The sequence below is a fragment of the Mizuhopecten yessoensis genome, unplaced genomic scaffold (genome assembly GCF_002113885.1).
Source record: "Mizuhopecten yessoensis strain PY_sf001 unplaced genomic scaffold, ASM211388v2 scaffold8233, whole genome shotgun sequence".
NCBI classification, from domain to species: Eukaryota; Metazoa; Mollusca; class Bivalvia; order Pectinida; family Pectinidae; genus Mizuhopecten; species Mizuhopecten yessoensis.
In genome coordinates this window covers 820,461-890,497 of record NW_018407445.1, presented here as the reverse complement: position 1 = coordinate 890,497, position 70,037 = coordinate 820,461, and the positions used below count along the sequence as shown (strand labels likewise).

The 70,037-nt window shown below is 34.4% G+C and overlaps 2 protein-coding genes across 7 annotated transcripts; both read left to right on the top strand.

Moving 5' to 3' along the window:
* The first annotated feature begins 9,349 nt into the window (after positions 1 to 9,349).
* LOC110455513 (leucine-rich repeat-containing protein 74A-like) lies at positions 9,350 to 45,157 on the top strand. Of its 6 annotated transcripts, none has more exons than XM_021505692.1 (14): positions 9,350 to 9,510; positions 25,064 to 25,447; positions 30,356 to 30,567; positions 30,758 to 30,865; positions 33,448 to 33,541; positions 34,422 to 34,471; positions 34,741 to 34,819; positions 35,969 to 36,054; positions 36,434 to 36,628; positions 37,783 to 37,878; positions 38,155 to 38,424; positions 38,719 to 38,804; positions 39,222 to 39,378; positions 43,854 to 45,157. In XM_021505692.1, the coding sequence occupies exons 2-14, from the start codon at positions 25,171 to 25,173 to the stop codon at positions 44,049 to 44,051; spliced, it is 1,908 nt and encodes a 635-aa protein (XP_021361367.1). In that variant the 5' UTR covers positions 9,350 to 9,510; positions 25,064 to 25,170; the 3' UTR covers positions 44,052 to 45,157. The 6 variants fall into 6 exon arrangements, with proteins under 6 accessions (XP_021361367.1, XP_021361364.1, XP_021361363.1 ...); XM_021505689.1 differs by lacking the exon at positions 9,350 to 9,510 and adding an exon at positions 21,326 to 21,867; XM_021505688.1 differs by lacking the exon at positions 9,350 to 9,510 and adding an exon at positions 22,777 to 22,990.
* Positions 45,158 to 51,317: 6,160 nt separating this feature from the next.
* Positions 51,318 to 66,681, top strand: LOC110455514 (leucine-rich repeat-containing protein 74B-like). The gene is made up of 13 exons (XM_021505693.1): positions 51,318 to 51,622; positions 54,147 to 54,477; positions 54,917 to 55,128; positions 57,242 to 57,349; positions 57,837 to 57,930; positions 58,905 to 58,954; positions 59,459 to 59,540; positions 59,883 to 59,968; positions 60,204 to 60,398; positions 62,695 to 62,787; positions 63,746 to 64,009; positions 64,745 to 64,830; positions 65,271 to 66,681. The coding sequence occupies exons 2-13, from the start codon at positions 54,219 to 54,221 to the stop codon at positions 65,443 to 65,445; spliced, it is 1,704 nt and encodes a 567-aa protein (XP_021361368.1). The 5' UTR covers positions 51,318 to 51,622; positions 54,147 to 54,218; the 3' UTR covers positions 65,446 to 66,681.
* The last annotated feature ends 3,356 nt before the right edge of the window (positions 66,682 to 70,037 follow it).

The following is a 70,037-nucleotide window of genomic DNA, read 5'->3' as shown; positions in this document are numbered from 1 at the left end:
AGGTGTCGTAGACTTTTTCTTTTTCTTTTCAAATTTATTTTTTTTACTCCACGTAATTTAGTTCCAAACTTCAAGGTTTATCATGTTAGTCTGTACAATTTATGATCGAAGTTGGTCTTTCCAATCGTTTAACTGCTCTTTCCGTTGTATCTGACAACAATTAAATTATTGTGTTGATGCAGCCTCTTTATAGGACGGACTACCTTCGTCTACAACAATTGTAATTGGTCAGTCTGACAAAGTGGCCTTACCAAGCGTATTAATTTTGCAATATTAAAATAATTAGATAATGATATGAGCTAACAAAAACTTAAATAAATAGATAATGAAAATAGAATAAACAAAAATGATGAGTGGCTCAAATCTTATTATGACATGTTCTTACTTTACAACCTATCACTGAAATGTGTATCTGTTAAGGGATATGTTTGATAAGCGTAATTATTTTGAATACATTAGATTTACCCCTTATTCAGCACATTGTCTATACATTTCATGCTAGTGATGATGCAGAAAAAATCTTTGAATTTCTTTATTTGGAAATATAATATATATGTAATCAAAACAATAAATAATGTACATAGTGTCAAAACATATAAATGGACTTTGCTGAAGTTTATTGAAAAACACAAAGGAATGCCACACAAGTTCTAACAGCCTGCTACCACGTACAATAACTTAAAACACACGATAGAAAAATAATAGATAAGTATATAATATATTAACTGATATGAAAAAGATTGACGTCATAAAAAACGGGATGAGAAAAGGTATTATTGTTGTAAGTGATATGATGAATGGCATAGAGAAAGGAAAGAGGTCGAAAGAAGAGGTAGAGTGATGATCAATTATTGTCATCTGATTGTCCGCTTTCTGTGACAGACATAGAGTCCCACGTGTCTTGTTAACTACTCCCACATGTCTTGTTAAAACGTTAGTGTGTCTTGTTAAACACTTTAGTGTGTCTTGTTAACTACTCCCACGTGTCTTGTTAAACATTTCAGTGTGTCTTGTTAGCACGTTAGTGTGTCTTGTTAAACATTTCAGTGTGTCTTGTTAAACACTTCAGTGTGTCTTGTTAACTTCTCCCACGTGTCTTGTTAAACACTTTAGTGTGTCTTGTTAACTACTCCCAGGTGTCTTGTTAACTACTCCCACGTGTCTTGTTAACATGTCAGTGTGTCTTGTTAACACGTCAGTGGATCTTTTCAAACACTTCAGTGTGTCTTGTTAAACACTTCAGTGTGTCTTGTTATATAGTTCAGTGTGTCTTGTTAACTACTCCCACGTGTCTTGTGAAACACTTTATTGTGTCCTGTTAACTACTCCCACCTGTCTTGTTAAACACTTTAGTGTGTCTTGTTAACTTATCCTACGTGTCTGGTTCACACGTTAGTGTGTCTTGTTAAACACTTCAGTGTGTCTTGTTAAGATAGTTCAGGGTGTCTTGTTAACTACTCCCATGTGTCTTGTGAAATACTTTAGTGTGTCCTGTTAACTACTCCCAGGTGACTTGTTAACTACTCCCACGTGTCTTAATAACACCTCAGTGTGTCTTGATTACACGTCAGTGTGTCTTGTTAACACGTCAGCGTATCTTTTCAAACACTTCAGTGTGTCTTGTTAACTACTCCCACGTGTCTTGTTAACACGTTAGTTTGTCTTGTTAAATACTTCAGTGTGTCGTGTTAACTACTCCCACGTGTCTTGTTAACACGTTAGTGTGTCTTGTTAAACACTTCAGTGTGTCTTGTTAGATAGTTCAGGTTGTCTTGTTTACTACTCCCACGTGTCTTGTGAAAAACTTTAGTGTGTCCTGTTAACTACTACCACCTGTCTTGTTAAACACTTTAGTGGGTCTTGTTAACTACTCCTGCGTGTCTTGTTCACACGTTAGTGTGTCTTGTTAAACAATTCAGTGTGTCTTGTGAGATAGTTCAGGGTGTCTTGTTAACTTCTCCCACGTGTCTTGTTAAACACTTTAGTGTGTCTTGTTAACTACTCCCACGTGTTTTGTTAACTACTCCCAGGTGTCTTGTTAACTACTCCCAGGTGTCTTGTTAACTACTCCCGGGTGTCTTGTTAACACGTCAGTGTGTCTTGTAAACACGTCAGTGTATCTTTTCAAACACTTCACTGTGTCTTGTTTAACACTTCAGTGTGTCTTGTTAGATAGTTCAGTGTGTCTTGTTAACTACTCCCACGTGTATTGTTAAACACTTTAGTGTGTCTTGTTAACTACTCCCACGTGTCTTGTTAAACACATCAGTGTGTCTTATTAACTACTCCCACGTGTCTTGTTAACACGTCAGTGTGTCTTGTTTACACGTCAGTGTGTCTTGTTAACACGTCAGTGTATCTTTTCAAACACTTCAGTGTGTCTTGTTAAACACTTCAGTGTGTCTTGTTAACTACTCCCACGTGTCTTGTTTAACACATCAGTGTGTCTTGTTAACTACTCCCATGTGTCTTAATTAACACTTCAGTGTGTCTTGTTAACTACTCCCACGTGTCTTGTTAAACACGTTAGTTCGTCTTGTTTAACACTTTAGTGTGTCTTGTTAACTACTCCCACGTGTCCTTTTAAGCATTTCATTGTGTCTTGTTAGCACGTCAGTGTGTCTTGTTAACTACTCCCATGTGTCTTAATTAACACTTCAGTGTGTCTTGTTAACTACTCCCACGTGTCTTGTTAACACGTCAGAGTGTCTTGTTCAACACTTCAGTGTGTCTTGTTAACACGTCAGTGTGTCTTGTTAAATACTTCAGTGTGTCTTGTTAACCTGTCAGTGTGTCTTGTTAACCCGTCAGTGTGTCTTGTTAACACGACCGTGTGTCTTGTTAACACGTTATTGTGTCTTGTTAAACACTTCAGCGTGTCTTGTTAGATAGTTCAGGATGTATTGTTAACTACTCCCACGTGTCTTGTAAAACACTTTAATGTGTCCTGTTAACTACTACCACCTGTCTTGTTAAACACTTTAGTGTGTCTTGTTAACTACTCCTACGTGTCTTGGTCACACGTTAGTGTGTCTTGTTAAACAATTCAGTGTGTCTTGTTAGATAGTTCAGGGTGTCTTGTTAACTTCTCCCACGTGTCTTGTTTAACACTTTAGTGTGTCTTGTTAACTACTCCCAGGTGTCTTGTTAACTACTCCCACGTGTCTTGTTAACATGTCAGTGTGTCTTGTTAACACGTCAGTGTATCTTTTCAAACACTTCAGTGTGTCTTGTTAAACACTTCAGTGTGTCTTGTTAGATAGTTCAGTGTGTCTTGTTAACTACTCCCACGTGTCTTGTGAAACACTTTATTGTGTCCTGTTAACTACTCCCACCTGTCTTGTTCACACGTTTGTGTGTCTTGTTAAACACTTCAGTGTGTCTTGTTAAGATAGTTCAGGGTGTCTTGTTAACTACTCCCATGTGTCTTGTGAAATACTTTAGTGTGTCCTGTTAACTACTCCCAGGTGTCTTGTTAACTACTCCCACGTGTCTTAATAACACCTCAGTGTGTCTTGTTTACACGTCAGTGTGTCTTGTTTACACGTCAGCGTATCTTTTCAAACACTTCAGTGTGTCTTGTTAACTACTCCCACGTGTCTTGTTAACACGTTAGTTTGTCTTGTTAAACACTTCAGTGTGTCGTGTTAACTACTGCCACGTGTCTTGTTAACACGTTAGTGTTTCTTGTTAAACACTTCAGTGTGTCTTGTTAGATAGTTCAGGGTTTCTTGTTTACTACTCCCACGTGTCTTGTGAAAAACGTTAGTGTGTCCTGTTAACTACTACCACCTGTCTTGTTAAACACTTTAGTGTGTCTTGTTAACTACTCCTGCGTGTCTTGTTCACACGTTAGTGTGTCTTGTTAAACAATTCAGTGTGTCTTGTGAGATAGTTCAGTTTGTCTTGTCAACTTCTCCCACGTGTCTTGTTAAACACTTTAGTGTGTCTTGTTAACTACTCCCACGTATCTTGTTAACACGTGAGTGTGTCTTGTTTACACCTCAGTGTGTCTTGTTAACACGTCAGTGCATCTTTTCAAACACTTCAGTGTGTCTTGTTAGATAAGTCAGTGTGTCTTGTTAACTACTCCCACGTGTCTTGTTAAACACTTTAGTGTGTTTTGTTAACTACTCCCATGTGTCTTGTTTAACACATCAGTGTGTCTTGTTAACTACTCATATGTGTCTTGTTAAACACTTCAGTGTGTCTTGTTAACTACTCCCACGTGTCTTGTTAACACGTCAGTGTATCTTGTTAACACGTCAGTGTGTCGTGTTAACACTTCAGCGTGTCTTGTTAAATACTTCAGTGTGTCTTGTTAACTCCTCCCACGTTTCTTGTTAACACGTTAGTGTGTCTTGTTAAACACTTCAGTGTGTCTTGTTAGATAGTTCAGGGTGTCTTGTTAACTACTCCCACGTGTCTTGTGAAACACTTTAGTGTGTCCTGTTAACTACTCCCACCTGTCTTGTTAAACACTTTAGTGTGTCTAGTTAACTACTCATACGTTTCTTGTTAACACGTTAGTGTGTCTTGTTAAACACTTCAGTGTGTCTTGTTAGATAGTTCAGGGTGTCTTGTTAACTTCTCCCACGTGTCTTGTTAAACACTTAAGTGTGTCTTGTTAACTACTCCCACGTGTCTTGTTAACACGTTAGTGTGTATTGTTAACACGTCAGTGTGTCTTATTAACACGTCAGTGTGTCTGTTTAAACACGTTAGCGTATTTTGTTAAAAACTTTAATTCGTCTTTTTAAACACGTCAGTGTGTCTTGTTAACACGTCAGTGTGTCTGTTTAAACACGTTAGTGTATTTTGTTAAAAACGTTAATTCGTCTTATTAAACACTTCAGTGTGTCAAACAGTGTGTCTTTTTAAACACGTTAGTGTATTTTGTTTAACACTTTAGTTCGTCTTGTTAAACACGTCAGTATGTCTTGTTGAACACGTCAGAGGACAAAAGAGGACTTATTAAGTTACATTTTGTACTATGTTTAGAGAACCGATGATGTTATCTTCATTTTTTTCCGGCTATTTCATTATTACGCAATACATTTTCTAAACATGACATTTGAACACAAGTGCAAGTAAATTTAGAGCATGATGCTATTGTATATTGTATAACAGCCTAGGCCAACCCTTGCTTCTATATTAATGAAATATCAAATTAAATTTCTGTAATAACAAACGGCATTTTATAATACGAATATCAATAACCTTTCAACGTACATATCATAAGTAATAATCTGAAACTTTAACGGACAATCAAATCTATAGAGCAGTCGTGATTCTTGACAAATATGTGTGCGTCCATTAACATTGGTACACTTTCAGAATGCACACACATCAACAATTGGGTGTTAGTCATTTCATTCCCTTTGAAAACATGTGATTTTCGACGTGTATTGAAATCGACTTTTTACAAAACCCCGACCCTTCCCGTTTTTAGATCGCACCATTGCAATTATACAGCGATATTGTACAAGTGTTATGCATTCGTATTCAGCGCCATACTTATTGTATACATGTTATAGTATAATTATAGGTTTACACCTCTACACCATCCCAGTCGACCAGTTTGTTGAAATCACACGGACGTTCCCTAAACAGCTTGTTTTGAATGGCCGCAATAATTATTTCCGTCGTCAAAAGAGCACTCTCAATTACTGACGAACGGCATTAATTTTAATACCCTCTCTAGTAGGTAGGTGTCTAAAAGCATGGTAGTCTTAACAGTGTCCTACAAACATATGAAAGAGAGACGTTTTATGAAATGTGATACATACGCTCAAGAATAATTAAATGAATGAATGAAATTTGAAAATAATATATATATAAATAACAATTAAATAAATATATTAAAAAATAAAAACATGAAATTAAATCAAATATGTTTTGGATTTAATTCATGTCAATTTAAATTTGCTCCATTTAAGATTTAAATATTCTTAAAACTTCGATATGAGAGAAGATATAGAAAAAAATAAGTACTGTGTAAAGCTAACCATGCTTTTTGCCACTAACATGCATTACAATATTGAACACTTGGGATTAACACACGTGGTGAAAAGATGTGGAATCCATTGATATTATTTGTTAAATCATCACATGGGGGCATTTAGTAGTTAAATAAAAGTTCAAAGGATTGATTTTATGTCGAAAATTAATGTCAAGATCGATATTTTTTCATCGTGAATGAAATTAATAACGCTGACAATCCACATATCGTTCTCTACATCAACCGCTACATGTGTCATACAAATATTAATAAAATAATATCTCAATTTAGCGAATTTTCTCATAACATCTGAATGATTTTTATTTTGTGAGTTCTTCATTTTTCAAGTAGCAAACACAAAACAAGCATCAGAAATACCGTTTTGTCAAACTTCACCAGGTTTTATCCTCCCTTGATAGAACTCGCCTTGAGATCAAGCTTAATAACTCTGCTTGTCAAATATTCAAATTAACGAAATTAAACGGATCTCTGTTAAATGAGCTCTGTTACCAAATAAATAAAGGTAACAGAACGAAGTGTAACATTAAATTAATATATTTATATTTGTTTTACATTATTACATGTACGTGTTTGGAGACTATAACACCGTTTTGTCAGGTGACTAATATAGTGACGACAACCGTCTGTTTGAGACAACAGTGACATTGCTTTTCCAAGAAAATCACGAAAGAGAATCGTGTGACTCATAGAGAAACGAGATGAGGGACACAGACACAGAATGACGTAGAGTGAGACAAATAGTGACATAGTGTGAGACGTAGACTGTAATGGGACACATATTGTGACGTAGTCTGAAACATAATGTGACGTATTTGGCGACGTCGACTGACGTAGTGTGGGGCAAAGATTGACGTAGTGGGATACGTACGCGTAGAGTTGGGTAGACATAAAGTGACAATGTTGAGACATATAGTGTGACGTAAAGAGAGAAATTGAGATAATTTGACATAGTATAAGACGTTGAGTGCCGTATGGGAGACATATTCAGAAATACTACCATGTGATCACGCTGTTTAAAACGTTTCTTTGTGACGATTGCTGTAAATATGGGGGAACATTTTTAAACAAAAGTTATAACGGGAGAAGGCAATCTTACCACAAACATGTCGGAGAGCCCTGTACTAATGTGAGAGTATGCCATTAGTGCAGCTAAAGTATAATCTTCACAACTACCGTATATATCGGCTATACAAAAACTATCTATCTTTATGACAGTAAAGTGACAAAATTTAGGACATCGAGTACGTCTGTAACATTTCACAATGGTACAACAATCGTCGAATAGCGACTTGTTAAATTACTCTTGTTTCGAGCCTGGATAAAATAATGGAATTCACTTTAAAATGTACGTAGACTCAATCTCTATGTCTTACTCAACTTGTAATCCTTGTTAGGTACGAACGCTTAACCAAATATCGTCCTAACCTAAAATGGTCTATTCTGTAACTCTAATTAGGTCAATCATAATGCGTTAATCAGGATTTGGTATACCCATAAAACGATCACAGAATGATTTAAGATAAAGAAACATATATGTATATATCATAATATTTATACAATGATCATATATTCACCGTACAACTTTAACACAGCATTTGTTTCGACTTTCTGAGTCAAGAACAAAGTGTTCACTATCAAAATCACTTCGATATTCTTTCTTTCTTTTACCGTTTTTACAGTATTTTTTGCATTTTCCTTATCGATACGTCTATTCAACCATTCGGTCCTGTAATATGTGATTGTGTTGATGGACTGTAACTGATATACAATAATAAGTTAGATATAATGAAGAGGTGTATCGGATTATCTTTTTCTATAGAAAAGCAGGATATGTTTGGGTTTGACGAAATACAAGCTTATCCTGCTTCCCTATATTACAATCTCTCCGAATAGCAATTCATGATAAAAATACGGGCATGTCTCGTCCGAATCTTCACAAGATTCTTTATAAATGACATTTCACCGCTGGCTCTTCTAGTTGTTCTACGCCATCATTACCAATCTCGGTACATTGTACCATCCAGTTAAGGTTACAGTTGCATTTTAAAACTGTATACTGTGTCATTTTTCTAGGCGATTGTTTTTATGTGAGACTGGTAACAAAATCTTGACAAAAACCTTCAATTTTTACATTCTGATACATCGACGATATGTTGTCTTTACGTAACAAGAAATTTATTGAAAACCTCAATTGTACGTGTATACACCTTCTGGGCTTAAAATCAAGAACACTAAAGACTTCATCATCCCCTGTCATTGAACTTGTCTTCCGATACGACCAACGGGGAAGGCTTACTACCACGAGTATGTTGAGTGGGATAATTCCGATTTTCCGTTACTGAACTTTCCCTTGCTTGATAGCAAGATCCTTACTTCACCAGCTTATGGTGTTTACATGCTGTATTTTACTACGGTTTCCAAGACCTTGCTCCGAATATCATGATTTCCGTGATGGATGTCGACTGCTGATGGACAAAACTAGAACACAGGACTTTCAAACGTACAGATTGATGACGGCTATAAACACTTGTTAAGACGGCCATCATAACATCATTGGGAAGTATGTTCTTTCTTTGTGTGATATGAAGGTCGATGATTTTTATTGTCCTCATTAACATAGTCCGTGTTCTAATGTTGTGACTACTTCGTTCTCTCTACGGTGACTTGACATTACTTTGATATATCTGAGACTACATGGCAGGTGTCGTCGATGAAGCAGATAACGCTTACCCTTTTGACACACCTGGTCTTACATTAAACACACTCATGTTATTTTGACAGCTTAGGTAAATTTTGATTTGATCGAGGGCGACATCTTATATTTACTTTTTGTTCATCGACGTATTTAAGATTTCCTATTGAATGATAAGATATGTGAATGACAAAACGTTTGCACTGGTTAAAATGATTACTGGTAATAACAGAAGGTAACGCTTCATTTTTTTAAATTGAAAGTAAACTCATCGAATTCCATTTTAAGAATGAAATGCAAGGCTATGTGAAAGCGTAATAAAGAATGGCGCAAGGCAGAATTGACGGTAGATTATATGTTATTTGAATTGGGGACAGCTGTCTTTAAATATGAAATAAAAAGTATGAATGCAAAAGCATACCAAGTACAGATATACATGTAATGTGAAGAATGAAATTCTAAAGGTACACGTTTGTAACATTTCATTAAAAACAGAACGTGTCTGACTATCTGACAACGTGAGTGGTTATCTCCAGCACAGATAATGCGCGTGTCTGTCCAGGTCGATCATCAACTGCAGAGATCTACCTGTGAGATGACAATGGTACGCTACACGACCATACAGAATACCTGACAGACGGGATAAGCCGCGGATCAACGAACAGAATCCAGGCTTATACAACGCCTACCCCAATAAAGACATCCCGGTGGAATCCGTAGCTGACACTTGTAAAGATTGGACATTTAAAGGGACGGATTAAAGTCAGATCCTATATATCTACGAGAGCTATCTACGGTAAGATATTGAAATTCGGTTGAAAGTTAAGACATTGATTTGTGTTGTTTAAGTAAAGGTTTGCTGATTTACTAATAGCAAATACTGATTATTAGATAATTCAATGTTATGAAAAAAGATTAACTTTTAATCCCAGCGTAATAGCATGTGTTGTTATTTCGAAAATAGTCAAATTTTAGCAATTAATGAAAATGATGATTTGCATTCGTTGCCAAAACTTAATTAAAATCGCATTATATCATCAAAACTATTTAATCTACAATTTTCTCTTTTTGAATCATCGAGGACTTTATAGGCCTATCAGTTTCTTAAGCTTAAAGTATTTTTTTTAATCAGTGATTTAAATAATCAAATTCAGTATAGTTATTCCAGGAGCTTTATTTTTGTATGAAATTGTTGAGTTAGAGCTAATCTGACATATTCCGTAGCTAATTTAAATAAGTTATTTGCATCATATTCGCACATGCATTTGTACACTATATAACACATTGATGATTTTTTTCTGCAATGGATGTTAAATGTATCCAAAATAAACAGTCGACACACACAACCATGAACCATCCGCCATTGTGTCTGCTATAAATCTGCCAGATAGACAAACCTTTACCTCCTGTCTTTATAGATGTTTTCATAGACGTGCAATACCGTCATCGGTGTCAGTCTATTAGTACTAGTAAGATCGAGCTAAATGGTTTCAAATGACAATAAATGACGTTCATCAGCTTTGGTGTACCCTCTCTAACATTCCTGTGGGTGATAACTCGGTGCTTCCTAGCAACCCAATAGGACTATATCCCTACCTGTTTGTCTAGGAATACACATCACATACCTCCACGACACCACTAGAGTGCATGGAAGGGGTTTGTACCCTCTACCCGCACACATAACAATCCAGTCAAGATCAATTTGGTAATTTATTGTTCATTAACAGTAAGTGAGCAGGTACATATCTGTAACGACACACCACAACAACAGCACCTTACATCTTTGTTTGTACATGTGTATCCTATCCTATGATTGTATTCAATAGAGACGGGTAATAATCACGTTGTTACTTTCGTAAACATGGCCTGTCACATCTTGTTGTGTTATATACATGTATTTCCCGTGAGAAGTGTATCACATTGACCTATAAACAGATGGATCGTCTTTGCCTCTTAGGTAGTTTTCTCTCGTAGAAGGTATGTATCTATCTGTGTAAGATCATTTGTATTTATTGACACCTTCCAACGTTAGGACTACTTTATAATGAAACACCGACTTTGCCCTCGGTTTTTATGTTATACTTAATTTGGAATTATTTAGATCCTTGTCTAAGTTGCTTACCCATCGGGGTTAATGGGTGTACTATTCAGCGATACTGCATCAGTGAAATGTTGGGTTTGGAGACATATTTTGATATAATAAAGGGGTTAGGTAGACGGCCATAACATGTTAAGATTTATAATTAATTCGCCTTTCTCATTTCCGTTGAGCATGTTTTATGAGAACTCTAGAACGTTATATATGAAAACGATGTTTAAACGTTTGATTTATTTCGAGTAAAACAACAAGTTTCAAAAATGCGAAATTTTCCCATCCTGTTTCATTTACCTTCTTATTCCATTCTTTCTGTAAACATTTTTATTAGCTTGGGATTAAGCATTAGTAAAATGTACCACAGATTTAACCTTTCCGACGAGGTAAATATGCAAATTTCAAATCATAATTATGCAGCCATATTCCCTTTTCAAAGAACAATGTAGTAGATTATCATTGATGACGTAGATATTACCTCCTTGTGTCTATTGACATCTCTCGTTTATGTAACATGACGAAGAACTATTGTTTAATCAGAGTGAACGTCTTTCTATCATAGAGTTTGGTTCTATTAAATGACTAGCCTGTTACACAGTGAATAGTATACAACAAATTGTAGGCTGAGATAGGACACTGGACATGACGTCATGTCAACATGACATCGCTTTTATTACTTTAAAGCATGATTTATCAGCATGATAACGTTGAACACTTGGTACTGGTAAGATCAAAAGTTTTCTCTTACCCTGGACAGGGATATCCACCATTTTACCGGTGTGAGATTTTCTTATCTTACCCTAGTGTTGAGACAAGCTACACGTGTTCTTTGCACGTTCTCAACAATTGTATGACGTCATAGCAACATCACCATGACGTCACGGCAACAATACAATTACGTCACGTCGACACTTCAGCCGCATCACATCAACATTGTCTTGCATTGATGTAACGTCTATATAAAATACATAAGAGGGTAAACAGGGTAAGAGAAACATAATCATTCACCCCCTTGGGAGTGAGACAGTGTGATCTCAACCCTCGGGGTAAGATTCTTAAGCTGTCAAACACTCGGCATGCGTCGTGTTTGACAACTGAAGAATCTAACCCCTCGCGTTGAGATTACCCTGTCTCACCCCCAAGGTTTTATTATTCTTTGTTTGGCTTTCAGCATCAACAAAGTATATTCTGAAACAGCTATGTGTTCTACCTTACTTTCCATTTCTGTATGTAGTGCTACAGTCGTACTTAATAGTGGTATTTGCATATCTTCAGCATATGCACATTATTGGTTGTTCGATAGAAAACAATCGCCGTAGATTCATTTAAAATTGATAAATCCCCCGCCCCCGCCCTATCCATCCATCCACCACCACCACCACCAAGAAAGGTCGCCTCAAAAACATTTCCTGTTTGTATTAGCTAAAAGTGAAAAATGTAAAAACTCAAATTGTTGCTTTATCCTTTAATTAGTTTTCAGTGTTTTCAGAGAGCCGACCCGGAATACATAACATGTTTAATTAGTATCACAGTGATTCTGCTTCGGTGTTAAGTGATTATCCATGTTATCCACTTTATGTAATTAACGGTAACTACAAAACGTGTGCTAATAGGATAGTTGACGATAGTGCTAATTTGACAAGGTTTTGAAATCGGTAGAGTTGAAGATTATTGATATTTCGACAGAGAATCATTGAAATCAATGACTTTCCATACAGCCAACTTACAGCGCTGTATGTATCATCCTATGCTGCAGACCCGAACACACAACTTCCATGATGACAGAAAACCCTCATTCTTACAGTTAGTTTTATTTTATCGATACACTAGAATGTATGTTCGTATGTTCGTTTTAGAAGTCCGGATCAGTTTGTGTACGTCGTGTTTTCTACAGGCAGTGGATAGACCATCGATCAATATTAGAGTAAGTACCATTTTAATGTTATACAATGGGATTTGTATGATTGTGACACTCTGAGTGATTTGCCAAATGGACAACAAAATAAGGTTCTTTTACGATGTTAGCAAAACTACTTTATTCTCCGATAGATCGAGATGATGCGCGCTGTATCACATAGAGTCTGAGAGGTATTTCGGTAACAGACACAATGTGTTGACAAGGAATAAATGACAAACACCTATTTTGAAACGCATTGCTTTATGCATTCGGCGCAAATACATTTGAAATATGTATTCTTGTATTTTAATTGGAAGTAATTATTTAATTGTTTGTTTCCTTTGTATGCGTATCGTCAATTAACAATATAAAGTAAACAGAACGAAAACAATCTTAGTCACTTAGTCACTTAGGACAATTGATTCAAAACTATTTACAATGCTTAACTCGCATTAAGATATATAAAAACTGTGGCACAAATAATCACGTGATATCATATTGGTTTATTGTACTATAAATCTAACTACACATTTTGTGGTTCAAAAAGTGAATATGTATCGTGAATGGAAATGTTATTAGGTTGACGTCAATGCAATAATGATACACGATGTTGCAATACCTAGCTTGTGTTTGTGAATTAAAATCATTGCAAAAAGGGAATGGTGGAGAAGAAATAAAATGCTTGATAGAAGTGAGTTACTAGTGAATTCAAACCTAGCGGATACATTATGTAGCATATATCAAAACAGATATCGATTAACTGATGTTCTTCCTACTTGATTCAGGATTGAACTCACTTAACTATACCCTTTGTTTCATCAGTATAATAATAAATGCATGATTTATAGGGTCTAAATTTTGGCAACTTCGAGAGCAGATGGACGCTTTCTTTTATAATATTATGTCGTGAAATGTTTAACATATATTTCTTATTCTTATCAGTCGTGTACATAGTGATACGTTTATAAACATTTTGGAAAGATATTTTGGAAACAATAAAATCATCAAATTGTATAGCAATTTCTCACCTCTGTTTGAAAAGTCAAGCACCAATCTGTGCGGGTTATCATTTCAGTCTTGTCACATGTCGAGGTACCAGTCAGAATAACAAAGAACATATCTCCCTTAATTCAAAGTTTGGCTTGAGAAAATATTCATTTGCTCATGCAACAAATGATGCGTAATGTATATATACAAACACCATTGATAAGTACGTTATATGTAATGTTATAAATGAGCTTCGCTAGCACAAATAAAATGTTATTATTCAAGTCGTAAGGAACTATGTGACGTTGTCATCCCCAAGCCCATGTCTTTTGTCTAATGTCCTGACTATGGCACGGACGAATTGCATTGCTTCAATGGATCATTGAACGATCCTTTTAAATCAGCCAAAGGCCAACTAACTTACTGGCCTTTTGTCCATGTCCTTGATTTCAATGTAAATATTTTCTTAATTTTACAACAGACATATACCACTTTGGATTGTGTGTTTGCCTGACTTCACGGTCAAGGTAAACAGCTTCTGTTTTTCTTTGTTGACACAACCGTCTCGAACAGCTTGTTGGTATTAAGGCGATTGTTTGATTTACCGTATAACAGAAAAGGTCATCTCCGCCCTGACAGGTTCTTAAACAGTGGTCTGATCAGGAAGACACACGTTATATTACAGGTTACAACTGAAGTACAGTTAAACACCGTGACACAAATATGTTTCACACAAACCCATGCTTAAAGCAATGAGTATTCGCTATAACGAGTGTGGTCTATAGCAAACTAATTTCGTGGGTTCCCCTTTAGTTTGTTATGAATGTGTGCAAGAGTATACAACATCTTTCCCCTAGATTCATCATTTATGAATTTAAGTTTCAATATATGACAACGGAATATAAGCTTTTAAATTATTTGCAATAATAAGAGGGCAAATCTGATGAAAACGCAGACATCTAAATTGCATCTGAACCTACTAAACACAGGTAAATATATATAGCTTTTAAAGAAATAAAAAATGTACCAGTTTTAAAAGTCCTTCAGAATTGAAGGCTTCCAAAAAACATAAATCGCTCGTGACCAAATGTATATACTACAGTTGTGGGATCGCACAACGTTACACGATGTGCGGTGTGCGCACGATGTGTTACATTGTAAAATTGTACATACTCTTGATTATTGTGTTGAGAAACTACAGATATATACACAGTGTACATTATTGCATACGAGCTTTCCGTATTTTTGTCATTCCGTAATATTGATTTACAAATTGAACCAAATCGCACAGTTGTACGGGGAGAAGCGCACAACGGGGCGAACGATTGTTAAATCGCACAGTTGTGCGCACCATGTGTGGACGATGTGCGGACGGTGTGTGAACGATGTATGCACGGTGTGCGCACGCTATTTTTGGTGCGTTGTGCGGTCACACAACTGTAAATATGTTAATAAATAGCCTTTCGTTGATGTTTACTGTGATAGCGATAGAAGGGTTAATATTAGAACGGATACACGTCAGGGATATTCTTACCTTTAACTACTGAAAAAAATCGACTCTGCTTGGGCACGTTATCTAACAGTTTAACAAATGATGTCTCACCAATTCTCTTCTAGAGTCTCGTTCATCCGGAACCCACTAATCAACTTCTCCCTATTTCTAGACAGTGTTTTAGCTGACAGACAGGCTCTTATTTTCATATGAAGCCTAATTTCCGTATTCCACATGTCTCCTAATCCAAACACTATTGACAGGAATGAATGTGGCCGGTTAATTGAGGTTCCGTTACATTCAAGACTTGGGAGTGGGATTACTACTCGATGCTGCAGAAGAACATACTGTACATGGGAACTCAAATTGCCAACGTTCACGGCAATGATCCAGTTTCAGTACCTTCAAAACTCTTCGACGCTAGCTTAGTGACAGAATAATTACAGTTCGTTACCTATCAGGGATATTTCCAATAATAGTTTGCTATAAAGTCATGATGTTAATGAGAAAATTACACATCATTCACTTCTACTATTATTCAATGGATCTATACAATTTTTGTGGAATTTTGTGATATAAAGTAAATGTTACCTTAGAACTTTGTTTTGTGTGAGTTTTATGTGGCGCGGACTAGGAATATGTTAATATTGAGCAATAGTACAATGTAATGACGCAGTTAAATGGGCAAATATAAGTGCTCGCAAAGGCAAAGAAAAATATATTCCAAATATGTGTTATAGATGTGACCAGGTTACAGACACAATACAATACAACCAATATCTATAAGAATGGTTAGCTTCATGTTAAAGGTGTATCATATTGTCCTGACTGAACACATCAGTGAGTGATATACCTCTCGTGTCACTTTCAGCGTGTCATTGAGAAACCGATTAGATCTTGATAGATCTTCCTATAAGTTATCATATAAGAAGTAGCTATGTAGTATTCCGAGGAGAATAAAAGCGAGGCCCTAAACAATTGAAGAAAAACTTATAACAGCATAGTATTAAATTTTACTACTTCTTATAAACGTTAAAGATAAGTTTCAAAACATTTTCTGAAAGCAGCCGAGTAACGTTGTTTTGGTGAATAATATCGGCTCAGTTATGAAATACAAATTTAGACTTGCATACTATACTCTACTCTTCATTGTGAGTAGAACATGCTGTCAGTTTAATCAATGAAAGACATGCCTGGTATATTTCAACAAAAGACGGGTTTTTTTCTCTCTTCTGAATAGTCTAATATAAACTGTATGTCGAACAATCATGTAACTTGGTGTGAGTTCCTATGAATTTTAAAAGTGGACCAGTGGACGAGCAGGTATTACTCTATGTTTAAACCATTGCACGATATATCTACAAATCACTCATAACAAAGGGCATTGAATGATCATCTTTATATGACGACCCGAGTTATATAAAACAAACTTACGTTTGTATTGACGACAAAAATGATGAAATGAAGTACTGGTGAATTAACTATCAATCAGGTCATAGTTTCCACTGTGTAACAGCTTAGTAACACAGACATAGATCTCCTCCTCTCCCGAGATACACTCAAGTACATTGATAGTTGTATGTTTACATGTCCTCTGTCACTACATCATAGTATCCCCTGTGTAATAGCTTAGTAACACAGACATATATCTCCTCCTCTCCCGAGATACACTCAAGTACATTGGTAGTTGTATGTTTACATGTCCTCTGTCACTACAATCAACATGTTATTACCCACCTCTCTTTTTAACAAACTTTCGAAAAACGAGATCTTATTCAAATAGCATAAAACTTTACAATTGTTTGACGTCTATAAAAACCATAGTGTAGTCTACCTATCCGATGATAGAATACTTAAAATAAACCATCTAACGAATTATTTGAACGTAAAACAGTTTAGTAAGATCGCTCCACATATAATACATCTTTATAAATACATGTACTATTGGAGCGTTCGCTACTAGTGATGAGAGGTGTCAATCAAACAGTAAAACGAAACAGAGAAAGACCACCCAACTTATTCGCACGCAGAATATATAGGTACGTTACAACAATACCGATTCTGTATTTTATATGGAACTATAACGCTGTTTACATTTCCAAACGTAAATAAGGCAGTCAAGATTTTTTTCAGCGACATTCTAAACACTACTATCGTCGCCAAGTTTTAAGATAAACACTATTTCCCAAATCAGTAAAGTATCTAAATTATGGTTTTATATTTTGTACAGTTAACCTACCAATTGCTGTTGAATGTAGGTAGTTATGATTATAGTGAAAAGGGATATATTGTCAAGAAACCACAGGACGAATACATCCTCATTAATATCGCCATTGTATGTAAATCCACTATTTGGTTCCCTATGTATCAAAATACATGATTTTGTTTACTACATCATGTCTCATTAAACTTTGGATCGATGACCTGTATTATGGGAGCTTTGTACCAGTTTCAATACATTTCCTCCATATGGCATTTGAATGCTCGGAAATAAATTAACATATGTCATTCACAAACACATGTCACTATCAAAGAGCTTCAAGTAAAGGTTTATAGTCGATTACATGAAAGGAAGTACACGAACACAAAAATGTTATGAGGTGAGCTAACATTCACCGACAGATGTAAAGAATCATAATCCTGAAATATTTATAGTGAAATCCGTGTCGTGTAGACATATATCCCGATGTGACCTATTGATGCGCATCATCTTTTTCACATTTGACGAGAAAATGGCGCTGACTGGGTAAGTTAAATCTACATTAGATAACTTGTACAAATATCGATATCTGTAAGTGTTTGCATTTATATTTAAATATTTATCATTCACTACAATGCTAAAGACCATTATTTAAATCCATATCACGTCAGTGTTTCATCAACTTCATTCAGTATATATATTGTGAAACCTTCAGGGTTGGTATGTTGTAATGTAACGCGTGAAGTGGGATGGGAGATTGGGGTAGGGTTGTTATTTTATTTTACAAATGTATGACGGTATCATACACATATATTTACATTTCCACTGCAAGTCTCTCTATAATCATTACCAGCAGAAATTGCGTTCATAGGGCTATGAACGCAATTTGATCAGCGTCATTTTGAAAGCTTTCACTCTCGCATCGAATAATATGTAACAACTGTTAGAAGCAAACATTTTGATGACGTAAGGCTTTTTAAGTTATTTCGTTTTCGCTGAAGACACAGACGCTTCAATAATAAAAAATTAAGGGAACAGTTATATTTAGATCAATAACAATTATAAAAGTTAAAATGTCAATAAAAATGTATGTGTTGAACAGCATTTTTGAACGTTCATGTCGGTATGAACATTGAAAAAATGCCATTAGATCCCTATATTCGTATACTGGAACCAGTAGATATGAACTGCGCTTTGTCCACCACAAGAGGTGACCTTCTGTTTTTGATTATAATTTGTACACATATAAAACATTAATCTGGTTTTCCATTAGGTTCACAATTTACTCTTTGACAGCTTATTGATTCAAATCATAGATGTAAGGTCATTTTCAAATGGAAAATCACAGTAGTTAACCCTTGGGCGAGTAAAACGTCTTAGCCATACAATTTGAATAGAAATAAGTGTGCGAGTCCGGCAAGATAATTAGATATATTCACAAAGAAAAGAGCTTATTTCTCGTAACCTACAGCATCCGCTGATTACGTTACAAAGTGTATCAGGAAATTCTTTTGGTAAGTTTGCTTCATTTTTTAAGAACCCTCATGTACTGAATGCGAAATAACTAGCATTAGGCATACCGATGTATAAATACAACAAAATGGTAGGGCAATATATCAAAGGTATTCTTTTCTTTTCTGTAGGTCATCATCACTACTTAATATAATCCGTATCGTTTATGTCTTCCTTTTTTGACTTATGTGTATTTGTCAAGTTTCTTTGAGTAAAAATCTAATCACTCTTTCTTTAAAAATTTAAACTTATAATTCAGAGATACAGATTTTTACTCAAAGAAACTTGACAAAGAACAATTATTCAACAAATATCATCAATATCATAGAGTGACGATTTGGTATGAATATGTATATTTTCATATATTTGTGAGTGATCGATAGGTTGTTTAGCAGAGGTTTTATTAATAATTTAACTTTTATTGAATAGTTATGAAGGGAAAAAGTGCAAAGATTACCGTTAAAAAACTAGCATCTACAGTCGTCTATCTATAAACTTACTTTGGAAGAAAAGATATACTTTCAATCGATTAAAAATACATCTATCAACTATTCACAGCGGTCTTACAAGTATTAACTTCTATTCGATGTTATCTTCATATTTTCCTTTATAGTTCAGCTTATTTTAATTTAGGCAATTCTATTGTTATTGTTGTTCATGTTTTTTTTTTCAATTTTGATTCATTCCATAGCTCACCTAATTTGTTTTCTTATATGAAAGACAATGTTTGTTCATAGGTGTATAATTTATGAAAACGTGACATGATTTATAATAGCATTTGTATAAGGTACAATCAGAGAAATAACTTGTTATAATTTGGTAATTGGTACGTTTGATATGGAAGCGTTATATTAGTAACATGAACAAAATACTTATATATCAGTGTTAAGATTACTAAAGTATGCACTCTACAAGTAGTGGTTGAAATATTTCATCAATTATATTTTTCTTTTAAATTAACCGGAATAACAGTATTGTGTTCTAAATGCAGTGAGAAATATCAAAAGAACATGCTCTTAGGTGTACAAAAACACTTTCTTGGAATTGAACCAATGCAGATATAAAATTAATGAAAATATTAACCACACAGTTTGAAAAGTACGAATACGGCATTGTCCATGACTGTGATTTTGAAAAGTCCGAAATAATAAATTCTGTCTATAAGATACATGAAATAGATCTTGATATTCATAAAACACCGTAATTAAGCAGTAATGCTTAACATTTCATTCGATAAACAGGTGATTTAGAGAAAGTTATTTTTTTCTTCTTCATTGCTTCATAAGTAATGAACTGAACACCTTTCTATGGCAACTTGCCTCCCGATAAAGTGTCTTTCTTGTTGTGTTACTGCTGTCGAATTCGTCGTTGTTTACGTTTTTGGATAGTTATATGTTAAACAGTAAGAGCTAGTATGTAGTGTATGTAATTGAGCACATGTTGTTTTCATGTTTTATTGTTCTATTTGTGTTCTGTTGTGTATTAATGAAAAACCTGATAAAGTAAATATAAAATACCCACTTTATTCTAATGTTTATGAACCATCATCTGAGTTTTAAAGTTATATAAATGTAAACAATCAGAGTACCAAATGGTTTCCCGTTGAAAATCATACATGTACATATTTCTATTTGAAGCAACTAATTTCGATATTTGCTTTCATTTGTATGAAATATGAATTGCACTCATTGTGAAGCCATCAATTATCTATATGTACAATAAACGTGCTGACAATTCTTATCTCTTACGACTTATTAAAAATGGAACCCAATTGCTATGTCATATTCAAATGAGAAGGTTCTAGTTTGACTTTTGTTTTATAAAGTATGTTACAAGTTTAACATAGTGTTAAGACATTGCTCAGTGGCCTCAGCAGCTAGTTTTGCGTTCGTGAGCTGCTGTGCTATTAAACTGCTTCCAAGTCCATTGTTAGGTTTACACGACTATCACATGATAATAACAACAACGGTGGAATATTTCCTGATGTTATAGAATCTAATCAAGTAATATGTCAATTACAAGCTATCAAGGGCGTGTCACTCGAAAAACACTGACTGTCGATATAAGTTCTGTTAATGGTATACCGATCTTTAAGTTGACATGGTACCTGCATGAAGTTAATGAGATGGAACTTTTAATACTGAATTTGATCTCAATAGGAAGCAGATATGATTGTTCTGAATATAGCTTCATGTTATGTGTGCTATATTAAAAAAGGGCTTCTTTGACATTGTTAGTTTAAGATCTATCATGTCATTAAACAACCTACTTCATGTTGTCTAGTGAAACCCAGACGATTTGCTTGTGTCATTTATGTATGCGTGGATTGCGTTATGCATACGCCTTAAACAGACAGATTAATGTGTTACTCAAAGATAGTACAGGTAGGTATTAATAGTTTACCTCCCGCTATTAATCAATAATATGGATTTCCTACCAAGGATAAGATACGGATTACATAGCTTACTGTCCCATTCGTTACATCATAGAGTCGTTATTTATCATATATAAGTGCACATAAACACAGGTGCACGATCACTTTCCTGGTCAGACAAGTGCGACGGACTATCTCTATCGGATGTTTATGATTTATGACGGCTAGTGGTGTGATCGACATATACACAAAACCAACAGATTATATTCGTAACAAGGATAATCCACATCGAAAAATAAACCAAACTATCAACATATTTCTGAGAAAAAAATATTTTTTAGAAATGCAGTGTAGAACTTGTTCTAGCATTATGATAATGCCAAGGAGTCAGTCATAACTGGTAAAAATCATCGAGCACGTAAAACCAAGAACAAAGAGTGTCTGACAGCATCGGTGCTATAATTTGGATGGTTTTATGTGTGTTCATTGCTAGACAATGGTTAAGTCTGTGTGTCTATTCAGTCAAATGATAAACTTATTGCACTGAATTAAGATTGATACACACGCATGGAGTCAAAGGAGACACGATTTCTACGAGAGTAAGTATCTCAACACAATATGGTATGGAACCAACACAAATTGATATTGATGTACAATTCTTTATGGTTTTATTTCTAGTCAACACCTAGAGCAATATAATATCCATCCCTGGAGAACAGGAATACATGTTTATGCATCAATCATATTAATGTCAATCCTTTATCTTTTCCCATAAAATATCAACATAAGTATTTAGAGTAGCATATGATGTACTGGAGGCGTTTTAACTTCCTGGTCATCTGATTTCTCATCCGGATTTCTGTCATGGTTTATTATGTTCCTCCGTTTATTTTTTAGCCTGTATTAGCTCTGTTGTTATTTGTTCACATCAGTTTCAGGTTTTATATGTAATGATAAGCATACATCTACTGATTATTAATGTGATACGGCAGTCCCTAAATGCAAATAATTCGCTATTTGTGTATATTCACTGTGCAGGAATTATATTATCAAACGTTAAAAAATGGAATTATTGATACAAAATAAATTAAATGAACGACTTGGGTATGTATCTAAGCAAACAACAAAGAGGTCCATTGTTAATAATTCGGCACTTTACCATATGAATAGTTCATAACTGTTAAGTATGTAAACTCTTTTCAAACTTAAATATCTACTGAAGAAGACACATACAATATCCTGGGAATTCCTCTTTACTTTTTGCAATGTGTCAGGAGTTTACTCAATCCCATGAAATTCAAGTTCAAAGACATGAATCAGCTTCTAAGTAATCCTTGTATAAATCATTAGGGATGGTAATGTATGCAAATCGTGTCCCGTTCTTTATGATTGTGACACGCTATGCCTTAACTATTTACTTACCCACAGGTAGCACACTACGGTATTACTATGTACACCTAACGTAATGTATAAATCGTTATAAGCGGATAATCTGAATTTATTTTTTAGTCCAACTGGTAGAAGTTTATTCGGTATTAAAGTGCAATATTTGCAGGTACAGGTAGACTAGTTGTGTCCCTACCTGAGGCCGTTGTTCTTGTGTTACGAATCCTACGGTGGACTGCATTTCTAATGCCTACCATGTTGCCTGGTTGACAAAGAGTTTCTGATACCTTCCCGTTGTAATATTTCCTTCGGAAATTTAAGTCAATATGAAACTAAGTAAGTACACACCTTTGGTTTATGATTATGATTTGTCCCATAAGTTCAATAATACAGCTAAGATATGTTTGTAGAGTTTTTCTGTATCTATGATTTTGCATAATTGTTTGTCATATTTACATAAACAACTTAATTAAATGGAGTCATCCGTTGAAATACAATTTGATGAATAAAGTGTCATTCTTGTCACGAGCGCACAAACACCAACACTATATCAATGGATTCCTTTGATGTTGAGTTATTCAATTTTGTGTAAACCAAGAAGATTTAATAAATAATATTAAATGTATGTTTTTTCGTTCTCTTGAATGGTTAATGTTACTTTGGTAGTAACATGTTGTGTTTGTATTGATTATTTTCTTGTTTAATAGCAAGAAACGTCCCATCAATTATGTCTATTTCATTGTAAATATTGAGGTGTTATAATGAGTTAACAATTTTACTAGAACACACCATTTTGTATATGTTTGAACTTTTTTCATAACATATCTGTCTTAAGTAAACAGGACATGTCTGGGCAGTTGTTGACACAACTACTTGTAATACACAAGTAAGAGACCTAACATACAGACGTGTAAAATGAGTGTGAAAACACAGTGATCGTATTACATATTAATAAGGGAAAGGAAAATAAAAATTTGCATAAAATAAATGGTTGTGAAATATAATTCTAAACAAAGACGTCATACTTGTGTGTGTCAGCGATTGTTGCTACACAACATTTGATGTCTCCCGTGGTGTAAATGACACCAGTGAAACCTACACTTCACCACGATCTGCTCTTCATATGCGACTAGTGGTCGGGGCTGTATGACAATTTTTTTCAAAATCAATCAAAGGCTCTTAAATCTATTGAAGTATTATGTGGGCCTACACATGTATTGTTCCCTACTCAACGAATGTGTTGTTCCTTACTCAACGAATGTGTTGTTCCTTACTCAACGAATGTGTTGTCTCTAACTATACAATCAACATAAGAGTCTTCTTGGTAATTTATAGATTTATCATAAATACTTCGTAGGAAAAATGCAATATTTCGAATGCATGTGAGAGGTTGAGGTTTTAAGTAGCCATGGTGATCTAACTCCATTATAGACTCGGTATAGGAGGAACGGAAGGACATGAGATGTGTGTATTGGTATGCTGGTTCCAGGGCTCCTATCCCATACTTACACAGGGGGAGACCTTAACCACCCACTTCAGACCCACACATTGTCCACATTCGGATTAATATGTCCATATTGCCTGACTCCGAATAAGGATTTCTGATTATTACATTATTTTCTTAGCGATGTTTGATATAACACGTGAAGTATTCGTAAGGGTCCTTAAGTAAGTAAATATTTAATTCAATGGTAAATTCAGGTAAAGATAATATTTATACACAGACATATGATACCAAGTCTTCAATTATTAATATAAATGGATTTAAAGAATGATTGGTTGACAACACCATAAACCAAAATAAACATACGCGGATGCTGTTCATAGTCTCTAAATTAAAAAATCGTTGGAGCAGAAAATATGTTATGGAAAATAGATTAGCGGATAAAATTTCTATAGATAAAATCTTTAGATACAGATAAAGTAAAATATATATATATCTACATCCGATGAGAAGTAAGTTATGTTATATATTCCTCCGCTTAGAGGAGACATGAAGGGTGGACATTTAAATGACAATTTCGTCAGTAAGGGTTGTGCAAACAGGCCAACGTGCCGTGACAATCGAAGGTGCGAATCTCATCAATAGAGCGGCGCGCTAGACCTGATGTTCACTACGTGGTAAGGGTCGAGTCTTGTCACTTCAGCTGTATGGTACATTACGTTATATTCTGCTTAAATCGTTCACTTGGAAATATCGAACTGAGAATTCTGTAACATCGGGTAGTCTTACAAGCATCATCATGCTTAATTACATGAAATATGGGTTTTATATATGACAGTAAGATATTATACTAATCGGAATCACGTACGGCGAATTCTTGAGTAAGTGCTTCCAAGCACGTGACTTGGTGGTACAATCATACGTAAAGTTGAAATGTGATGGAATTTATTATTGATGATTTTCAGGTAAAGTAAAGGCATTGGCCCGATGGGAGAGACTGAGGCAGTATGTGAGGGCCGGATGTTATAGACTACTTATCCCACCGGAAGAATATTTCAAAACTTTGGCAGACATGGACGATTTAATGTACCGTATGGACACCAGGGAGCGGACATTTTATGAACGACAGAGTCGGTTTCGAAAACCGAAAGGACTTAACAGGGAATTATCGAGACTTTCTTCTAAAAGTTTGTCAACAGGAAATTTGAGTTCGAGGAGTGGAGAGAGTTGTTTTAATGGGGATAGTGTGTCCAGCGTTGAGGTTCCGCCACTTCCGGTCATTCCTGATATGTCACCAACTCCCACAAAGAAAGAGTATGTGGAGGATTACGACTATGACGCAAATGAAGGTAATCAATATCACACTTTAGATTGGTTACCCGTGTATATCATTGCTCTGTTTGGACAATATCCAGCTTGTCTACTCGAGCTAACAAACTGAAGTTTTGATATTTTAAGCGTATTAGAACAGAACATATACTAAAACAAATGTCCTTGAGCAATATTTGAAAGTTTGTTATTATATTGAACCAGGCCTGGCTATGGAACTAATTATATTAATTGGAAATTCCTATTGGTCAATACATGATTAAATCATCAAATATGCTCTACTCTTCGAAATTTGTAATGACACACTGTCCAGCGTACAGGGATCAATAAGATGTATTACAACTATACGAGGACTAATATTATAACAGAAACTAAACATACAAAACTGGTTCTCGTCTAAATTCTAATTAATTAGCTGAAAAAAAATATACGAAGCGTCTGAATATATTCTTTATTGTATTAGCATACAGTCAATCCAGCAGACACGAAGGTCCAATGAAAAAATTGAATAGTGACGATAAGAGAAAAAGAATTTGAAGACTTAAATATGGAGGTTTAATATTGTCTTTAAAATGTATTTAAAAAAGGATATTTAATAAATATATATAAACTCGTCATAGCAAAAGCAGAGAGAAAAAGTTATTGATATAAATCTATGGCAACAGGAAACGTGGAATCACAAACCAATTCATGTTTAATGAAGATTGAAAAAAGAATGTTGTCTCGTTGAGTTCATATCAGACTATAGCAAACTATTTGTATCTACCTGTTTTCGATATACTTGATATAAGTGTTATAACTTTTTGCAACTTTATTTACATAAATGTCGTCACAAGAAACAAATATAATACTAGTATGAGCATGTTTAAATTGATATAACAGTCGGTTGAAACTAATGGTTGTGATTTCCATTTTCTGGATGACGTATTTAACATACCTCGCTATACTTCGTGGTAGTTACTAAGTGGTCAACTTACTATGGACACAGTCAAACCCAAACACACACATTTAGACACTTAGCTATCTACTTCAGGCCATGTCACATAATCATTTATCAATTACTTTACTGACCATGCATATCGTACGTTATTCAAGGCGATTGTCAATCGGAGAAAGTCAATTTCTGTTCCGTAAAAGAAAATACCCATTGATAAAGTTGGCATCAGACCGTGTATACATGGTAATTGGGTTTAATGGTTCACAGTGGTCAAATCAAAGGTATTATTTTATGTATGACAAAAGACGAGTGGTTTTGCAATGAAGTAGACATCGATGATTTTAAATATGGTATGAGCACAACACTTGTCACAATTGACATCATTTAATCTCATGTCGCTTTTAACGGTTAGATCTTAAAGTGTATAAATATATCCGATGTTATAGCTTGCGTATGTGAATTTATCCGATGTTATCATTTAGATCTATAGATCAACAAATTATATACAGTAGTTTAAACATAAAGTATATTGATCTACTTAATAAAACGGTTTCAGTTTAGAATGAATATGATTATATTACAGCAGTATACCTACCTTCCCATCCGATTTCATTTGAGAGATATATAAATATACCCAATGTTAGTATTGACGCATATGATATTATGTCTCATGTCAATATTAAGCATATGGACTTTCCGTATATCGTTATCGAGGTATACAAATATACCGAATGTTGCAATCGCAGTATATAATTTAAATCTATCCAAAACCATTACTGACGTTTGTCTACCTGTCATGTTTAAACTATAAAATACTTTAGCTTGCTTCTGTTAAGTGGTATGCTGCTTATTAAACTACATTTAACCACTCTTGAATCTTGAAAGCTGGATAAAACGATTATTTCAATATTAATATTAATAAACAATATATCAACCCCCAGTAGGCATTCACACAGCAACACAATGGCACTTCCTGTAGCAGCATAACAGTGCACGTCACTACACAAATATCCGTACACATTTAGTGAATATTTAACACAATGGTCAAACAAGCACACCCAGAGTTCTAGAGCTCAAATAGTTCTATGCTCATCCCTAATACAACAATCCTCATCTCTCTATCAATTGTATTGTAACACATCTAGCATTCTAGTCACATATCCCAGGCTCGCTAACGCTCACATCTTAATATAACATTTTCACGTATCACTAATAATCTTGCCCTAACGCAGTAGTTGTATATTTTCTTATACTCACAGCCTCATTCCACAATCTTTGACTCACTTATACTCACAGCCTCATTCCACAATCTTTGACTCCCTTACACTCCTACAGTAATAGCTAAGTCCCTATCTCTCTTACAATCACAGCAGCTAGCATTTTATCGTGTACTCTATCACACAAATTAGACAAAAAACAGAAAATAAGACTTTTTCTCGACTCATTTCTCTCCTCAATACAATTCACCATGTTAAACATTTTAAAATCAAGTCGAAGGGGAAACTAATAGATCAGTCTTAAGTTTAATGATCTATTCAGAGTTTTCATACATTCAGGGGAAAACATGTGGAGTGTCATTTATTAAGATTATTTTTCCTATATAAATCATATATGTATATCTATCTTACATATCAAACGCATTATTTTGTGATGTCGTAATGCTTCCGAACTTGGCCCAATCGTTTCTTATGTTCTCGAAATGATTGCTTATAAAATCATTATTTTAATTAAATATAAAATACATAATGACCCTATCGGCTTTTCCTTTTAAGGGTAAGTCACGATAATTACGTACTGTGCCTTTTAACCACCACATATTGTACAAACAAAATCCTACCAGGATCAGTATAGAATGTAGACAAAGGTCAATTTAACAACGAAACAGGTGGCTGATTAGCTATACCGACTATAACTTTCTATTGTCCTACGCCCGAACAAGGGTACCATTACGTTTAATGGTCGTTTGATGGTTGTGACAATACATTAAGAAATGGACGTGAATGTATATTATATGGCCTAGTAATAGAATATAACAATAGTTATACCGATTGGGTTGTGGATGAACGCTGGATACCCAATATATCGCTGATTAAATGATCGTTTCACATTGAACTAGTGATGACTTGGGGTCAGAGTAAACGTTTTCGATTTCAGGCATAGTAAACAAAGATTTTCAAAAATAATATTAAAGTGACTCCTTCCCTATTTAGGTGCATGTTATGCTTATTAAGCAATAGTATACGGATTTGAAGAATATGCGACAGGCTTACTAATATTTTAACAAACTACACGAGCTAAACCGGCAGTGGAGGTAGGAACTACTTCTATATTGTTAATACAAAATCCTGATGTTCAAAACGATATTCAAAATTTCTGATTTTGTAACTGTAGGGGAAGCGAAAAAATGAATGTGCGAACAATAAAAAATAGACATTCGCCGCTTCGAAGTAAAAATGATAAAAATGGTCACCTTTAATGAATTTATTACGGAGAAATCTCACCCGGGGGGGCGGGGTCTCTGATTGTTTAACCCAAGGCTTGTTTCTCATTATCATAACACAATAATTTCACCTTAAAGTTGATGATTCTCTTAAATAAGTATACTCACCACAGGGGGGATTGCTTTCCCCACATACAATCGATATTGTCTTCTAAACAATGAATGTCATTATCTGTATACGTTTTCTTTCCTATTTTACATTTGTGATATCTTGATGTCATATTTTATTGTTCTTTTGACGTCACCTCATTATTTCTTTTGAGTGTTTTACAAAGTCACGTCATTGTTCAACATGGAGTACTGTATGGGGCTACAATGTGATGCCTTAAGGGGGTTACAGAAAATATTTAAACCAGTAGAAAAACGGGAGACAATTTTGTGGGAGAAAGAAAACTTCTCTCGTAGAAGGAAGATTTTAATTGCCTAGAATGATGATTATACTGTTTTACCCCGAGGGTCGGGGGGCGCTTTGTTACACTCAGAAGCACAAAGCAGATCCCTAAATGTCGTTATTACTGATAATTTTTGGATAATTATTTTATCCTTGTATTTTGCTGCCCCTATACATCGTCCGATTCTAATTGTCTTATCATTTTGTTATTCATAAGCATAAGGTGTACATTAATAGTTCATAGGATTTGAAACTGAACTGAACAAAATATGATTTGTATTACTCTCTATAGGTAGATATCGACTGGTAAAGTTAAAATGCTTTCAAATGGCCAATAGTCCGACCTCACCTTTCATACTCAAACTATACAAACATGACTGTGTTTAGGCAGGGATTAAAACATGTCACTTGCCAGTTGTAATTGATCGTTATTTAACAGGTTAATCTCAGTGGTATAACCATACTTATTCTTAATATAGGTGCCTATAATATTTAATAAAGCGCGGCTCAGTACACTTATGTAATCCCAGTTCGCCTTTTCAATATTTACGATTTAATATCCATGCATGAATATAGTTATATTGACACGTAATATTTGTGTTGAATACACTTAAGTTCACAGATACACCAATATATAATTAAAAACATCAACCCTTGATTTGCCTAAATATCAAAGGCAACCTAGCATTTTAATTTGGAACATATATTTAACTAATGTGTCATTCAGATTTGTTATAGATCGAAACCTTTTTATGTTCTTTTTGTTTCCTTTTCACAATCATAACATCCTTTACTTACCGATTCTCAACACAACCACATCAGAATTTTTCAATATTCTTCCGTCGTATTTAAGATGTATTTTTTCTTTTTTATTTAATAAACAGTTTCTACTAATTACTAAAGTTCCTTTGCAAATATCATCCAAACAACTGACGAAGCCTCGTCGGTGTGGTTTCTATCGAAACGAGTCTCAAATAGATTGATGATTCTTAATTTTGCGAAATTACCATTTAGTAAGTAAAATGCTTACTTTGTTAGGCTAGCTAATAAATATTTGCTGTTTCTTTCTTATGTTTTATTGATGATATTCTAACTTTTAGATGTGAAGCTGGAAGACGTGAAGACATTCGTGACGCCCCGACGGAAAACGACGAAGACGGCCGACATATATTTATTGGCGTGTAAACGGTGTAAAGCTACCGCCCTGTCTAATTATACTCGACAGCTTCAGGCACCCATGACAGCCTCCATCGACCTTGCCAACAACCTCATCACCGCTCATGATACGAAGGCAATAGCGGTTTCACTCGTGGTACGATCAGGAGAACCTTTTTATCATTCAAAACACAAAAGAAATTGTCTTCATTGTCATAATTGCAGAATAAACATTTGTTCTGAGTCTTCTTCTCTGACTACATAAGCCAAGTTCATTAAATATGATTAACTGTTAATTGCACTTGAGCTTTGTTAAGAAATACACCTTTGATATTGTATGGTTTCAGAGAGATAAGAGGATCGTCAGTGTTGACTTATCGAACAACAAGTTGGGACCTCTGGGAGTCATGTACATAAGTGAAATGCTCGTCAGGAACAGTACATTAATGGAACTGGTATGTACTTACGTGAGACACGATTGAACCTAAAGGTAACTGCACCAACGTGTGTGTGGCTCACAATGTTAGCATGTTAAATTAAGTTACAAGAGTATCATTATGTAACACTAACGCTGTTGTCTGCTTAACATCTGTATGGTGCAGTGTAATTCGTTTTCAGACATACTGTATCTATTGCCAAGCTTTATAGATGAATCAACTGGGTGCGTCTAACAGTCATCCTCAAAAGCGTTACATAGTGCTACTTATATACATAACTGCCTTCAAATGACACTGCAATTTTAACAATTTATAAAGCAATTTACTCGTTTGACAACAACACTGAAACCTGATCGAGTTGATTAAAAGGTTGACATTTTACACAATAAATCATGAGTGTAGATTATAAAGGACCTCATAATTTCATAGTTTGATTCTTTGAAGTAATTAAATCATACTTTCATAACATGTTGACAAACATGCCCCCCTTGCTCATGTTCTGATGATAATTGGGTGAAAATATCAAAATGAACACGTGAATTTCAAAGTACAATACTTTTTGTCCCCTTCCCCCATCAATCATTGTTACATACTACTGTCAAGTTTAATTAAACACATAGCTAAAATCTAGTGACACAAGATGGGTATCAACCGTTGTGTTTACACAATTAGTATTCTGTAACAATCATATTATGCAAATTTCTATAACATCTATAAACAACGAATGACTGAATACCTCATGCAATATAACATCCGAACTTGGTGTTTAGATGTTTACATTGACTAAGAATGCTATAAACATCCTGTTATATACTTTCACACTGATGTACTATGATCACACCAACAGTATATCTAATATATATCGCCAACCCGCTGTTGCAGGACACTCAGAATTTAATTTTTTGAATTTAAACTACCTTCCTTCACGTGCTATGTGTATCGTTCATTGCCGTAGGAAGATATATTGCTTGTAAATTCATTATCCTGAACAGACTTGCTTCTCTGTCTCGTACACATTTACATAATGTCTGCAAACATGTTGCATAACTATTCAACATAAACAGTTGTGATGACTGACCTTGTTGTGTATGGAATTGAACATTTGATATTAACAAGGATGAATTTTATTTAACTCGAATAAGCAAGGCAGATTTCGAAATTTTAGAAATATGTTACTTTTTAAATCGTGGGCAATACCATGAAATTAACATCTTAAGTTAAATAACTTTATTTTTATATTATTCTCTAAGTCATTTAGAGAGAAGTGAAAAAGTGACACGGATTTTATAACGTCTATATCAGCACAGTCGTGTATAGACATGTATGTTGTACTTGACATTTAGACGGGAACAAATCTGTGACAAAAGGTTTTAGCTACGTGTCGTCAATTATTAAACTTTAAACTATTCATAACTTCAAAACCTTTAATATTGATATGGTAAAAGACATAAATCATCCTTATAGGACGTGAGGACATCCCTATGTTATGTTATGTTCAATTGAAATGCTAGCACAACATTTGTACTTTTTACAATGTATAGATTAATATTGCTTATTTACCTACGTAAAACACACATTTTCGATTATGTATCGATCTGAAGGAATTGATACTTTAGTCCATTGTTATATATGAAAATATGTGTGCTGCATAGGTATATGGTCAATCATTCTTAACCCACACATGAACAGATTTGTAAAGAACCGTATTGTCAAACCGCACATCCTGATATCTCTATCGCAAAAGTCTGTCAGAAAGTCGATATTGAAATGAATCGGGATCACTAGAGGTTAATGGCAAAGTAAGGAACACCACATACCCCGTCCAGAACTATATCCTAGCAGGTAGCTATCGACCACACTGGGTATCACACAAGTATTCACATTCCTTGTATCGAGACAAAGGAACAGTAATATCATCAGTATCACGTATTGAACATGATAGTACAGTTGTTCTAACATCTAACATTTGAATGTGTCCTCAATAGAATCCTTTATTACGTTAAAACACGTTTCATAATTACGTACCGATGCGAATAGGCAGACTAATTATATCGTAATGACAAACACACGTATAACAACAGTTTAATAGGGGGAACTGTCAACAGTAGTGACATAATCCATATACTGAGAACAGTTAAATCAACAAGACTGTTTTGTTCTCTTTGATCCTCTAATAATGACAATACTGTTACAACCTTTAAAACTTCATAACAGGGATCAAGTTATTTGTATCTTATTAATTTAGTGTCAATAAATTACATAAAAATCGAACTATCACATAATTATTACAGGAACAAATCGGTACATATGCAGCAACTGGAATTGAAACTATTTTGTCAATACAAATATAATGAAATAAAAGTAAAACATGTTTGTCAAACTACGCGATCACATTAAAGAGACATTGTATGGTTGTCTCGTACGACATCCTCCAATAAATGAAAATATTGTCTTTCCCATTTTTATATGTCCCGATATCCTTTTATCTCCACATTTCCTGATAATCAATGTAGTACTGTGTTGCTGTCTTTAAACATGTGCTACCCAGGTAATCATGTGATAAGTACATGTAGGTGATTAGCTCATGTCTGTTATTTCAGGACCTGTCTCAAACCTTTCCTGGTCCTGAGGGGCTAGAAGTTCTGGGCGAGGCAATGCAACACAGCGGTTCTCTCCAAGTTCTCAAGCTCGAAGGTAACTCATTGATACATACTGTGACACCATGCGAGAATAGCTTAAAGCAGGGAACACATCTGTTTATGTCACACTGATTAGTGTAGTTTGTCTGAAGGTGGAAAGCTGCGTGTTAATACTGCCACATCTAGAATTATAGTTTGTTTCAAGTTAGAAAGTAACACTATAATATTGTAACATCCAGAGTTGTAGTTCGTTTGTTTACCAAATGCATGTCTGTATACATTTACGAAAGTAGCGATAATAACATAATCTGGTCAAACAATTTACAGACAACAGGACAGCATGTTCTGTATACATGCTCGACCAATGTAAACTTAACTGCATGCTGTCTGGTCAAACGTTTTACATACTTGGAAAGCATAACATGTTTAGCTACTTACCAGCTAACTATCTTTATGTTCGAGAAATATCATCATCGCAATGTATGTCTTTATCTGCTTGTTCAAGTCGTCATGTTATGACGTAAAAGAGGTAAGATTGGATATCATTAAGCAGTGACTCTTATATTTCTAAATTACACACACATGTTCATTCATTCTGAATTTCGCTGTCCCTATATCAATACGTTTATTAACCATTTAAAATCTGAATGTTAGTGTATTCTTTTTTTCTATGATGCTCCTGCCTTTGTTATATTGTATGCAATGGCGGAAGCAAGTCAATGCATATTTGAAATTCATCTACAACAATCGTAAACATCATATCTATTTTATTTATTTTGACTAAAAGTGTGATTTATTAGCTATGATTGCATCCATGATGGTTTTGTTTTTCCATATTTATATTTTGACATTTTCTATGCTAGTATGAATTTTGTATTTAACAATTTGTTGGTACATCTCTTCAATTCATCAAGTCGATCTTTTTAATATTTCAGGGAATAATATAGAGCATACGGAAGTTAAGACAATCGTTAAAGTAATGCAGGTAAGAGCTTGTTAGATAGTATGAATATAATTCAACTAACGAGAACTATTATTACCATATCTTATCTTTAAGTATATTTGTACTAATTTGATCTAATTGTCGAAATATTGTGAGATATTATTATTTTTGTAAGGAAATGACCAAGACGTTTTTGTCTAAAAATGACATTCGTTTTGTCGGCTGTTGATATTTTCAATATTTGTTTTTAATTGAGATTTCTTGGATACATTCACCCTGATCGGTTTCAAGCAAACCTTCTCATTTTCTAGAGCGTGCGGTTACAAGAGCTTTATCTGGGCCACAACTCTCTGGGCTATCAGGGCTTCAGCGCCCTGGCAAGTGCAATAGGTAGGTCAATACATAGTCCACTTTGTTTTTTTGACCATAAAATTAAGGGGAAAACATTCGGAAAAAAGACAGATTAAACAGTGAAAAACTTACTTGACGTCTAATACAAATATTTTTCATATATAGCATTTAGGGTAGTAATGTTGTCGTTATCTGTGTTAAGAATATCTCATGAAAACGATTATCGGCATTGACAAACAGGTTTTGTATCACTCTCGACTTACAGTCCCTTTAATAACTCAAGCCATCTTTGATATATATAATCGAGTACACATATATTATCCAAAACACATGCATTCAATAAAAAGTGTTTTTTCTATTTCATATTGCTAAATTAATTCATTATTTACACTCAATGTATGATAAAAAAAAAAACCATACAAATATATCTTTTCTGTTGGCAAATCGCTGCTTACGCTCAACCTTTAAATTTAAAACGCCAACGCAAATTGATATTCTATTTATGTAAACTCCCGTCGTTATAATATAATGGAAATGTTTGCATTTTAACATATGTCTTTATCATAGTCAACAGACATGCTAAGCCAGACGAAAAGCATGGTTATAATGACGTAATAAATGCATTAACAGTTCGCTGAGAAAGGGGGAACCTGTGCACATTATTTGTCAATGTAAAGTGCATATGCATTAATATCTTATACGCATAACAATTTAAAATCCTTTGGTGAATAGTTGTGCGTTTAGAAAATCTGTGTATGCTTATCTTCACACAAAACATCTAAAGGTGTTTTTGTGAGGGATCATCTATCCAAATAATTGATTATATAGCTCTTCACGTCTGCATTTTAGAATCCTTGCAAAGACGTCCTGTAAATACCACCCTTTTATTTGTTATATTATGTGCACATTGCTTGCTTAAATGTATAAAAGTGATTGTAAGCCTTTGTTTTTTGTTTTTCACAATTATAACCATTACTATTATCCATATGTTTTAAAGCGCTTTAGAGTAATTTTACAAATTATATAGGGCGCTATATAAATGTTGTATATTTCATTATTTATTATTCTATAATGGTAATCGCGGGTACCTTTCGGACAGGTTAAATGAACATGACCTAAGTTAAGGTTCTAGATTTTGATCATAATAGATATTGACTTTTCATTTGTCCACATGACGACTTATTACAGAAACTAATACCACACTGCGGATACTTGACCTACAGTGGAATCATATCCGCCGTGACAGCGCCAAGCAAGTGTGCAAGGCTATAGCGGTATGATGACACTTTGATTACTACACGATATAAAGCTGATCGTTGTAATGAATGAGAAAAGCAGGAATGAATAAAAGTTGTACTATTTATCAAATTCTTACTCAATATATATCTATATTAAATCAATCTGAAATATGTAATATAAAAAAGTATCTTATAAATGATATTAAAATGTGTACATGTATATGCCTTGGTTTTCTCGGTTTAGGGAATCGCCTAACTCAACATGAGAGTGAAATATCAAATTAACAAAAAACACTCACATACTTTGAAATTTAACACAAAATACCTCGACGGCAAAATCGAAAAATCGTCTGGGGGAAATAAAATATATAAACTGTTTCCCTAATGAAATGTATATTGCTAACAATTGATCCAGGCGAACAAAGGTCTCAGGACTTTAAACCTAGCCTGGAATGGGCTTGGAAAGGAGGGATGCATCGCCTTATGTAGGTCACTACCGAAAAATGTCACCCTACAAGAACTCGACTTGAACAGCAACCGGATAGATACTACGTCACTCAGGTTTCTGCTTCATGGTCTGGTCCACAACACGTGTCTCAAGTGTGTGCGGGTACGTCAGATGTAGTAGCAAATGACTTGTTTTGTATATAGATTGTAAAGATTGGCATGTCTGTATTTCATAGCTGCTCGACGCATTGTGTTTATTTACTTTTTTATTCATTTTGAATCTTAATATTTTATCATTTAAAAACCCACCTTGTTTGGGTTGCCTGGGTGAAACTTTGTTTATCATCTGTCTACGCACTGGAAGAGCGGCATTCCCTATTTATATTCAGCTACTCGATCGTTCAATCATAAGAGCTTTCGTTATTTTATATGTCACCTTTTCAATGGGTATTTTCAACGTATGAAATAGTCAGATTTTAACTACTGTATTATACATAATGACACCTGAATCATGCATACCGACTTTTGCACCATACACATGTGCTCTCGTGTCATACAACTGTTTTGTTATATACTATGATTATTGTGGCAATCATACTGATTACCACGGCACACATGGCAATTTACCTATCGTATCCTACACATACTAGTATACATAATGACTATCTTACCAGTGTGACAACATGTACACAATATCTTGTATACTGATATTTTGGACTTTGGACTTTTACTTTTTTCTTAACATGTAAGCACAAAATCTTTAAGTGCTATAAAACTAATAAGACATTTCATCTATTCCTCACAGCCATGTATGAAACTTTATACGAGCAAATTCCTACAATATATATTAGATACTATTGTCAGCCATTCTAAAATGTACCTTTATATTGTACATAAAGTTAATACTTTCTTCCTTACCATTACTGTATTATCAATAACAAGGTTAATCCTGTATAATCCGTGAGTTCAATTATTTTGCTCTTCTATATGAGCCTTTCATATCTCTTTGCACAACTACCCTATATCATTGTTCTACAGTGTGACCTGTTTGACCTTAGCGTGTGGTTTAGTAGTTATAGACATAACGAATATACAATATAAATATATATGAAAACCCATGTGACGTAAACTTGTACCTTGGTTCGATTATAACAATGAATATGTAAATTATACTCATCATAATGTCCGATCACGAAAATGTATGTCACCAATGTGTTCGATTTACATGTGTTTTACTACATATTCATAGTTTTATAACTTGACATTATATTTCATGTATCAACAAGATGTTCCCTGCATTCATTATATTGTTGACAGATCGGCCGAAACCCTCTAACAACAGATGGTGCTAAAGCAATATTACGTGCCTTACAGTCCTCCAAAAAGTCAGTTATACAGGATTTAATTTTAGAAGTAAGTCAATAATTAATATTGGAGAAATATTGCCGAAAGGATGTTCGAGCATTTCTCATTAATATCAGGTATGTGACGGTCGTATAGGTGGTGTTCTCAAGTAATTCAGCAGAATATTGTTTGAACGTTTCCGAGAAAGAGGTAAAAAGTACTTATAATACTTCTCGCTTTGAAAATCTTATAAATATAATTTAGTGAATGAAGTAACAAAACAAACATATTTCCCTTATAACTTTTTTGGTTAGTATGTACAACCCGTTTCGCATTTCATTGCAGGATGTTTCCGTAGATGATGAGTTCATGACATTGCTTACCAAACTCCAGGAAACAAAGAAAATGAAAGTAGTCCACGGGGAAATACTTTCTTCTGGAATGAACATAAAGGAACGGAAGCATGACCCTCATGATCTAAACAGATTTGATCCCGTTTTAGTTTTAGTGGAATATATGCGCATAGACAATCTTCGTCTTATAGACTTTTTCCAATATCTTGATACGACAAATCGGGAACAGCTATCTAGGACGGATTTCCGCGATGGAGTAGCGGTAAATTGTTACAATGTATTATATCATTCTCTGAAAATTCGTCGCACTTCTGATCATTGCTTTTTCGTTCGATATAATGTATTAACCCATATATGTAAATAACCTTTACTAATCTTAGAAAACAATGTAAACTCATACGCAGATAAAGTTAAATAGCACTGCTTACATATCAGTATGGATTATGAAAGTTTTAAAATCTTAAATACATATTAAGTTAAGTAAGCAGGTTTGTATCAGTATTGTACTTGTTTATTGCAAAAGAGCTATTCTAACTTGACCTTTGACATTTAACAGAATCTCAGGATTCCTCTTACGGAACATCATTTGGACATTGTCATGCAGACGCTGGATTTAAAGCATGATGGATACGTGGATTTAGAGTAAGTTTGCAAATGTAAATATTTTTTTCCGAACCAGTAAAAATATATTGCACTGCATTAGAGATAATGCCCCTTTCATGATTCATCGATGATCATTATTATCAAAGGAACTGTTAATTATGGTAGTCCATCAACAATAGTTTCCTTTGAAGTGGATACATAGGAAAGCAATTATGATTCAGACATCAATAACAAACATATAACTTGTCAAGTAAATCAATTGCATTTCAGGGGTTTTGGTATATAACATGAAGTAACAGTAACTTGTGTCCATGTTGCTTCCAAAAGCGTTGTATTTATTTCATTTACACATTTTACAAATTTATAATTTGTAGCTCATCACTTAATACATGCATAGCTAATACATTTACTGTATGTTTACATTGTATATGGTATTAACCCTTTCTCCGTCAACAGAGAATTCATGACAGTCCAGAGAGATGTTCAGCGCCAGATTACCAACAGAACTACTAGGGCCAGGCGGCGCACCGGCAAAGACGACGAGGGGCTCCTAGGGCTCCGAAAAATTCTTAAGGAACTTATAGAAAAAAGGAACAAAGAAAACAAAGAAAAGGCGAGTAACCAGGGTCCTAAAACAGCACGTGTAGAAACTAAAACCAAATCTCTGACTGTCACTAAGCCTGTTCTTATACGGAAGGGTAAAACTAAAACTGCATCTTAGCACTAGCGGTAGCTATAGATTTTGGAATAGATACGTGGAAGTACTGCATTGCATACCATCGCATTAGAGGAACATTGACAATTGTTATTTCCTTTATGCAATGGACATATCATACATGCCAATTAGTGGAAGCTTATTTTCTCTTCTTTTTGATAATATGCATAATGTTTTCGTTATTGCATGTTCTTTTCAATTGAAGTTGTATTTGTAAAGAGCTTCCAATTCCAGCAGAATATTCATAAGGTTTACTTGCATGGAATGCACTCTAATATATACGATACTTCCATTCATTGGAATTTTGTGACCTGAATCAATCATATGATATAATTCATGTTATGTTGTTATCGATCCCCACCACGATATATAAATATATAAGCTATATGTTTAGATATTTTCAATAATATACAATATATAATCTAAATAGCGATATATTTGTTTATCGTTGGTTTTGTTATAACTAATATTGATCACATTAATCCTTGATTACCTTATACATCTGAAATGTTGTACAAATATATTCTCTTCTATCAAAAATAAAGATTGAAGTTTTCTGTACCTTACCTTGTCTTTACACAGAAACCCAGCCATGTCTTGTGTTGATTTTCTCCCTATTTCTTTGATGTATGACTAACTTAGGAAAACACGTTACTAACACACAATCGAAGTTTTATTCACCATGTCTTTGTTTAACTGCATCATTTGATGAAAGAATGACGAAATTAAAATCAAAGCAGTATTGAGCTTCGAGGCAATATAGTTCGGCAATTTTCTCTATCAACGTAGAACAATATATATTGAATGTTACTTTTGAAAACAATAGCCAGTATTTTCAAGCTTGAAATATTTATTTAGTACACTTAGTGTGAATGCCTATAAGATATCACTGGTTAATGCATGGCATAAAAGGTGCTTTGAAATGCATATAAACGAGCATGTGATGATTATTTGAAGCAGCTTTAATACCACATTCAACTTGCTGTGAACTGCATTACAACAAACACCGATTAGGCAAGAGGTTTTTTGACGAATGCAGTGTTTAAACAAATAGACAGCCATGCTGTAATCACTTTGTTATTGTAATGGTTGATCATCGAGACACTCACGTGTGTCTCCTGCGATATCAAAGAATAATACCATGCGAGGTGAATAAAGAACCCTTCTGACAAGGTGCGAGGTAATGTATGAAGATGATTCACCATGATAGGAGGCTCAGGTAAGGTTTGTTCATTTTTCTATCCGTATATGTTTTATTCTTAAACCTTTCCGTGGACTTTCTTGCATGTGGTATTCTTTTCTATTTCCTGGAAACCTTCTATACATATAACCAAGATTGTATTATCTTACAGGCCATAGAAAAATTGGAAAAGATATCTAATTCTAGAGCAGTACAGCAAGTTTAGGTACTTGCATACGGTAAAGAGTTTTGTCTCCACACCAAACTGACCACTTACCACTGGTCCTGCAGGCACATCCAACTCCCCAAGATTAAAGTAGCACTAATATCACTCTATTTTTGTCACAGTTTACTGTTTTTGTGAAAGCAAATATTTTTTTCTACTTAAAACAATTATTTTCCCTCCAAGACAATGTAACGAAAGCACAACATAGCAATACAATTTATAATTCCTTTGACAATACTTTCTTTAAAATGATGATTCGAATTAATGATATCGATTCGGATAATGTCATTGAACCGAAATCAACATAATAGGAATCAATGAAGAAATGGTATCAACTTTCTGATGTTGGATATATTATATTGATTTATTCAGGAATGCCAATGTATAGCATTGTTATCCTGACGTTTTCGTTAAAATATAACTACATACATTCCAAATCAGTTTCTGTATCACGTGTTACTTAATACTAAAATGTGTGGCGTTTAAGTGGTGTTTCTTAAACAATGACACGATACACAAATATCATTTTTTCATGTAATATAACTAATGCCAAAATGTTCGGATGGAAATCTTTCACAAATATCACATTATAAAATTCGAAACAATTATATAAATTAAAACTATATCACAACAAACAATTGAAAAATGACAACCACATAAGTATACAAATAGATAACCTGTATATAATATATATATATATATATATATATATAAAATGCATAATGTACCGGTTGCAAAAGAAATTATGACCGTAACAGCGTCCATTTTAAACACGGACACATTTCTATCATTTATTAGCTCATCTGGTCCGAAGGACCAAGGTGAGCTTATGCCATACCGTGTCGTCCGTCGTCTGTACGTCAACAATATCTTTGAACGACTTCTCCTTCTTAACCACTGATTTGAATTTGACTTAATTTGACTGGAAGCATCCCTGGGTTGTGGGGATTCAAAATTGGACAAATTGTGGGGCTGCGGGTCAAAAGAGGGCAATTTGGCTATATTGCTTTAAGCGACTTCTACTCTGGAACTAAGAGATCGATATCAACCATATTTAACTGGAATCGTCCCTATGTGGTGGAGATTTAAAATTGTACAAATGGGGGGGCTAATCCCCCCCCCCCCACCACCACCACCACCACCACCCCAACCACCACCCCAACCAAAGGAGCCAAAGGGGGCAATATGGCTATATTCCTATAAACGACTTCTTCTGTAGAGCAGTGCCATGAATATCGATCATGTTTGGTAGGAAGCATTCAGCATTCATGGGAGGCAGGGATTCAAAATTGTACAAATGTGGGGCTGACCCCCTCTGGCTAAGGGATGGAGCCAAAAATAGTTTATTACTTGGAAATGGTCGAGATTCCCATCGTTCAACCATGTATACAATTGCTGAGTATAAAGAGAAGAATGCATATTTGCCTCCAGGCTGGCTCCACCCTTGGAGACATAGTCCCTTGGTCATAACTTTGAAACGGTTAAGTTACCCACCCCAGAACTTAATATACAAATGCTGGGCATAAAGAGACGAATGCAGTCATGATATTAGAATAGACCTTTGGATCTGACCGAAACCCCTAGGGACCTAGTTTCTTAGTCACAGCTTGGAAACAGTTGAGATCCCTACCCTATAACCATATATACAATTACTGAGTATAAAGAGATGAATGCACATATGCTTCCAGGATGGCCTTGGGGTCTGTCCCATCCTTGGAGACTTAACTCCTGGGTCATTACTTCAAAATGGTTGAGATCCCCACCCCAAAATTATAAATACAAATGGTGGGCTTTAAGAGACAAATGCAGTCATGATATTAGAATTTATCCTAGGGTCTGCCCAACCTTTGCAGACTTAACTCCTGGGTCATAACTTTGAAACGGTTCAGATCCCCAACCCAAAACTATAAATACAAATACTGGGCAAAAAGAGACGAATGCAGTCATGATATTAGAATTGATCCTGGGCTCTGGCCACAACCCTATGGACCTAGTTTCCGAGTCAAAGCTTGGAAACAGTTGAGATCCCCACCCCATAACCATACATAAAATTGCTGGGCATGAACAATCTAATACAGATATCAACAAGGATGGGCCTTTGGGTCTGGCATATTCTCTTGGATCTCATTTGGAGAATATTTTGCCATGATTGCTTAGATATCCAGGCGAGCGATACAGGCCCTCTGGGCCTCTTGTTTTAATACAGAAATAATTGAATGTTAAACTTTGATAATTTACCTCGTAACTATTTAATTGATGTTAATGCGATATTTCAGCACAAACACGTCTGACAAGGTCATTGTCTGTTTGTGTCGATAGCTGTATACACAAGTACATGTTATATGGACAATACACCATATAGAGAAAGAGAGATAATCCATTTTGTTTCAAGGGTTATCAATTCAAGTCAGACAAAACGCAAGAATATCAACCCAAAAAGAATTATTGTATTGGTATTTTTTGTATTTTGTCAGTTGATAAGCGTCTTTCTGCCATAGTAGATAAATCGTTTTTAAAATCCTATTTCACGCATCTTTGATCCGTCACTATTCTAGCATTGCTGACATGTACAACACTTTTTTGCGCTCATGGCATAATCCTCTTTAGACCACCAGAGTAGCGTCCCTTTACTGCTTGAAAATATAGTATAATTTTGTTCTTTTACTTAGACATTGTCATTAACAATATTTTTCTATTGTATCGTCATTCAAACATATATGGTGCTTAATACATATCTGGTGCTCATTGTATTTTAATTACATTACATTGATTGATTTCCAATGATTCAACTTTATCGATTTGATATTTCTCAAGATGTTAAAAAGACAATGTTAAGTTTTTGTTGACCCATTGAAAGTATATCTATCTTAGATTATAAGGGTAATTACTATGCAATTATTCACTTTTAATGCAAATATTCGCAGGTTTTGATTGTTGATATTAATTAAGTTGACATTTATTCCACAGGCTGCAGCTAGACGCTTTTCATTGGCATGGAATAGTGCGGTACGACAAGCGTCGAACTCACGCAGATTTTCGGACCCGGTGGTATCAATGTCAAACGAACAGCAAGAAAAGAAAAACCCAGTACACTTGTTAGAACAGCTAATGAAAACAGATATTACCGGAAGCACAATTCCGATTCCTGAAGAGGAAGTTGTCTAGAAATTGACGGCAGCGCTTTCTGTCATCTCATAATGAATAAATGAAATATTTGTTTCGACGGTATGTCCCTTTAAAAACTTGTATTTATCATTTGAGGGGAATGGATACAAAACGCATATGGCAGAGAATTAGATAATGCAATGATCGTCGTTAATTGCAAAACATATTTAACTCCCACACAGTAAAGATATTTGTTCGGTTCATAATGCTTGCCAATATCTACAACACACTGTCTACGAAGACCTGAAATCGTTAGCTATAGTTATTGGTCGATATTAAATCAATGTCATGCTATGTTATGTCTAGCATGCATTTCCGTTGGGTTAATTGGCATTGAAATATATTATGATATGTGCGTTTATCATTTCTATGAATATGTATAGTATACCCTATGAAATGCCCTTTGTACAATATTTGCAATGAAAGAACAATGTACCAAGAAAGAACTGATCCCTGTGACCGGTCCAAAGAAAAGCAAATAATTAGCTTTCTCTTTAACTATTCAACGACCTTTTGTCTTTAAATCAAATACCATGAAGTCAGGTAATAAGACAACTGATACTCACATTTGGATGACAGTTTGTTTCAGTTTGATTATTTGATTCTTGAAATGCTATCATCATTATATTAAAAATAATCATCTTGCAAATTTTACGAAGAAAGATAACGGAAAACAATTTGACCTGCAAATCAAACAAAACTCGTGTTTTACTCAACCCAATCAACGAAAGCGCATTATGTAGTTCAACAACACTATTATGCAGATTAAGGTTTCATCGAGTATAGATTTGTTGTCAGGATGTCGTCATTCCCTAGACCAACACATACAGAATAGGTTGTAATACATAGTCACATCATTTAATTAATGTATCTGGCCGTATCATCCTCGTTCATACTCGTTAAGATACGATGTGTTTCACATGTCAAAACCAAACGCCAGGCACCTAAGCCATTACATTTGTTTGGTTGCATAACCAATATAACACTAAACATTACAAATATGCTGACGACATTATCATTGTTAAGTAAGCCATTGCCATTTAACTGTATCATTTAAAACATACTTTTATATGTCATGCCCAGGGGTGTAGGATAGGGAAATTCAACCCTCGGGATTTTCAAATTCAAAAAAAACTTTGCCTAGGATTTTACCAAGTTTGAAAATACCGAGGGTGGAATTTCCCTATCCTACACCCTTAGGCATGAAAGAGTACAGGAATAAGCTCAGAAACCATGAAAATGCGTTTGGATCAGCTACCATTTTTAAAATATCAATTTTTCCCTTTGAGCTGTTTTGACGAAAACGAATGCGTCAACGATATTAACCATATGAAATGGGGTGTAAGATAGAAATCACAGGTGTGTCTCCCGTTTTAGCCGGGAAAGATCACATTGTCACTCCCTAGGGGGAGATAGCCTCCTGCCGATTAGCACGTGTTCAATTGTGACGTCATTAAAATGCGTCACCGGTAATTGTGACGTCATCAAAACCCACATGTGTTTTTGTTTTACACTACTGTCAGTGGAGTTGTGACTGAAATAATAGGATGGGAGAAAACCCATTAGACAACCAAAAAACATCACCTCTCGGGTTGGAGATTTCTCTGTCACACCCTCAGGGTAGGGGAAGATTCTTTCATTCCTACACCCCTTTTTACCCTGGACAGCTCTATCTTACACACTCGGAAATGAGAGAAAACAGTTTACTGATGCGAGTACATGAATATATATGAATATCTAAATCTTGAAAAGAACATATCAATCCTGCATTTGAGAAAATGATGATTAGTGTTACATTGAGATCATGTGTGCTTCATACATTTTATCTATATAAATATTTACTCTTTCTAAAAGAATAAATCCCTAAAAGACATGTAAAACCGGTTTTTAGTATAATTGGACTTCCAACAATAATAGAAATCGATACCTTTCTTGTAATTCATTACATAATGTTGGGAGAAGAAAATGAAGAAAATGAAGGGAGATAACTCAAAGAAATATAAAAGACTACTGATTATTACTTTATTATAACATTTTACGAAATTATTCTTAAATAAGAAATCCAGTTGATTAACTTTAAAAATTAAAAAAAAAAAACGAAAGAGACTTAATAAGGTGCTGATCATGTTACAAATAGGACTGCAAAAATTAAAATACTGAATTAGTGGAACTACGTTTGCCGTTGCCGAAAAATTGCTCAAGTACTATGAACAATGTTTATCATTGCTTAGACAGTATTCAAAAGCAACAACTACTTATGATAGATTATATTTTTTTAATATTCATTGTTTTGTTATGTTATGATAATGTTATTGAATTGTTCATATGAAAAAAGATATAACATATATTGTATTGTAACATGTGTAAGGGAACGAACATTAAAATATCTTAAAATCACAGATTTAATGTTATATTTTATTAACAAAATGTGAAATAGAAACAAATGCAGGGTATCAAAAATCAGACAAGACATGAAACTTTGTGAATGCTGACAGATAACATGCTACTGGAGGACGAAATCCAATACGCAGTCCGACTGATGTACATACAACGCATTGTTTCATAGGTTCGACTGTTCCATTATGATTGCTTGAATCAGTTTCCAGTATTAATGTACGTGGTACTTCATCAAATGTCCAGGTAAAAGACATCAATAGGAATTGGTAATAAAATATCAACAACAGTAATCGGTATTAAAAAACAAAAAAACAGGAATCGGTTTAAACAAAAACAGAACTAAAGGTATGTTATCATACAAAAAACAACAACCGAGCTATATAAATACAAAAAAGCAAAGATAGGAACAGGAGAAATACCACCAAACAAATAACAACAATAGGAACCAGAATTATACCATAAAAATGTAAACTCAAAAGCAACCAGAGGAATATGACACACACAAAAAGGAAAACAAAAAAACCCAATAATCCGCCGAAAATCCACCGGGAACCACAAACTTATCAATAAAAACGAGAATAATATCACACAAAAAAACCCAGCTACCAGAGTACATTTAATATCGCCAATCATAAAACAACAACAACAACAACAACAACAACAACAACAACAGGTACCAGAATTATACATTGTACCACCAACAAATAGGAACCAGAAATAGTCCGCCTAAATATCCAGTAGGAACCAAAGATGTATCAACAAGAACGAGAAATATATCACCAAAACCCAGGAAAAAAGGAAACAAGAGTACATGTAATACCGCAAATAAACAACAACAGGAATAAGAGACATAATGATATAAACAAACAAAACAAGAACAATGAGGAGCTACTAAAATACTCAAGAGCCAAAGCAAGTCAAGAATTGTATAACCCTTTTCTCGCGCTAAATGTTATAAAGTTTGCATTATTTACACAACTAGATCGGTACATCTTTATAAGATTTGAGTGATTGATATCGTTTTTATTAGCAAATGTACAGAATAAACAGTCGTTCTATAAAAATGGATTTTGTACGTGTGAACACGGTTTGTATATGATCCCTGGACACTTCAATCGTTATGTAAATCAATGAATACCAGAGGCTAGCCAGACCAGATGAACTGTTTGATGTTAATGTCCCCGTACTGCGCTATAATTATCCTCAATGCTGACTGGGCTTTCTGTTTTTTCCACCATATACAATAATTCACCCTTGTATAGACATGACTTCCGGCGGTACCCATTAACCCATACAGGCCACCATCGGAGAGTATTTATGAAATCGGATAGGAAATAAGCTGTATCAAAACTGTATGCAACTAACCAAGTCATCGATCTGAGCGACGGGAGGGATTCAGATTTTATCAAACACGCGAAGCGTACTTCCCGTTGGAGCACTATGGTATGATAACTGTATTGTCTGTTGTGGATATGGTTCGACCGGTGCTTTTTATACACTTTCCTGTGAGCGTAGGCAATTGTAAATGTTTTGACATGATATTGAATCGCCGACTATAGTGTAATATGATTTTGTTTGAAGCTTTAATCAGCTTAACATCAATTATTTATTGATACAGACGAGGAGCTATTACTGACAATACATTGTATTCCAAGAAAATAAACACAGTGAGTACATTGTCAAAGTGGTTAGAATAATATAGAGGAAATGTACGAAGTGTTGAAACCTTTTGTCTTTCTTACCTATAACACCAGGCTTTGTTTGGATACTGGTCTTTTTTATTTCTTTTGATATCCCATTTGCGTGCCAGTTTAGATATTAATAAATCGAAATATTTCACAGTTGACATTATTAAATGGAAATATTTCACAGTTGACATTAATAAATCGAAATATTTCACAGTTGACATTATTAAATGGAAATATTTCACAGTTGACATTATTAAATGGAAATATTTCACAGTTGACATTATTAAATGGAAATATTTCACAGTTGACATTATTAAATGGAAATATTTCACAGTTGACATTATTAAATGGAAATATTTCACAGTTGACATTATTAAATGGAAATATTTCACAGTTGACATTATTAAATGGAAATATTTCACAGTTGACATTATTAAATGGAAATATTTCACAGTTGACATTATTAAATGGAAATATTTCACAGTTGACATTATTAAATGGAAATATTTCACAGTTGACATTATTAAATGGAAATATTTCACAGTTGACATTATTAAATGGAAATATTTCACAGTTGACATTATTAAATGGAAATATTTCACAGTTGACATTATTAAATGGAAATATTTCACAGTTGACATTATTAAATGGAAATATTTCACAGTTGACATTATTAAATGGAAATATTTCACAGTTGACATTATCAAATGAAAATATTTCACAGTTGACATTATTAAATGGAAATATTTCACAGTTGACATTATTAAATGGAAATATTTCACAATATTTGTCTGAAGCTAAGCTCTCTTATCAAATCATTGAAACTTTGTAATTATCGGACCATCTGCGTGTCTATAACATAAGTAAAATAGTAAAACAAAACAACCTTTGGTGAAACTGCTTCACGCTAAAGTGCTTTATCAATTACGCTTTGGCAAGAAACATAAAAATACTTACGTTCAGAATGCCAGTATCATTGAAATTAACATTAAAAATTGATACAAAGCGAAAACAAGGTGAACTCGAGACATCGAAAAAAAAAAAACCCCATCATAAACCGAATCAATATCCTGAAAGAGACATGTGAAAAGCACAAAACATTAATGAAGTTTATGTAAGCAATTGAAAAGCCGACTTCACGGCAAGTGTTATTTTTATTACCATGTTACCATCAATGATTACCACAGAATATATATGAATAAATATTTTGCATCCTTGGCGTGCAATAACCTCGGTTTAGTCGTCCGGTTCAATAAAACGCATGGTGTCCTCAGCCCTAGACAACAGACACAAGATGGCAGCTATTCATTTTTTCTGTAAATGCATGCATTAATATAGGGTTAGATATAAGATGAATCATCCCAAACGAGTGAGTAATACCTAAGATATTACGGCTTACCGTTATGTTACAACCTATGTCCTTTTCAACTCAATGTACTTTACATAAACTGGTTCCGTTACATGCTACACTACAAACATGCAGTCACATTGGCTAACATCAGATGTCGTCTGATACAAACTTGTTATTCTACATGCCAGTTTTTGCTGAATGAAATATTTTCGATATTTCTTAAATCCTTCATTTCCTTTAGACTTTGCGTTGATTACCATTTGTAGCACTGTCATTGTTCAAATACGTAGGTCAAGAACATGACCACACAGTCAGCAACACTCCATTGTTTCTTTCCTACATCGTCATTCTCATCCAATGCATTGTTTCTTTTGTGTAATTAATCATCAAAAAAGTTATATGATGATATCATAACAATAAAACCGAACAAGCATGACTGTTGGATTAAATGTGCTCGTCGGATAATTCCAGCATTTCAATTGCCTGCTATCAAATGCCGCATTCCTATGAACTTTAACAGCATAACAGGCAAGTAGAATAACATATGGAAGTGTGTTATGGCTAATTGCCTTCATTTTTGTTATGACAATTGTTATGACAAGACATTCGATCAGTATAAAATGCAGTTTAACGCTTGATTGATAAATTGTTGCTATAATTAAAATTGTATCTGTTTAGATTTGAGGAAGAATTTCAATATTGGTACAACTTACAACCAGCATCGACATGAAATATGTAACATAACAATTATCATGCCCGTAATATATACTAAATATGAACAGGAATTAAATATTCTTTATCTATACAATATGTAACATTTAAATTATGTCATAGCGGTTTGGTTGCTGCCTTGAAAAATTGTTTGACGACAAAATCGAAAAAGATCAATTTTAAATCACCGTCAAAAAGATTCAATTCTGTTGATCAAGTAACTCTATAATTCAGATTGTCCTGCGTTCACATTAAACAACTTAAGCTTATAGAAATTGCTGTACCCTGAATATTATATACATCTTTATGATTCTTCCCCATGGTGTAATTTTCTGGTTTGTCTTCGGCATTTCAAGGTCCTTATAAAACGTTGTTTGGTATCTTCATTGATGCAGTGTCAAATACGCGTGATTACTCCTTGTATAGTGGTCACTCTACGTACGCCGTAACACTTTTGATAGACTTATACTGATACATGACTTAACACACTTTTTTCAATTTTATTTTTTCTATTAAAAGTAATTTACCTACGAAGTGATGGCCTTGATGAGGGTACAGATAAGATCAACAACACACATTAACGTATTTACCCACACATGCCATGCTTGCTGTGTACCACTATTGAACGTCAAATTAAAGAGTACAATCAATAGGCAAAACTGCAGGTCCAGTGTAAATTAAAATTATTTCAATTCAACCTAAAAAAATCTGATAAGCAATTGCAAAAACAACAAAAAACCCGATAGAAAATGGTTGATAGATAAAGTGGTGTTTTCGTTAGAAAATGATTAAATGATAACCATATTTCATTGCTGACTTTGCAAACATTTTTTACGTCCGTGACATTTAGAAATTATGTAAAAATCATTATGATGCAAACAAAGACAAATCCGGTTGTAATGGAATGTATAGATCGCCTGGCCCGTCAGTACCGCGGTATGAACTCATGGTAGGTTCGTCATGAATACAAATTGATTACGTCCACTTGGGAAACTTTTATACTGGTAATAATTACTATGCAGTTTATGTGGACGATGTAAACCCGACGTCGTCAACCTCGCTTCATATTGTACCATCGATTGGCAGGAGACTTCAGAGAGGCTCACTAATGGCTTTACGTATAATGCTAATATTTTATTTACCTTGATCTACCGACAACAACGGTATTATCTACCCTTGTTGATCCGCACCGAGTTTGATTTATACATCACTCCTGTTTCAAGAAGCGGGTACTCTCGGGATAAGTGTTGATCTACAAGTTATAAAGGAAGTGAAGACAGGTTTACCTGCTTAGTGTTGACATATCTACTTACGTCAGTACTAGGAGAGAGGGATCCAGTCAATATTGTCAACTGCCTTTCACCTAGTAGGTATGGCTTATAACACATAGACGGGGTACGCATGAATTTCGAAAACTGAACGAGGTAAGTGCAAGAATTCCATTTGTATTAATACCGCAATTGATTTCACATATTCTTGATGTCATATGCTTTTTGTTAAAATCTCAATTGGATGATATAATATCATTTTAGAAAAGTCGATATTAAAAATCGCTAAGCGTTATTTAATTGTCTTTGCATAGATAGCTTTTTATTGCTATTGTTAATATTAGTGATCAGCTATTAGAAGATTGTTGTCTTCAACTTGTTAAATGTTTACTGTATTGAGGTTACTTTATGAGATTCTTCTAATTTGTAATTAATTTCTGATTATCTTTTCATCAAGGAAGTTATACTTGGTAACACATATATTGCTTTATATAGTTTCATTGGTACTGTAATTCTTACTGTAATTAGTCAAACTTCCTTACTTGGTATGATACCAAACAGATATGCATGCTATGGTACTTGCTGTATTTTAGGTGTGTAAACGGAACGTCCAAAGATGGTGAAAATTGATTTAAATAATTTGATACCGCCGTTGTTATCTTTTTTATTACTTTGTAACACATGAATTTGCCGTTTGACTTTAAAAAAATGTAATCTATACTGATCGTTTGATATGACAAACAATTCATGCCCGATGAATGCGGTTATAATTTACTTTTATATATTTTCCGTCTTCTATCATATATATATACAACTTGTATTGTCTATACTATGCCAATACAGTATAAATTAAAGTTAAAAAATGAATATGAAACTTGAACACTTCAATCACTTTAAAATGGTATATTTATGATAAAATACTGATAATACTACACATTTGTGCTATATGACTCACGGATATCACCTGCTTACTGCTCGTCCACTCCTGCCATTTGTACCCTAAAATAAATACGATTTCGTAGCACCGATCATTTCTTTTTAGAAATACTTTTAGCTAAGATGTTCAAGTTGTTCTTGGTGTAAGTTCTAGGCAAACTTGGTGTGTTGAAAGTATACAACATTTGCGCATGAGGTCATCATTAGTGAAACGACTTTAAACAGCCCATATCTTTTTTATAGCATCTGTGTTAGTATGTTAATCGGACAACCGCTTTGAAATTGAGCAAAATGACCCTCCGTCTCCTAATGGGTGACACTCTTGACTATGATTTATATTTACAGTCCTTGATAATGTCGCCCTTTCCCAAATGTATGTGTACATGTATACATATATAGAAGTACGCTCTCGTAATATAACATTGTAAAATAATTTTACTGTATTTATTATTGATTATCCCCAAATCATATATCATAAACTCCTTGTAAAATTACAACGACTTTCATATTTATACATAGACACCACATAACAAAAGATAAAGTATGTTGAAAAATATATACATGTAGGTATATTATAAAGCGGTATCAAAACTAACAACCTATGACAACAGATATTTTATTTTCATTTAAAATTATTTCGTCACCGAAGATCGACTAGTCTTTTCTTATAAGCAAACACACGTTAATTTGTGATCAAATAATTCAATAATCGTAATGTTGTTCCTTTTAGTTTATAGTAAACACTTACGTAATAATCAAGGCATGTATGTGTGGTCGATATCCCATTGCGTTAAAGACATGCGGTCGATATGGAATATTTAACTTAGCCAGTTTGTACCATAAAAGTGCTTATGTAATAGCCGACTGGTTGAAAGACTTGCAGCGCGGGGAAGGGTGGAGGGTAGAGTTCTTTCGTGTTTTCTGCTTAATGGTAATTGGAAAATAAAAATAAAAATAGGTTTGCCCATTTGAAACACTTGGGGCTTCTGTTTGACATGATCTGTTTGGTAGTGAACCCTCAAACACCTCTGTTAAGCCCGTTGTCGGAATAATACGATCAGGCGGAGTGTCATGTCATCGTGTTAAGGCTATGACGTTTCTGTCATCGTGTTAAGGCTATGACATTTATTTACGATGACACTTTAATGTGGCCCGTTAATAAAACCCAGTAAGTTGTGGAATGACCGCGACTTAGACGTTAACCCAGAACAAAATGCAGATGCTTATTATAGTAAACGTAATATTTTCCAGTATACTAAATGTATGATGTCATCCATCTATACAGGAATCAATATCATAAATATCATTATTATAATATAATCAATTATTTGTTTATCAAATTGAGCTTGACGCACATAGCGTTTTAACATATTTCATTATCTTACCTTCTGAAGTAGACATCTGGTGATTGAATAGCAATTTACATGATGTGCTACCGTTGTATGCTTATCTAATATATGTTAACATATTATAGATGACTTATGATAAAATACCATTATAAATATTTATAAAACTGGTCGTAAATATTTGTTGAAATCTAAAACATCTGAAACTTAATCAATTGGATAGTTAAGTACACATTTAATGCAATGATATATGATTTTAGAATATAAATGTAAAGGATGACTCCACCCTTACCATTTCAAAATCAGATTTAGTTTTTTATAAAAAAAGATATTGAGGGAAATAAATACTAATATATGCCTTCTTCAGCATATCCACATCAGTAATTGATCCCTTTCAGGTACGCCGTATCAACTATTTGCACATTGTTCCATTAATGTTCAAATGAGTAGCATGGATCGGATTGTGAAGAATGAACAGCAATAAGAAAAAGAGTGGAAAGGATTCTAATCTTAGTACTGTTAAGGAGGAAACTGACACTTACTATGGAGGAGGAATTGAGAAGAATACATGGAAACGTGATGATAAATGGAAACCCGCCTTCATCACAGCAGGGGAGAGAAAGTCCACAGTGTTATCAGTCAAAGAGGAAGAAAAGGAAAATAGTATCGAACAGGATATAGAAACAAGTAGTTCGCCTTCTCCGAAACCAACTCCGGAAATAGTTGATGGTATGTGAGAACATGCATCCACATTTCTATCTTCCATTCACCTTAGCATATAGGGTGGTTGGCTGGCGCAGTGAATAGCGCACATGCCTTTCACCAAGGCGGCCGGGGTTTGATTCCCTGATCAGACGTTAAACAGTATGGGGTCACCTGCCCGACCACGTTGGTTTTCTCCGGGTACTCCAATTTCCCCCCACAGAAAGAACCCCCACGCGTTAACATACGGGACATCAAAAGTGATAAGTATAAGTAATAAAAGCTTGTTTAATAATTGATGTAAAATAAAGAAAGTTTATATTTGACATCTAGAACATCTATTGCATATCCTTGAATCTGTTATATATTTTAGCAATGTTATGCCTAATCGTCTTATAGGACTGTACAATATCCTTCATTACAAGAGGTTGATAATGGAAAAAAACATTGTTTTTCTTTACAACAGATTTAGACTCCAGTATCTTTTCCTCCGAGTCCGACATCATTTCCCCTGCTCCGTCCGTAAGTCTTTCACAGACAGTGTATACAAAAGCGTGCATCAAGCTAGGTCTTGTACCGTCAACGTATTTCTTCAAACACCTGACAGAGGTTGCCTTGGTTATGCCTCATCACGGGATAGGACCAAGAGGTGCAAAGGCTGTAGCCATAGCACTTGTAGTAAGTATTGTATGAGATGGATATATTAAAGAGAAATTTGTTTTTCAATATACATTTAATATTGGACGTTTTGAACGACATTATGACGTCATATCTGCACTGTAATGTCATTAATGTAACGTTGACGGTCAAATGCCGGTATTAGTCAAGTCAGTTCTTGAAATAAAATGTGCACTTCTGGTATGGCTATTTTGTTAAAAACATCAGCTAAATGGATGAAAGATAAATCATATTGGCTTTTACAGACATATTTTCAATAAATACAACCTGCTTAAAACGATATGTGTATTTGCCAATGTGCTCCATCTCCATTATATACCAGATTCTCCATTATATTTAGCTTCGTGCCATTTGTTTGAAAATCAGAAAAAAGATAATGTTACATTTCAATTTTCAATAACTAGCTCACATAACTAAAAATATAATTTTCAATGAAACATATATATACATGTACATTATGTAATAATAACATATAACTTACGACAAGATCCAAGTGCTCGAAGCATGGTTTTACTTTAAATCATGATTTTGTTTTAGTTAGTACAGGACTACGTTCATTTAAAGACATCGTAAATAGAGACGGATAGGTAAACACTTTAATTATACACCGGAGCATAATGGTCACATATTTAAATTATTTCAATAGACCTTTTGTTCAGGTAAATATTGTATGAAACAAGTTCGATTATCTACAATTGCCCACAATTATCAGGAACGTCGTTCAAACAAGGCAAATTATGATCCGTAATGTAGGATATATCAATGTGTGTATTTGGAACCCGGTAAATGTACTCCAGGGCGTAATGTTTGGTATTGCTTGGTTGTTGTGTGTTCCGACTTATTACACCTACGCAATAAATGATCGGTTTTGTATTATAGACTCCCAGAAGGGTGATAGCTTCCTCTGCTTGAAATGGCAATAGAGTTGAATCAAATAGTGCCTTTGTAACTGCCAACGTTAAAAATATAGGAAGGAACAACAAAAATATCCGAACTAAGGGTTTTACAAAATTCCACTGAACCACCCAGGACCATTGTTAACAGACGATTTATTGAATTTAGAGACAACGTTAGAATAAAAAGCAGCCACTACAAATAGGAATAATTACAAGTCATTTTTCCTGCTTTGTGGGAATGTCCAGTTAAAATAATCAATAATGACAACAACAAAAATGGTAATAAAAATCATCTAGATATTATAGTCTTAAAAAGACCTCCTTGTTGAATTGAAACACTCATTTTTTTCAAAGAAACCATCAAAATATTCTTGCCCGGTGAAGAAAACCTATAAAAGGTGCACACTTCTTTTCGCACACAATCAATTTGACAGTGATTTAACAACTTAATGTTTTATTTAATTTATAAAACTTAACTTTAAATGTGAGAAAAAAAATCAATTTGAAGTATAACTAAACAGGTTTTATATAAAGACAATTTATTGTGAAGTGATTTACAATAGCTACTCTTTCAATGTGATTTAAATCAATGTAAGTCAAGGCAACAGTGTGTGCCCCATATTGCCGTTGAAATAGGCGCACTGCGGTGCGTTTAATATTTTGCAGGCTGTGTGAGTCGATGAATTAGGGCTTGTCAATCACCTTTTCGTGGGTAGTTATGTTGTGGCGACAGTTCCTAGACACCACACACATGAACATGCACGTGTATTACTTGACCATTATATTAATCATTGGACATACCTCATACACCAATGCACGTGTTTAACACAATCTGTTCTCATTTAAGATGGTTTTCCTCTGTCTCTTGTCTCTGAAAGCTGGTTAGTCTCTTCAATATACATTTTGAAATTTTGCCGATTGATTTCCAAAATTTAGAAATGCATCCAACAATAAGCTGATAAAAATGGTTCCCTTACCAAGGCAATGCATTTTACATTAAACTTCTATTTGGTTAACAGCTTTGTGGTGGCGACTGCAATATTGGAGCATTTGTAAATGTAATCTTCTCCCTCAGAATAAGTCAGTTGTTTTATGTACATTTGATATTTTGTTTCATTTTTTGTTTGTTTTTCAAATCTGTTATTATTATAACCAAATTGTTGTGTGAAGAGAAAGTTGTTTAACGAAATCCTATTTGTCCTGTTCACTAATTCAAGCCAAACCAGACCATTCAGAAGCTGGACCTATCCAGTAATGCTATTGGAAGCGAGGGTCTAGCCCATGTACTCGACATGTTGTCCGGCAACTCTTCGATCAAAGAGCTGGTGAGTATATCCTGATAACAATACATAATAATTTACCTCGTTAATGAGCAATGTAACGGTTTCTCGGCTGACTGTATCCAATCATTTGTACTATTTGGTTATGGCGTTATGTTGACAATATATTAGTTTGAGAAGGGTTTTGGTTGCGGAGATGTACTTTGCGATAGTAGTTGGTACAAATATCGATACATCTCTCACGTATTTGCAAAGATATATATCGAATGTCCATATATAAGTCATTTAATACTGAAAAACTCATGTGAGCAGAAATCGAAATAAGAGTAGATTATGTTTGCTAAAGAAAAGACTCAATGAACAAGATCAAATTGGATACATTCATGCAGTGTATCAGTCTTGACAATCACGGAAATTTATTCATTTCTATAAAACGGATATATTGATAATTGTTCTTATCCTATGAATTATTGGCAGTTAAATAACTAACTATTTACAAAATAATATCAGCACATTTATGTTTTTGTATTAGAATATATCCGGAAATGAATTGCTTTCGGCTGGTGCCAAAATGCTCAAAGAAGACTTGTCTCGTCATCGCTTCCTAACCAGTTTAGATATATCGGGTAACCATCATTATTCAAACATCTTATTATTTGAAATATAATAGTGGTGAGATATTTTTATAATTGGCGGTCTGCAAAGTAATGAAAATCTGTTTGATTTTAAAATATAGGCTATGTTTGCATGATCTTTAAATATGATCGATTCATTTAATTGCATATCATTAAGAACATAAGTCATTTGTTGATTTTGTTGATTTACTGGTGCGACCTGATTGTTAATTAGTTGGACAGGCGGTCTGAATCACAGGAAGCCAGGTACACAATCTCCTCAGGATAAGGAATAATTGAGTTGTTTCCGAGTCTATAAATAAAATCGAGATAAACATTAAACACAGAGAGAGTGTCTTGTACGAGCATTATCATCACTGATAGCTGAAATAATAACCATTTTCTATGACAACTTATCAAGACATTTGGTATTAGGTGTCAAAGTTTCCGATGTTTAATTGATCAAAAACGACATTGCTCTACTCCAAGTGTGACCATGCATTGATCGTCCTATACGTCGCAGAAACGTCGACTTCAGCATTGTAAAGCATTCATATCAAAACAATTGAACGTAACTTCGGCATTTGTTATTATATAATGTTAACAAATACTTTGTAAAAAGGTTTTTTAGACACCTGACCCTAGATAATTGATTTTTATCCGTTGAGGTCATTGACACTTTGAGATGAATTGAGAGTTGTTCTAGTACACTTGTTGGTAATAAAGCAGGCACATTATGTAATCGATTTCAACTCCGAGTTAATAAATCATATTTCTAGACCATATCGGTTCGGTAGGTTCTTTATATCCTCATTCACGTTTCTCCTCACTCATGTGTCTATTCATATCGCTATGGTTTTAAAGTATTAAAGAGTTTTCCGTATCAGTTAATCCCAAATGAAAAAGTATATTTCAGATCGAATGTTAACCAATTACCACCAATGAGAAGTGCTTTGCATTCAATATTATCTTAAACTATTTTTCAGCTAATGGTTTCAATGAAAAGGACGCCGATGAAATAGCTGATTTACTCATAGTAAGGTTCCTAGTATTACGTAGCAAGTGTTCTAGCCTATGTGTTATGTCATAGTACATTAACTCTACACAATAGCTGTTTAGGAAACAGAGTGTGTGGCTAATGTCAATCGATCAACAGAGATGTGAGTGAAATGGAAATAAGAAATCTTCCATATCAAATATATTCATTAACAGGCTTTCATGTAAATTGTAATGCATATAAACATGTTATATATTTTATTGATTTCACATATGCATCATTTGTCTGTTTCATTGAATTAGCAGACATATTCTGTGGGCTTGGTAACATTCTTCATAATGTGAAATAACAGTGTTTATTGAATACTCAAGAAATCGATATATTGCAATTTTCTTAAATATAAATGTGAACACTGCTCTTCTACTTGTATACCTAGTATACTTTTAAGTACTGTTAGTACTAAGGAAATTATCATTTGTTTGTAATAATTTAATAACAAATGCTTTGATACATGTATATGTGCATACACGTTTAAATTGACAGGACAATTCTAACCTGAGACACCTATCTGTAGGGCACAACTCCTTTTCGGAGGGTGGAGGTGTAGCTATTGGCAAAGCCTTGGGTAATTATCTGCTAATATATTGTTTCATGGTATCTTGGCTGATACTAATGTGTGTGAGGTTCAATACTTCTTTCTATAAGTTTGAATTTCAACATGGTTTTGCTGTCTCCTATTCGTATTGTTTATTATTCAAAATATGATTTTGTGGACGCATTTGTTTCAATTACATTGACTTATGGTAAAACTTACAAATAAGAAATATGCATAGGTCATTGACAACTCTACAGATTCATGAGATACTGTACATGACATCTAGTGTTTTTTATTTTTTTATTTTAATCAATTTTAAGTAAAATGAATCTACAATTATAAATGTGTGTTCTCTTTAATATTATGTTCCAGAGGAAAATTCAAGTCTTCAGTCATTAGATTTGCGATGGAATCACCTCCGACAAACCGGTGCAGTTTCTATATGCTGGGGTCTATACGTACGTAATTAACCTGTGTTTAACTTATCTAATATATGCAATATATGAAAAACAAACAAGCTGCTGAATTACCCAATGGGGATATTCTATGCAAAACAGGAAGCAGTCTGTCTATAACTCAATTAAGTTATCAGTATTTTCTTTGTTTAGAAAGCTTGTTTGCCTCATATACAGTGCAGATGCATACCTTCTATTTTAATATGGATACTTTATTAACGATTGGTTGTTGTTTTAGAGTAACAATACGCTGAAATCCCTTAATCTGTCCTGGAATGGTTTTGGAATGGAAGGTTGCCATGAGATGGGGAAGGTACTCATGCGGAACCGTGGTTTGACAGAGCTCGACTTGTCTGCTAATCGAATCGGACTTGATGCATTCCGTCAACTTCTAAGGGGAATCGTCAAGAACCGAAAACTCCGAACAATTCGGGTAAGTCAAGGAGGATATGTGAATTTAAGAATTGTCACGGTATTAATATATACCTTTCGAAGGAAAATAGTAATCTTAGAGGTGTCAACGCATAAAACCGAAATTGTAACTCGACGACGGTAAGAAAAGACAACATCAGCAAATGAGGGGATCACAATACAATTCTTATATTATATTATTGAATATTAAACAGATAATATTTCTAATAACAAAAGTAAGGAGAAATGAACGCTTCTGAAGACGAAAATTTATTTTTATTTTTCAATAGAGGAAAGTAAGCTTGGTTGAATGAACTCGCTTTTCATTTATTGTCGTTACAGTAGAGATTTTGTTTGAATAAGATAAAATATTTTGTTGGTTTCATTTATAAATTTTAATACAGAATATTTTCGTTACTGCGTCATTTCGAAGTTATCCTAGAAATACAGAAATGTGTGTGTTATAGCTAGCCACTTTTTATTAATAAACAAACTTCGTCATTGAGACATGAGTTAAGTGTTTCTACCCAAGTCATCTGCACTCACTGGAAAGTATGTAGACATAACCTCCTGAAACACAAACAACAAGAAACAACTACCATAAGTGCCAGAGCACCTCGGTTGGTTTTAAACATTGTATAACAATGAATGGCTTAATCCCTCTAATGTTGTTTGCGGGTTTGTCCATGCGCTCTATATAGATAATCAATATCTGAATCCCGTGAACGAGTAAATAATGAAGCGTGGTCTTTGTAGAAATAGTAAGTGTACGGAATATTTTATGCAGTACACAATTCTACAGAATATAGATTCTTTAAAATCTTTCTCTTCTTTTGTACAACAATTCAACTGAGTTTACCTCATTGAACAAATGATCGAATATGTAAAAGAAGCAGGTAATATTTACCTACAGTATGATACAGTGTTCTGTTGTCCATTGACAACTACAGGATACTGTAGCAAGACATGTCACCAGGTTACTGATACGCGCTACCCTATTTAATAACAGTTGTTTGTGGTTCATACAGGCAATATTGAAAATACATATTTCATGCCATTGCGTCTATTACTTATTTTGTTTTTGTTTCACAATAAGTATAACCAATTCTATTATCCGTATGTTATAAAGCGCTTTAGAGTAATTTTACAATTATATAGGGCGCTATATAAATGTGTATATTATTTATATTTTTTCTTATGATTTCTTGTTTTCTACTTATAACATAATTTTTAGGTTTTTGAGTTAATATGGTTTTATTCATTCATCTATTAGTTTTGATAATATATCTATATATATGTTTAGGTGTTTGTTTTTTAATCATTTTTTCCTATCAATATTATGAATCATTATCGATAACTATCAACAAGATGAAATTCATTTTCGTGATAAATAAAAATTATTTCATTTTAGTTATTCTCATTTAATAAATTGAAGATTCTTGTTTAACTCTTGTATACTAGTGTTTGTTCTGTAAATTTCTTGGTTACAAAATAGCATTACTACCAGATAAATTTGAATTCAAACTCAAACTTATAAATGTATCTTGAATAGCGAACTTGATGACAAATGATGGTCTTTGTGTTAACAATACATGGATATTGCAAACATTTCACAATTTATTTATTTTTAAGGACAACGTTTGTTTGGTTGAAACGTAAGAGGCCATAAATCATTATAACTGATTTATCAAAATCGTATGGTTACAGAAGATATGTACATGTATAACATTCTAATAAACGGCAAATAGCACATATTAGATCTCTTTTAAAATGGTGTCCTTTATATAGACACCTGACCTTATGTAGATGTTTACATGCAAAATAAATAAAAAGTTATACCATTGCCAAATCTATAAAATCATCACAAAATATTTCTTTAATTACTACACTGATTTCCCATAGAAAATGTTTATAAAATCATAATATAAAATATTCACATATTCTTTTAAATAAACGAGAGGTTATATATGCCTTACTTCAATAACAAACCAAACTGTTTACCAAGAATTGAATCTGTCAATAACTTTCCAGTGCAATTTTTTCACAACATACACTAACTATAGGTATGCATCGATTAGTTCATACGTGAATTGGACCAAGGGATAGCGCATATAATCAATCAACTTTTATCGTTCGTTGTTCAATTTCGATTGCTGAGCAAACTTAACGAAATGCTGTTGTTTTAAGGATCGTCGATTGCGCTGCATGATAACATATGTCATGCTTGACAATTCTGTAATACATGTATAATTTTAGCTAATATGGCTGGTTTGTCAGATCCTGTTATTGCTGTGATTGTTTGTATTATTCTTTTAAAGATTGGTATAAATCCTATCACGACAGACGGTGCGACAGCAATACTGCGAGCTGTCTGTGCGTCCGATTCAAACCTCACAGAGATCGACATGACAGTAAGTGATCACGAAAGCTATATTAATTCATTCATATCCAAAATGAGGCAGTTCATTTATTCTGTCCATGAGTTGGTCAGATTTTCAAAAAACAAATTTCAACAAGCAAACTATTTTTCCTTGCGTATATCTAGAGAATTATTGACCAAGGACTATTGGCAAGAGAAGCTAGAATTGTATTGTGACCTTTCACAATACACTATACCAACAAACTATTCTCTATATAATAATATATGTCCTTTTCGAGTAAATATATCTATCTGTTAATAGTTATTACAACCGTAATTACAAATAAATCAAAGGCCAATTTTTACTAATTTCGGTATGATCTCGTCACGTTTGTGCCACCATGTTAGGACAGTTGTTTTCAATTACACGTTCCCTTGCCCGAAGTCAGTTGCTAACTTTTATGGGTAAGAAGCATTGTTCTAGTTGCCAGCTAATCTGTTTTTAAACAGAAAAGAAAAGTAGCGCCTCCATTTAGGATTGTATGCGTGTTTTCTTAATTTATGATCAAATGAGATTCGAACGGCGTAACAGATCAGATTAATACATGCTGTTTCCTTTTAGCAATGCAGTACTTCTCTTTCCACTATCATCTTTTAAGCTAACACGGTTTGTCGTACAAATGAACACGGAATCATTCAATTTAATACTACTCATAACTGAAGCTGAACTGGTTAGTACCGATCATCGGAGACATGATAGCTCAATTCAGTAGAGCGTCCTTCTAGAGTTCGGAGGGTTCCGGGTTCGAGTCCCAGTCTGACCGTCCATTTTTCCTCTCCTATTACAGTGTTGCTTGTGACCAACCCTGGTCTGGCCGTGCATTTTCCGTCTCATTTTACATAACATTAGGCGTAATCGCATTACTGTCACTTAGATAAAGGAGAAAATTTCATTTATAAATAATGTCTGATGACATTTACTTAAGACTTTTATCTTTGAACTTACACAGGATGTTTCGGTCGACAATGACTTTGTCTCGCTCCTACATGAAGTTCAGAAACAACGACAAATGAAAGTGACGTATGGTAATCTGTTACGTCACGACGAGATACGTCGTGGAAACTCGAGCTGGGTGCTGGATAGTGACGATCCAGTGGCCATCTTGTTTGAGTACATGAAGCAGAAGAACTTACGTCTGATCGACCTCCTCCACAATCTGGACAAGGACAACAGCGAGACTTTGTCCAGGGACGAGCTCCAGTTAGGACTTTCTGTGAGTACATGCAGGCGTCCAAATGTATTGTAGGACACCATTACTAATCCGATAGTTTTATATTGGCACATCAAGGTCATTCTCGTGAATACCGATGATGACCAGAATTGAATAAGTCGCGTGATCAACAAAATTCAGAACAAAACACACAAGCAAGCGAAATGTTTTATCCATTGTCAAATCTATTTCATGTTCTTGGAGCTTACGGTATTTGTGGAGATATATTGTGCCTTGTTTGGCTTCCTTCATTATTGCGTAAAATCAAATGCATTCCATCAACGTCACTCTTCAGAGAAGTTCTCAAGTCGTTCAAATTGGCATTTAAATCTTGTTCGGAATCATTCAAACTAAATATTAAACATTGAAAGAATGTTTTCAAACCCTGAATAAAATACAGATATCGAAGTATATTTAAAAACGTTCTGCTTGTTTCGTAGTGATAACTTTACCAAAAAAGCACATTACGCGCTTCGAATTTTAAGTACGCGATGAGGATTTTTAAACCATTTCGATTGTGATTGAAAAATTCACTCATGTTAAAATATCAACCAAACCTGATGAAATGCAGCATGTAATCATCAATAAATATCCTTTATGTTAATATAGTGAATTCTGTTTTTACAGATATCCATTTATTCTACTATATATTTTAACATTTACAATGAAATGAGTTGTGGCTAATTGCAAGCTTGACATAAATATTCTGAAAAAATGTTCCGATTTTAATAATTTCAGAATAACGACATTCCATTGAGCAGTCGATCCTTGGACATTTTGATGAAACGTCTGGACGCCAACAATGATGGACACATCACATTTGAGTAAGCACGACGTCCAATAGTTCCTCAAAAAGAGATACTAAACGATGTCATATACATGTATCTCCAATCTTTCGTTATCGGCAAAAAAAAAAGTTATGTAAATGAACATATCAAAACCTAGCTCCTTTATATTCTGAGTAAAGTAACACATAGTATCAAGAACAACAATTAAAACACCACGAACACTAAGGAAACTCATTAAAACAGAAACGGTAAGCGTTTCGTGTACTTCAGTATTACATTATCATACGCAGAACTCTTACTAATGTCTCACAAATTAAGAGAAGACTGTCATTTACCAAAGATCAAAGTCACGAGGAAAAATATTTGTGAATGGTACATATTGAAGTAGCGTTTATGTAGTAGATATTTCAAAGAATTCAACCTGTATTTACTTAGGTATATCATCATTTCATAACTTTGATCATTTTCCCTGACAGAGAACTTGCTGTAAAACATAAGGAGTATGTTCGGAGGGCGATGAGATTACGTGTGCAGGCAGATGAAAGTCTCAGTCACTACAAGAATTTTGACAAACTAGAGCAGATCAGGGAGGCGGTCAAACTCAAGATAGCTCTCAGTGTCACTACGAGGCCAAACGCTTTCAACAAGTGATAGAAAGGGGTGTCGTGGTCCTAGATGACGTAATTTACCACGGCTAATATTACATCAACGTTATTTGACACTTGTTGAAGACGCTGGTTACCCAGCATCAGGCATGAGGTAATGGTAATGTGTAATGCTAATTAATTGCAATTAATTACATTTCGTTAAGTAATTGGATGTAATGTGTAATTAAGGATTTTTTTAATTACATGCAATAGTAATTTAATTAATTACATTGAAAAATGCATGTAATGCCCAATTACTTCTAATTACTTTTCATTACTTTAATGGCCGGCATACGACAGCTGATATCATTTTTATTCATTAAGTGTGCATGGGTTCATGTATTGATTTTGAAGAGAAATCGGGAAGAGCATCAAGGGAACAGGCATGACTTCATTTCCTTCAAAATAACGTTAGCGAAGAGTGTCCAGATACAATAATAGATTTAGTGTTGACTCGATAGCAAGATTCGGACACTGACACAAACAACTTTGCAATTTAGACACTCCTTAGTTTCAATATAATGTTATATCTTGTGTGCTATGTGGTTTATAGAATGTGCTGTATTACTCATAATTGATAATCACATCTACCTACTAGCATAATAATAGAATAATTGCATAAATGACAATTACCATTTCACATTGTTAATAGAAGCAATAGCTGGCATGACAGGTAACGTTTTATTTTAATGTCAAGGACGGTTTAATTGTAATGTCAAGGACGGTTTGATTGCATGCTAGAACACGTAGGAGTTAAAAACACACTCTTAGGGTCAAATGCAATTCCTGATCGAACAGTATTGTATTATGGAATCCAACTTCGTCATTTCAATTTAATAATCAAGACGACTGTACCAGGTACCCAACCGTTACTCCGACATAGGAAAGAGTTGGATAGAAAAGGCGAGGGTGGATGGTTTAAAGGGAACTCAACTGTCAACATTAAATTGTCATATTTTTGCAAAGGAACCGCACGGGATATATAATTTTTGTGTGATAATTCAGAAAGTGTACACTATAAGGCGTTACTGGTGTGTTTGCATGCTATGTGTGTGGTGTTTGATCACTTCTATATACAGTTCATTGTTATAATCATCGCAGTTCATCTAACACAAATTGTTAAGATCGTTATGTTTCAATGTCTTCGTCAAGTCGACCCTGTACGTCAGGCGACCAGGCAAGCATAATTCTGTGTGATAACGTTTCATTGTATGCTTATTGTTTTCAAATAAATTATTCTTACGAGTGATTGATGTTTTAAATAATTGTGCTTGTACTTGAACACGTGCATCTTCTAATCGGTAGAATTTACTTATTAATACACCTGTGTTATACGAAATGCGTCTAAAACTTTCAAAACATCATTATTGACTGTCGCGTTGGTGTAACAATCAGATTTGTTAACCAATTGCCTCCGTGAAGATGCTTTCAAGTTAAAAATCCAATTTTGAGTAAACTTTGTAAAGTTATTTTATGTCATTTCATTTTTAAATATCCTAAAATATTGACAATCAGTGCTTTAATTGGTTTTAGTGAGTGAATCGATGACTCACGTCTTCCTTTCAATAAGTAAATTGTTAAAGCACACGTGTCAGCCACAGAATAACTGTTAACGTGATGTGTCATCTTTGAAGACAAGTATAGAAACAGTTCAACGGATAATAACATCAGAATCCATTACAGGTTTACAATGGAAAATAATGATAAATACACAATAGGGGTATATTGGTATAGCTCATTATTAATATCGCATTGTTGAGCAATATCGAGCAATACTTACCTCTCTAGCGAGTACTAAAGTTGAGGTATCTCATTGAGTATAGATCTTTAGAATAATAGTAAACTTCAGAATAAATGGTGGCAATATACCACAACGTTAAAGCATGTCACCAAAAATAACGCCGAAAACTGAGGAGATACCATCATATAAGGAAACAAGCAAATACGTAGAATTTATATCCCCCGCTTGCAGAAGATATTGTAGGTAAACGTTATTGAGGTTAGGTTTAAACATGTAAGTATCGTGCTGTTGAGACACAATTTATAGTTTGAAACTCGAAGAAAAAAAGCCTTATACAGAAGTTTGACTTTTTATTGAACATGTAGGTATTACGGTGTAAATTAATCGTTTAACCCATCAGAATTTACTAACCTCATTAATTATCCGTAAATATGCACAAATCACATCGGTTGGCAAACTTAGCAGGAGTCGGATGTGCATACGGAATTTGATTGAAATATCTGTACAATATCTACAGCAATTATCACACGAAAACCAAAGAGTGCCCGAGATTTGAAAGAAGGTTGAAAGACAGAGGAACCCAAACCTTGTTATCAAGTTTGAAGGAATTTGGCTTAACTGCAGATAATGACGTTTTTCGATTAAAGTGGTTGTCAAACTTAGCAGAGCCCTTATTGCGTTGAACCCTGTTACTAAATTTGAAGACAATGGGATAATATTTGCGAGAGTTAAAGAACAGAAACGGCAGATAGTGACGTTTTTCGTAAATCAAGGGGCCATGACTCCGCCAAATAGAGTCCGATAAAAGTGGTTGTCAAACTTGGCCGAGCCCTTATATATAGTGCGTTGAACCATGTTACAAAGTTAAAAGACAATCGGATAATATTTGAGAGAGTTAATGAACAGAAACGGCAGAAAATGACGTTTTTCGATATTTAAGGGGCCAAAACTCCGCCAAGTAAAGTCCGCTGAAAGTGGTCATCGACCTTGGCCGAGCCCTTCAGGCAGTTAACCCCGGAACCAAGTTTAAAGAAAATCGGTTAACATTTGTTGCAGTTATTGCACGGAATCGGCAGATAATGACGTTTTTCTTAATTCAAGGGGCCATAACTCCGCAAAATAAAATCCGCTGAAATGGTCATCGAACTTGAACGACTCTGTTACAAAGTTTTAAGAAAATCGGTTAACATTTGTTGCAACTATTGCACGGAATGGCAGATAATGACGTTTTTCGTTATTCAAAGGGCCATAACTCCGCCAAAGAAAATCCGCTGAAAATGTTCATCGAACTTGAACGAGCATTTAAGGCATTTAACCATGTTACCAAGTTTAAAGAAAATCGGTTAACATTTGTTGCAGTTATTGCACGGAAACGAAGCGTGACAGACAGACTGACAGACTACCATAAAACATATTCAAAATCAAAATAACACAACTATATAGATATGGATCATGTCTACCTTGTATAAATCTAGGTCAAGGTAAGTACAAATGTAGCTGCACTTTAGGAGAAAATTATTGAGATTGATAAAAAAAAAAAAAAAAATCTTCAACATAGACCGACTTCATAAACAAGAGGCCCAGGGGGCCTGTATCGCTCACCTGTTTATTTTGTTACATGCAATTGACATATAGGTAACTTAAGACCAAATTTGGTAACTAGAACACAAGACATTTTAAAATCTCTTAAATGGTTCTGAAGATATTGTTGTTTGAAACTTGAAATTTTAATTTTAAAGCTTTTAACCCATATTGACCTTTGACTCCCGACTTGCACTTAAAGTTGACCTTTGACCTCATTACTGTAATAAAGAAAACAATTCACACAGCTGGTCTACATAACATACCCAAGTATCATGGCTCTAGTCCAAATGGTTCTTAGGATATTGTTGTTTGAAGTTTTTAACATATTTGACCCCTGTGACCTTGAAAGAAGGTCAAGGTAATTTTAATTAGGAAATTTTATAACACATCATCCCAGGTACCTACTGACCAAATATCAAGACCCTGAGCCTTATGGAATATGAGAAGATTGTTAAAGCCTTTGACCCCGACTTGCACTTTAAGTGGACCTTTGACCTCATTACTGTAATTGAGAAAAGTATTTGCACTGCTAGTCTTCATAACATACCCAAGTATTATGACTCTAGTCCAAACGTTTCGTAGAATATTTTTGTTTGAAGTTTTTAACATATTTGACCCCAGTGACCTTGAAAGTAGGTCAAGGTCATTTTAATGAGGAAACTTTATAGCACTCCATCACAGGTACATTGTACCTACTGGCCAAATATCATGACCCTGGGCCTAATGGAACTTGAGAAGAAGATTGTTAAAGCTTTTAACCAAAGTTGACATTTGACCCCCGACTAGCATTTAAAGTTGACCTTTGAACTCATAACTGTAATTGAAAAAAATATTCGCACTGCTGGTCTACATAACATGCCCAAGTATCATGACTCTAGTTCAAAAGGTTCTTAGAATATTGTTGTTTATTTTAGTTTTACATATTTGACCCCTGTGACCTTGAAAGTAGGTCAAGGTCATTTTAATGAGGAAACTTTATAGCACCCCATCCCAGGTACCTACTGGCCAAATATCATGACCCTAGGTCCTACAGTTCTTCAGAAGAAGTCGTCCAAAAGAAAAAGTTGACGGACGGACGACGGACTACGAACGACGGACTTCAGCATAAGCTCACCTGGCCCGAAGGCTTAGTTTAACTATTTCTGAATCCTCTACTGAAGTTTTGTGGATAGAAGTTTCTGTTAATTGTTAACAGACAACTTCTATCCACAAAACTTCAGTAGAGGATTAAAATTAATCACTTGCAAACGCCATATACAAGGGATTACATT

Bases quoted from the DNA above. Each gene is read 5' to 3' on its own strand.
- LOC110455514 (XM_021505693.1), top strand. From the start codon at position 54,219: ATGAACAGCAATAAGAAAAAGAGTGGAAAGGATTCTAATCTTAGTACT. The intron at 57,350-57,836 runs GTGAGTATATCC...TTTTTGTATTAG, and splicing joins ACTCTTCGATCAAAGAGCTG to AATATATCCGGAAATGAATT. The intron at 57,931-58,904 runs GTAACCATCATT...ACTATTTTTCAG, and splicing joins AACCAGTTTAGATATATCGG to CTAATGGTTTCAATGAAAAG.
- LOC110455513 (XM_021505687.1), top strand. The intron at 25,448-30,355 runs GTAATCAATATC...TCTAACTTTTAG, and splicing joins CGACTATGACGCAAATGAAG to ATGTGAAGCTGGAAGACGTG. The intron at 39,379-43,853 runs GCGAGTAACCAG...TTTATTCCACAG, and splicing joins ACAAAGAAAACAAAGAAAAG to GCTGCAGCTAGACGCTTTTC.